Here is a 50,919-nt window from a genome sequence, read left to right as displayed (position 1 = left end):
GTTCCGTGTCGCGACCCGGTGCGAGCGGGATCCGTCCCGGTCGGGTCGGGTCGTGACACCTAGTGCCATCTAATTATGATATTGATGTTTAGTGATATTGCCATTGTATTTGTGATGGCTTCGATGATTGCTTTCTCTCTAATCTCTTATCTAAGAGCTTTGATTTTCTCTACTTTTTTTTTATTATGGAGATCACCTCTTCTCCATTTGTGGTTGTTAATGATTGGATAGACCAAGGACTTAAGAGAACACATTCCACCTACTTTGTAGGGAGCTTCAATGATATTTTGGATGGACTAAATTTTCATTTGGGCTCATTGATATAATATCTTCTAAGCAACCGATACTTGGGGACTACAACCTTCAACCATTCTCTTATGTAATCTTTATATTTTGGCATACCTTGTATAGCAGGCTTCTGCTTTCCTATTGCCATTTATGTTTTAAAAAAGGTTTTACATATAGCTTGTCTTCTTCTCTATAATGACTTCGAAAATTATTAAATAATCTTTTTTTTTTCATTTATACTGTCCACTTTTGGTCTTATATTTTGTCAAGGGGTCATATTTGATTCTTCTCTACCCCCTCAATCTACAAATCACTCCTTTCCTCTCTCTCCCCTCTTCATATAACCCCATTCCCCGCTCTCTCATTCTTTCCTCTTTGGTCTCTTCCTTAAAAATCTCATTACTTCTTTTATTAGGTTATCTATATATGCAACCTCTGCTCCTACTCAAGGGAACATTTGGAATTAAGGCCCAATATATTAAAAGAAAGAGGTTTTCTCATTTTTTTGTCAATATCGATGAATAGGAGTCTACTTATCGGATGAAGATTTATGTTTTGGTGCTCATTAATGACTGATGGTGTTTATTAGCTATGTGATGGATAAGCAACCCTTCTATGACTCTTTATAATCACCAAATTAGAGAAGCTTTGAGGTGATGTTGACTTTTTAAATTATCTAAAGATTTCTTCCTTTTTTAGGCTCTCATATTTGAATGCTTATTATTATAAGGTTTATAATAGTACTGGATCATGTTTCATTAATGTTAAGTTTTTAATAAGAAATTGATGGTCAAAAAATGGAATTGAATTTTCGTCTCAATTAAAAAAGATTTCAAGGAGATTCATATTTGAGTTAAATACTCTTTTTTTCTCTTTGATGATGAAATAAGGAGGCAATTTCCAAGTTCGCTACAACGCTTGTATTTTTCTTACCCCTGTGATATTTCCAATACTCTGTAGGAGAAGAAAAAAGTAGGCCCTTTCTTAAAATTACAAAACATGTTTTTTTTTTTTAAAAAATATCCATTGTGCACTATTATTTTTCATCAGCATAACACTCATTTTTTCTAATGCCATCATATGATCCAAACTCTGAAGTTAAATATCAACTCTCTTCCCCACTTAGTATGATAGCTCCATCACCTATGAACTCTCTTATATGCTACAAATGTCACTTTGCATGATGGGCTTATAAATGAATACCCACGAGTTTTCTAAGGAACCTTGAATTTTACACTTTTGGCTACTTTGCATTCCACTTTTTTCTCTTTCCATATTGCATGTTTTGTTGAGAATCCAGATGCTACCTCCTCTCTAGTTAGCTAAATGATGATAAAATATGAAAATATTTGAGCATGACCAATCATTAATACCCAAAATTTTAAATCCTAGATTAACAAAACTTTAATTCATCTCATCATCATGTCTATCCCTATCAGTACATCTTAAAATGTGGGGACTCTTGAAAGAGAAGCTTATTTTAAAATATAAAAATAAGATCAATAATAATTATATTGACTTGCCTCTTATAAATCTAGGCTTATTTTAATACTCATTTGGTCCTTAGATTAGATATGAAAATATTCTCAAATCTTAAAGGTGGGATTTGGATCTAATGGAATAATTTTAAAATTTCTCTTATACATATCAAGACCACCACATAGTTAATCTATGGTGAGATTACTTTCTCTAGATCCATTATTTTTTAATTACTATTATTTATGTTGGTAATGATGCTTCATATAGGATGGGCCTTTCTAGTTTATTGCTTGATTCATATAAATAATTGGAATATCACTCATTTCTTATTCTTTATTTTATGTTGTTAATATGTTCACAAGGACTTTGAAATTCATCTTTCTTCATTATTTCAAATTGCTTATAGATCATCTCTTAAACTTTTAGTCTAAGTAGAGTGAAATTTTGTAGATACATCTAGATTAGTGTCTTTAAATTTAATCAATAACTTTAGATCTATTTCTTAATTGAATCTATTATAAATATCTCAAATTAATCTTACCCTGATTTGATCTAGTTTAATTTTATTATAAATTTATATTGACATTAGCCATAATCTATTTGAAACTTTCTAAGCCCCATTGGTTTCTTATACATATTTAACTTTGATTATTTTTTTTTTTTAGGCCAATCTATAGATCATCCCATATAAGCCTAAATTCCATATAAATCATTGTATCCTTTCCAGCTATATCTTATGTTTGATTGATTCAATCAATGCCAACATGGGTTGTGTACTTATATAACTTCACCATGTAAATAGGGGTCAGTTTTTAACCTCATGTAAAAACGAGTTACACTTGGCTAAGTTCTTAATATACTAAGCTTGATTTACCCCCATGTCCTGTTGTCTTAATGGACTTAAGCAAATTTAGACACCACTAAGTGGACTTCCCCTAAGTTGACCCATACTAGCCCTATACGCAGTGGCGAAGCTAGAAATTTTATTCACCGGGGGCCTAAATTAAAAAGTTTTGTTTGTTGTCTCATTACCGAGCGATCTCCGTTTGGGGCAAAAGAGGAGCGAAAGATATTTAAATGAGTTTTACTCGAGGTTCTTTAAAATATTTTCATTTCAGCTAATATAAGTGAGTTACTTGAGATTCTTTAAAATAACGTTTCAAATAAAAGTCAAAGATTTTAACTAAAATTTTTATATTTTTTTAATGAGATTTTAATAAAATATAGAAAAAACAAAAATGCATTCATTGATTGCAGAGGACAACATACTTTAACAAGGATTAAATTCTTTTATCTTCAACTATTCTAGAGAAACCTGAATAAAAATATAGCTTAAGAAAATGAGTTAGATCAGATCTCATCAATGGATATTTCTACAAGTAAAGCTCCATTCAAATATAGTTGTCCAAGCAATAGGAGCCATTAAATAGCAGATACAAGTTACACAATCAAATCCCAAATTGAGATATATAATGTTCCTAAACACTACAGAACAAATAATGCTCAACACATGGGTAAAAATGATAGTTGTTGTCAGCCTAAATATTCATAGCGGTAGAGAAGTATAAAGTTTAATATCTCAGCGTTGTACGAAGATCCAGCACACAAACAAATCTTGAGTGGACGACCGATATTGATTCCCTTGATCATGGACCGTTTATCAAATATTTGAGTGACTTATTCATATCAGAAATCAACGATCTTGAGCTTGTTGGAGTTGTTTCGTCAAGCCGCTCGATTTGACTATGAGAATATCACTTTTGAAAACCGTTTGATAATCCAAATTATGATTTGAACCTTCAAAATGTGCTTCAGGTCCTTGATTTGAACTCATTGCATCTCGGATTGAGTCGAATTTGGTGTTTTTTGGTTCGTATTTTTGATACATTCAGTTCGACTATAAGTTTATTGAAACCAAAGTTTAGATGGTTTCCAATTTAATTTTTGAAGTTTCCAACTTGATTTTCCCTCGAGATTCGTGCCCGATCAAGATAATTTCCTAGCACAAAGTTGTTAGAAAAAGCAATTTCCTAGCACAAAGTTACTTTCCTCACAGATGGTTCACAATCATCTTTACAAACAGCTGAAGCTATCTCAAACAGACTCTTAATTAATGTAAAATTGCTCCAACCTGTTAAAGAAAAACAAGCCAAATTAATTGCAATATTGTATCTGTTTAATAAAAGATTAATTTACAATAAAAAAACAAGTGCCAACTACCCCAACAGAACTAACCAGTATTATCACCATTAGAAGAAACCAGAAGCAGATGAAGAAGGCAACACAGTTCACAGAGATTGAAGACCAACTAGGACACATTTTTCATGTGAGAGCCTTCTTCCAACTTTGTATTATTCCTGGCAGTGAATTAAGCATATGGGGTTGATTTAGCTCAGGGCTTGAAGCACTATCAACAGGAGCCCCACCACCTTACCAATGCATGCATGCAAAATGCAGCTCATCTCTTTGCCATTAAAAGTAAATTTTGGTGCCCCACTGACAGTGATGACAGCTTATTCTATGAAACTGTGGAATGATAATAATGAATGATTCTTTCCCTGTTACATAACAGCATAGTGAATAAGAGACATCAGAAGCATGATATTACATTATTCTGTTTCAGAAAATAACAAAAATCTTTTTCAAATATACAGAACACACTACAGGAAAGTCGTGTATTTCCGGCGGAAAATTATGAAGTTTCCGTCAGATTTCCAAAAAAAAACGTTTTGAACGGTAAATCGAGCGTCAGAAAATCTTTCCGTCGAAAAAAACCCGCCGGAAATGTTTTTCGGTGGAAAAAATCCACCAGTAATTTTTTCCGGCGGAAAAAGAAACGTCGGAATAAATAAAAAGGTTTTTCGTAGTGACAGCAGAAGGGGGAGTAGGGGAACTTTTAACTTTATTGGTAAACATTCTATTTAAGCCTAATCAAAATAAACAATATCCACACCACCTCTATGGAATGCTTACAACAAATGCAGCTAGACTATAGAAGCTTATAAAAAAGAGGGGTCATAGAGGCATAAAAAATAAGTAGTAGCTTTCAGTACAAGGCAAAACTCACAAAAAAATGATCAGTGAAGGGGAAGAACCTCACAAAAGAATGAAAGATGAACAGCAAAGGCTTGGGACCCAGAGAATATTTTGTTGTAATAAGTAGGGAGGAATAATCAGTTATGGCAAAACATAACAAAGGCATAAAGTGCTCCTTCCAGAAAAAAAGATAACCTCAGTTGAGCTCTATCATTATTGAGCACAATGTGATCTGCCATCTTATCTTACATAATGATCCTCCTATACATCCGATGCATCATATAAGACGTGTCAAAATTGTGTTCACGCATTATATATATATATTATATTCAATTCTATGCCTCATAGTGAAGTCGAAAAAGAGGAGATAAGCAAACGTAGCATGTCCAAAAGTGAACCAACCCCTTGAACTGCTACAAAAAACACCATTCGATTTCAAAGTAGCCCGGTCTAATTCAAAGATTTCACCTAATTGGGCATGTCTAGCATATTTTTTTCACAGTAGCAGGACCACTATAAATGACTCTAATGAGTTCGTCACCATATAATTCAACAGTTACCCCTACTTGTTCAACACTATACTGGGATTGTGCTCTTTTAAAAGGAACATCGGCCCTCACAATTTCGTCTCCATCTACCAAACTACCGGAAATATTTCAAAAAAGGTAGGCCTACAATGTACAAAGAGCTCGGGCCCTTTTTTATCTCTAAATATGGGGTGAAAACACATAAATTTTGACAGAAGCCTCTCCGAGTTTTAGTAGCTCTTGGATCAGCTTCATCAACATAATTTTTGGCAAATTAAAGGTTTTCCAAAACCCCATTTCATGGCTTGTAAACAGGAATGAGGAACAACATTAGATATAAATATAAATTTTGTAGAATAGATAGATGATTGACTGACTTTTGATTTTAAATGTAAGGTAGAGATTTCATTTTGATAGAATCACATAAAACTTTCTTTAATGGAAGTATATAGACATGAACCTAATAATATATTTATGCTATCCACGTCATTCGGTTGAAGATTCTACAGTATTTTCAGCAAATTTTGCTTTCTTTTCCAAAATAAATATTATATGCAATGGCAGCAAGACATGATACTGACTGGTTGTCAAGAGCATAAGAAGCAGATGTCATTTTACAAACTTTTTTTTTTTTTTTTTTTTTGGGGGGGTGGGTTTTAGGCGTTGTCCCCCCAACTGGGGGGGTCACCTCAACTTGTGGGGTGCTTGACAATGCAACTAATCCCTCGGCTAACCTAGAAGAGGAGCCCACTTCCAAATAACCTCCTGACCCGCACTTATTGGAGCCCCACTTAAGAGGTGCTGCCGCTCGAGGAGATTCGAATACGGAATGAGGGGTTCCCAACCGTACTTGCCCACCAACCAAACTAAACATCAGTGGGTATTTAACAAACTTATAGCAGTCTAAATCCCATGTCGTTGAACAATATGAAAGGCAGACAGCTCCAATCAAAATTTTCTTCATAAACGTGGCATAGAATCGTTAACTGAAGCATCAATGCAAAATGAAGAGGGCACGACTACATTACTTGCTCCACTATGAATAAAATAGTACTAGGAAGTCAGCAAAACAATAAATAATATAAGATTCCAACATGTGATGAATATAGCGCCACCAACCAGACTGATAGCTATTTTGAAGTAATCCTATCATGTTAAATTGAAATGAAGTCATTGTTTCTAAAAATTTTCTAAGATAGATAAATTTTATGTTTTGTTGGACAATTTCATTCATGAAAGAAGAAGGATTTCCACTCCCATGAAAGAAGGATTTTCACTCCCTTCATAGTAATTAAACACAATTCTAACGCTTCTTCAATGCAATTTACATATAAGAGATGTATGTTATGTAATTAGAAAATAGTGGCCCACCAGGCCACCATCAATTCTATTTGACAGAACATAGAAGAAGAGAGGTATTGACTTGAGGAGTTGTAAATATCATTTTCTTCATGACAAGGCTGCCCCACCCAAGACAAAGTGATGAAATGGGGCAAATTGTCCCTTGGAGAACAATCCCTATGTATATTCATAGATGACCATTTAATTCATGCATAAAAAAAGTAAACAACACAGTTGCGCTTTACTTGCTCACCTGTCAATTTTACAAATAGCGAAAAAACGAGGGCACTAAACATAACATTTCAATTTTGATCACGGATAATAGGAAAAAACTCTACTACCTATCTAATATTTTTGTTTAGGACTTAGCATCATTTTTTTTGGGGGGCTGAAAAGAGTATCCCCATAAAATACTTTGATCTATAGGCACCATTCGTCGGGCTCCTTTGGTTGATTGAAGTTAGAAACTATGTTTTGAGAAATGATTAAACTTGTTAAATTAATCATTTAAGTTTCATTTGAGACGATTTTCTTACTGTTTTTTAAAGTAACTTTTTAATAAAAATTAAAAAAATTTAACTAAAAAACTGGTTTGGGGAAGCAGTAAATAAGCCATCCCAAACAAAGCCTTAATTAGATGTAGTTAGACATCCATATCGATTTTGAATTTCCAAAATCTTTCTTAAAACTCCCACAAAAAGATGATTTACTTCATGCCCAAAATGAGTGAAAATAAAATCATCACTTTCTAAAATATGTTTTTTTTTTTTTTTAATTTACAAGCTATCAAATGAGACCTTGGATGAAATGTTATTCTGCCCGCTCTGATTACAAAATACAGTAGAGTATAACGAAGCTGCCCAACACTATGTGCCTTGGTAAGCCCAAAACAATGCTAGGACATTAATCTCAACTCTAAATATGACTGGTTTGCTTTTGCTTGAGCCATTTCATTGATCAGCCATTTAAAATAATCAAGCCTAAAGTAAAACTTTAATATATCAATGTTCGGCAATAATGTAATCCAACAGAGGACATAATAATGTTAAAAGCATAAATTTGCATGAAAAGATTTTTTAGACTTAACATATAATACTTGGGTCGATTGACGTAAGGGAAAAAAAAAAAATTACTAAACAGACTTGATTAAGATATGATTCTAGGTAGTTTCAGCTGAATTATCACTAAGTATTATTTTCTAGAGATTATGGCTACCTATTTAATTACAAATCTTAGGCAAAATGCATGAATTAAGCTACAATTCTCCAATAATATTGGATGAGGCTTATATATAGCTTTAAAAATTAAGAAATATTATAATTGTCCTTCTGTTAGAAGGATTGGACCTATAAATAACATTTCCAAAGAAAAATCATAATGAAAGAAATTAAAGAATTTAGGGTTTAGGGTCGAAATTGATCATATTTAAGAAACACTGGTTTATATTTTATATGGAAAATGACTTGCAGGTATAATATAATTCAAAATCAGATTTTGTTGAACCTGAAAATTCATCAGATTCTACAATAGAAAATATTTATTAACCTGAATCTAAAATTGAACAAGAGTCAAATCTAAATAAAAAATTAGACTTGAGGTCATTTCTATGCCAACCTCAACTATGAATCAATTCCTTAAGGAGAAACTAAACAAGCCATGCATGTTGTAGTTGCTAAATCAACCAAACAATCTGATGTTAAAACTTTTGATGATATTTTACTGTAATGATAAAATGAATTAAACATTTGAAATTTATATTTTATTCTTTCTAAAAATATGATTTCGATTAATTCCAATCCATGATAACAAGTAATCTTAATTATGCATCTCTTATTGTGCTTCTTCAAATTTGAATGTTTATTGTATTGATGAAAATAATTAATCTGAAATAGATATTTTATTATAACAACAACAACATTAAACTTTTGTCCCACTACGTGACTTCTCAAAGCCGAAATTCTCTCATGATTTTAACCTAGCAGCCGATCCTTACCTGTAGCCAGAGCCGACCGACACCTCTTGCCAAGCCAGCCACTGCCCTCTCTGACTCAACTCGACGACCCCGATCCAGCCTCTCTTAACCAGCCGAAACTCCCCCACCAAATCTATTTTATAGACAGCCCAACATCTTGTGTGTGGATGTGTGTGTGAGAGAGAGGAATGCAAAAAAAAAATCATTTCAATAAATCAATATATAAATTTAAAATTTTAATGTTCAGCAACAAAAAATATATACTCAATCTATTTCATTATAATGGAATCAAATTACTAGAAATGTTAAAGACAAATTATTGACTGCAAAAGATAAACTTGATCAAATGCATAATTTCAATCCGCTTCTATTGTTCAAGAAGTTAGCTACTCTAAATGAGGAAATAAGTAAAAAATTAGATTTACTAAAAAATTCAAGTAGAAAAATACATATTACAAAAACAACCCTATTTTTAAGTCCAATTTTTATTAGTTTGGAAGTCGAGACCATTTTGTTTCTTGTTTAAATAATTTGGGGAAGAAATTGAGACTTAAATATAAGCTACGACTATTTTGGTCCTTCACAAATATTTGAGGGAACCATTTTGGCTCATTTTTAATTAATTATAAGGACGGCTAGAGCATAAAAGTCATATAAAGTATTGGGAATGACGCATATAAAGTAGATATTTGAGAAAATTTTGATATACTCCAATTCTTAATGTATCAATTCAGAATTTATATTTTGAATGATCAACTAATGTATTGGTTCTACTCTTGTTTCATCTTCTCCTTCAAACTTAGCATGCACTACATCATATGTTACTTTTTCAACCACAAATCCAAATCTATTTCCTATGACCATGTTAGACCGGTCCAGCGGGTCCTATGAGACCAGCTCGTGTGAAACAGGAGGAACTTCTCTGCCTCCTGTATGCGCAAGTCGACCGCCTAGGCCAGACAGAGCTATTTATGAAGGATTTTGAAGGGAGTTAGGAGAGAAATTTGAATGTAAGGACTGTTTAGAAATTTCCTTTTAGATTACATGCATTAAAGAGTTTGTTTTCCTAGGGTTAGGAATCTTGAATTTGACAAAATTTGCGATCTCTTAGATTTTTGGGCTCTAGTGGCGTCTAGAGATTTGGGAGAGAGATCCTCCTCTCGAATACAGGATCAATTGTAAATTGGTATTTTCCGTTTCCATTTCATCAAATAATACAAATTATCTATTGTTTTCCTATTTTTGTGTGGATTTTTGTGAAGAATGCTCGTTGTTTTCCAAAGATTGCTAGGAAATTCTTGAGATCTACAATTTTTTCCTATTAAATTGGTATCAAAGCAATTTCCTGGGCTAAAATATAAGTTTTCCTTGCTGAATTTTGCAATGTTCCGTATATATAATCTTGTTGTTTTTGTTGATTGGAGGTCAGAATTCGCGTCAAAATTTTTGCTCTTTATTATTGGAGCCTAAATCCATGTTCTCATAGCATGAAGAAATGTAGAAGTGTTGGAAGGGAAGATTGGACAATTGAAAACTGAAATTTCGTATCTCCACACTCAACTTTCAAATGTCAAAAGTCTAATTTTGGCAAAATTCACGAGAAGATGGCTGAGAATTTTCCTAGTCAGGAGGAGATGTTGAAGAAGTTGCTCGAGGGCCAATCCAAAATGGCGTCATCAGAGGCAAGGGAAGCCTCCAGCAACCCAAGAAATAAGGAAAACTCTAATCCCATAAGGCAAAGGGAAGATCAAGAGGTGGAGACTCGAAGGAGAGAAAAGAGAATACCTCTTCTAGAGCCTATTCCTAGGGAGGAGCCGGGTAGAGGGTATGGGAAGAGGCGTGAGAAGGAAGGGCAAGAATGAAAATGTGATTATTTGGAGAGGAGAGGGGTGGGATTTGAAAGGGAAAGAGATAATTATGGCCAAAGGAGGCTGAATTTGAATTATGATTTAAGGGATGTTGAATTTAAAAGAAGAATGTGGGATTTGATGAAAGGCTTAGGTATGGACGTAGAAGGGATGATTTGGACACACTTGGGGGGAACCACCCACTTGGGAAAGGGGAAATTATGAAGGGAACAGAGGGAAAAGAGGCGATCTGAGGGTGATGAAGCTAAAGATGCCTATTTTTTGAGGGAGATGATGCCCATGGGTGGATCTACAAGATAGAAAGGTACTTTACTGTCAACAGATTGGCGGAGGGGGAGAGACTAATGGCAGTCGGGATGTGATTGAAAGGGAAAGCTTTTGCATGGTACCAATTGAGGGATACAAGGAAACCGATAAGGACCTAGAGGGAGTTTAACTCTATCGGAACATTTCCAAACCAACAGGGGAGGGGACTTGTATGAGCAGTTCTTTGCTTTGATACAGGAGGGGACAGTGGTGGAGTACCGTGAGCAATTTGAATACCTTGCCAGTCGATTGTATCGACTTCCAGAGACTGTACTCGAGGGGAACTTTATGAAGGGACATAAACCAAAGATCCGCGCATCAGTTAGAGTGATGAGGCCTCGTGATTTAGGAAAGGCTATGGAGCTAGCTCAGTTGGTCGAGGATCAGAGGCACATAGAGTTAAGAACAAGAGATAGCAACTCAGGAGGCTCGTAGGATAAGGAGAAAAGCGCACATGAAAATCCTTCCCCATCATGGAAATAAATCTCAAAACGAGGAATCAACGTCCCCATCAAAAGAAGAAAATCTAATTTCTAACACATTGGTCCCTCAAGGCCTATGAACCAAATAACTTAAAACTTCTCTTTAGTGGCATTTCATCGAATATTTAACATGCAACGCTTACAAAACTTCATGAAATAAACTACCATTTAACTAGTTACTTTACGATCACAAATAATCGCAAGATCTCCTTTGAGATTGCCATAAAAAAAAAATAATCTACGTAAAGTTCATCAAAGTTACTAAACATTAGAATAAAAGAGAGCAACCATTCTTCCTAATGTTGAAGAACTTATCCTTAAAAGAATTGTTGCTAAAGAAAAATAGACTTATGGCATGACAAAGAACATTGCACCCATTAGAACGTAAAAAAGCCATCATCTCACAAAATGACGGAAAAGACCAAATAGTGGTACTTCAAACTCTTAAACTCATCAACAAACTAATATTCCCACTAATGTTGCACCATTTAACTTATATATATTAGATAAGGCAAATAGCATGAATATAGTTTAACATCTTTCACATTAAATCACCTCAAATATGAATATCTTGATATCTTGCGAATAGCACAAATGAAGTAATGAACTAGGCAAGCCATAACATAAAGTTCCTTCGTAAAAGATAAGGTTTTTTTAACCTTTCAAAACATCAAATAACAAAAATAAAGTTACTGATTTTTGCTTTGTTAAAGAGCTTCTAAACGTTGTGATGAGAGAATTTCTATATGAAGAAGACTATCATATAAAACTTCAACACGAGCTAAAATGATTATGGCATCCTTTTAGTGACATTCTGTCAAACAATTAGTGTGCAGTGTTCACAAAGCTACACAAAACAATCCAACATTAAACCTCTTATTTTCACAATCACACATTTGCATTAAATCCTTAGACTAGAAACATTTTAAAATAATATGCTTGAGATTCATCAAGATGTATTGTAAACGGAATACTAACCATATGAGGGGAATGAAAGAAGAAGGTGAGAAGAAGGAAAAGAAGAAGAATGAGAAGAAAAAGAAGAAAGGAAGGAAGTAGAAGGAGAGGAAGAAAGACAGGAAGTTACCTGCGGCTAGGGAGGTCGAGCTCGGCAAGGCAGATACACAAACAAGTCGAAGTTCAGGCTCAGGGATGGCGTCAGCTTCACTGGTCGTGCAGGAGAGAGGAGGGGGACAGACCTCTTCCGCCTGGGACGTACAAACCAGGGAGAGGAAGGGGGCTCGAGGTGCTCCTAGTGTCCGCGGATAGGGAGAGATGGAGAGGGGAGAGAGGTCCGATAATCTGGAGAGAGGTGGAGAGTTGTGAATGCCTGGAGACCGACCCGCCTATCCGAACAAAAGACTTTCCATTCTCGCTTCGATCGCCTGCTGAACTGAACCTTTTCTCGCCTTTTACTTCTTCTATGCATGGAATCGGGGGCCTTGCCGCTTGATCCTTGCTGAAAGGAATCCCAAACTTATGCCAAAACAAGACGTCACGCAACTGAACCCTCTAAGCTATGGCAGATTTGGATTTTCGATTAAATTAGGACCATTAATGCAATTTCCAGATTTATGAATGTAATTTGAATTGCCAAAAAAGTCAAATAGGTTTAATTGGAATTGAATCAAGCAGATTTGGGCTAAATTCAAGTTCGAATCGAACTTCACTTGACTCGAATTGGGTCGATTTGGATTTGATATAGGCTAGTTGAGATTCGACTAAATCCGACTAAATCAAAAAAATCAAACCCAAATTAATGTCGACTCAAATCAAATCAAACCCGACGTGGCTGACGAGCACTGATCAAGGTTAATCAAACCTTGTCAAGTCTAACTCAACTTGATTCGAGTCGACTCGAGCTCCATTTTGGCTCAATGAGGTCCAATTAAGTCAATCAAAAATGTTGGGGGCAAATTAAAATAAAAAATGAGGCCAACAAGAACAGAAGAAAATAACACGATACAATTGATCCTCTATTCGAGAGAAGGATCTATCTCTCCCAAATCTCTAGAAGCTGCTAGAGCCCAGAGAAACTAGGTGATCTCAAGTTGCAGCCAAATTCAATATGCCCTAACCCTAGGAAAACAAACTATTTAATGCATACAAATCAAAAGGAAATCCCTAAACTGACCCTACAATCAAATTTCCCTCCTACTTCCCTCAAAAATCTTTCCTAATCTTCTCTAGGGAAGAAGGGAGTGCGTTCAGTGCATACATGAGAGGCGAAAGTTTCGCCTCTGTTCTGCTTGGGCCGGTCACCGGCTTGACCGGTTCAACGGACAGGTCTAACACACTGTTAAACATGCCAAAAAGTGCACCCTTGACTCCATAGCTTAAATTGCTAAAAAGTTAAAAGAATTCATGATGAAATAGCATGTATGGGAATGTCGGTGTGTCTACAACATTTCATAACACTGTCACCGACATTTTGTCCACATTTACACCATACCTACACATTTTGTCCACATCTACCCCCTACCTACAAAGCATTTTCTCTAAAGCGTAATGGTGATAATACATGCAGGCAAGCACCATTCTTCATTAACTATTGACATTTAGATTATGGATGAAAGTTCTAGCAAACTAGAGGACAACCTAAAAACTAAAGTAAAATTATCAAGCTCTTCTGCAAATTGTGGTGTGAGAATTAATACCTTGACTTGAGCAAAAAAAAGATTGACATCTTTTGCTTTCCCCTTTTCATTCCCAAAATTCCCCTTTCTGACTAGGTCTTCTTTAGTCTACCTCTATCTTTCATAACATAGGACGGATTTAATACATCTACTCTCTAACGGAGTCATTGGATGGCTTGAGGAGATTCTCTCTAATCTTATCTATCACCAAAGCTACTCTAACCTTTTCACGTATATGTTTGTTTCTCATTCTATCACTAAATTCAAAGTCACTCATCCACCTAAACATCTTCATCTCTGCAACTCAACTTAATTTTATGTTTCTCTTTTAATGGCCAACATTTTGTTCCATAAAACATTGCAGGTCTCACGATCATCTTTTTAAGTCTACCTCTACCTTTCTCTTTTAGTACTACTGCATAGTAATGGGATAAAAAATTTGGTTTGTTGGGTGGGAATTGAGTTTGATTTGGGTCTACATTAGATTAAACTGATCTAGTATGGTTTTTTTAGATTGGATAAGATTAGCGAGAATAAATTTATGGTATATTTAAATTTTGAAAGTTAGCTGCAAATTTGTTGGAGGAAACTAAAGAGGTTAAGGCATAAGTTGAAGTGAATTTTTATTCCAACTTATGTACAAATTTTATATGAATTCTGGAAGCTTTCAAATACAAAATACAAAAAATCAGTGATTAAAAAAATCTAGTATAGAAATATCTACAAAATATTTACAATAGGAAAGCCACAATGCTAAAATTACCCTAGGTATCCATATTCTCTATAAGGACAACTCATAAGTGTTTCCTTATGCGGTTGATGCTAGATGGTAAGTCCCTCAGATTGGTGAGCTAACAGAGAGTGTGTGATCCAAATCTATAATGTGATAGTTGTAGCAACGGAGTGAGGAGGGTGGCGTTCTTGAGCGGTCGGTCTTGTACCTCCACACTCCTTAAGCAAATAAATGGATGTCATCCATTTCAAGCTTCCCAACAATTTTTGGTATGCCAATAACTTCATCACTTGTGATCATAAATATGACATATTATATCATTTTCAAGCTTCTCCTTTATAAAAATGTCAATCAACTTCAATAAACTTTGCATGGTTATGTTACATGGGATTGTATACAATTTTGATGATTAACTTGTTATCCTATTAAAGCCTTCTAGGACCTTTACATTTCACCTTCAAATTTTCCAAGATAATTGTTAGCCATAGTAATTAATAAATTTCAATATCATAGATTTAAATTCAACTTCTGCTCTAGATCTTGCTATTACATTTTATTTTTTACTCCTCTAAGTCATGAGATTACCTTTTAAGAATGTATTATATCCTACGGCTGATCTACTATATAATATAGAACCCACATAATATACATCCCAAAGAGTATGCTATTCCCTTTTTTGAATAGAATTCCTTTGTATAGGGTTCCCTACAAATATTGTAGAATTTAGGCATGTCATAAGATGTGTTTATTATAGATGTGCAGGAATTGATTTAGAATACTAACAAAATAAGCAATATAAGGTTAAGTATCTAAGAAGTAGATAATTCTTCCACCAAATCCCTATGAGTTTTTTCTACTATTGTCTTGTGAAGTATCTCTGAATTTACCATTGAATTATATAGAGCTCTCGACAAGTATACATCTCAAGTTTACTTATATCTTTTAATAAGATTATTATATATTTTTGTTGTGATATAAATATTATATATCCAAAATGTGCACTACCTGTCATTACATATTGTCAATATAAATAAAAGTTCTGAAACTTCCCCATGAAGCAGCATGTTTTACAAATTCCATATGGCCCCTTAACTCTGTTTATATCCTATGTTAAGCATAACTTGGCAAACCTTCCAAACCAAGCTCATAGAGATTGTTTCAATCTATACATTGCCTTTTCAAGCTTACATACCATTTATTTTGTATTTGAGCCAAATCTTGGTGGGACCTCCACATATACTTCCTATTCTAGATCATCACATAATAAAGCATTTTTAATATCATTTTTTGGTATTTTCCGGTCTATACAAGCTGCTAATGATAAAAAACTCAAATAATATTTATTTTAGCTACCGAAGCAAAGGTCTCAGGTTAACCAATCTCATATATTTAAGTATAGCATTTGACCTTCAATATAGCTTTATGTTTCAGTAGTGAACCATTTCATTTGTATTGTACAGTAAAAACTTTGCTTTCTATTGGTTTTTTGTCCTTCGTGCAAGTTTACCAATTTTCATTCCAATAATGTTCATTCCAAGTTATTATACCTTATCAATGGGGATAGTAAGATAAGCATGCTCAGTGCAGGGATTACTTCAATTAAATGGACTTGCATAAAACAAGGAACTCATACCTTTCTTTATGTGTAAATCTATTGTGAATGAATAGAATGTGGATCCGGCTTGGCCTCAATTTGGATATGAACGGGATCTAGAAACTTGAGATTGGTTTGGCTGCATTAGTAGGCTAGTAACTAGTTCTAGAATAGAGTTGCTCATTGTTATTTAATGACAATGTGCGCTAAACAAGGGCAATCCAAAAGAAAAAAAATTGCCTTTATAATTTGTTATAGTTAGATCCGCATGGCCTTCATTTTGTTGCACTAATATAAAAAATGAATCACAATTTCTAGGCTTAAATTCTATTACTCTAACATGTCATGCAATCTATTACTAAAGGGTTTTTTTTTTGGGTGGGGGTGGGGGGCTGCCCAATTCTATAAAAACAAAGTTCAGATATATACACTTAAGAATGTAGCTAACAAATACAAGGCAAAAACTAGAATTCAAGACAAATGTCGGCTAAAAAATAAGTAAACAACAACAACAACATCAAGCCTTTATCCCATTGTGGGGTCGGCTATATGAATCATTGTGCCCTATTAAAAATTAAATTCTCATTTAAATATAATAAAGAAAGGTCATTTTTAATATTTTATAACCAAGTCTTTTTAGGTCCACTTCTACCTTTCTTAATATAAGTCAAATCTAATACATCTATTTCCTAACCGGGTCACCGGAAGGCCGCCGTTTTATGTGACCAAACCATCTAAGGCGACTTTCTCTAATCTTATCTTCCACTAGAGCTACTCCAACCTTTTCACCTAAACGAACTATAAAAATTATAGGATTATACTTAGAATCTAGAACAAAAGGTGCTAATGGCTCATCCACAACATGCAGATCAAGAGTAATATATGGAAAGCATAGCTAATATGCTGCTAGGTTGAGCAAACATCCTTATTGCCTGGAGACCGCATAACCAACAGTCATCATAAGGCAAAAACTAGAAAATAATAATATTTGTAGAACTCGTTACTAAAGGAATACAAATGAGGATGAGAACACAAAAAACTCAGGACAAGAAATCAGAGAACTTGGCATAAAGTAGGTGCCAAAAATTATCCCAAACGACTATTGTGCAGAAAAAATCAACCAATAGAAAACAAAATTGCATGACCCAACCAAAAACCAACTTGAAGCTTACCCTCCAGATGAATGCACCTATATTTCCATTGATTAAATAGATTCCTACCCACAATGGACCAAGAATCTTTAAATTTTCACCTCAACAATTTATAAGCAACAAGAAGCTTAACCTTCTCCATTTTATTGAATATTCTTTCATTCCTTTCATGCAATATAGTATAGACAAGAAACAGAGGTGATGAGAAAGTGTGATATTTTAGTCGTTTTGTGTCTTGAATAGGTTGTTGCTTAAAGGACTTAAGGTGGGTTTAAAGAAAAAAAAATTAACATAACGCAATAAATTCCTAAACAACAACAAGTAGAAAAAACAAGTTTAAAAAATGGTGTGAGCGGCTCTATAGGGAGTCATCATAAATTTTGCAGAAAGAGACAATTACCAACCCTTCAGCCACATGATTGTTTTCAATTTTAACCCCTCCATATAAGCCATCCAACAAATAGATAATGCATAATAAAACAACTCTTAAAATTAATATAATCGGACCATTTGACTTTAGGGTATTTTTCAAAAATTACATATCTAGCAAGAGAATTGCAAAAACAATCATCTAAATCCCAGAGAATAGTCATGACTGGCATTAATAGTCAACTTCATCATAGCATGATAATATTCAATGGTTAAAAGTTAAAACAACCAGAGAATCACAAATTCTCCAGCTATAATCATGAATAAAAGATTCCAACAAAAAAAAGGTGTAATTAAGTCCAATCTGGAACTGCAATTTGGTCTTAGAACCTCAAATAGTTAACTACCACCAGGCCATGGATCAAAGTATACCCAATATAAGAATTCTTGCTTTTCATTTTTAATGCCACATGCTTTAATTCTTCCAAGAAAGAGGAGAGTCCTCTTAAAGGCAAAACCCATTAGGAGCAACAGATAGGAACACCGCTCAAAAGGTTAGAAGAAATAAGAATTTTTCACACGCCTTCATTTCGCAAATTAGGTTGAGGGAGGACATAGAGGACAACCTTGAGCCAATTTTCTCCTTAGGAATCATAAAGTGAGCTATGTATTATTTTTGAGAACACGATTGATAATAGAAACAAACCTAAACCAATAAGATAAGTAGTTATAAATGGATGATCTAATCAATCGAAACCTTCCCTTTTTTTTGGGGAAATTTGAGGCAAATGCCCATATATTTCAATAAAAAAGAAACGTTACAGGAAAGTAAAAATTACAAGTAAAAACTTCCCAACATAAGCAAATAATAACAAAAACTTATGTGGAGAAAAAAGAAAAGAAACCCCAACTATACCACCCAAATACAATCAAATTTCAACATAAGCACCAAAACGTGGCAGTAAGCAAAAACCAAAAAGAACAATAGTTGAAGAAGCCGCACATCAACAGTAAAAGGAGAAGACCACGTCCCGAGACAGCATGAGCACTAGCCAAAAGAAAGTCCCCAGCAGCCAAAAACATATTGCATCTCCAGCGGGAGGGGGAACCTGCAGCAAACAGAAATAAAACAAGCTCCCAAGCCCAGCTGCCTGGACTCAGAAAATTGCGAAGAATCGAGGGACTTATCCCTGGTTTCCCGTAGACCATCCAAGGGAGGAACATTGGGATCTTCATCATCGTCCAGGCTTGGCCATACATCAAATACCCGAGGGACCAAGTGGCACAGGGACATAGAATAGATGACCAAAAAGTCCACCTTATAAAATTTCCAATAATTCCAACGAATTTTTCCATTTCAAAATCTTCTAAAAAATAACTCTTTTAATTCCAAACAGTAGAGAGGTGTAACATTGCGAATTGTTCCCATACCTCCTACTATTCCTCTCTTTCCACAGGTAATAAATCACAGTGCTAATATTCAGCATATAGAAGCTTTTGAGCTCATTATTACCATTGAAATTTCCTTTTAACCAATCAAATAGCTGCAGAATATTAGGCTTTAGAAGAAAGGTGTTCATACCCGGGAGCAAAGCATTTAGTATAGAGAAGGAATAAGAACATTCAAAAAACAAATGGGATACAGATTCATCATGTTGATTGCATAAGCTGCAAATAGTTGGAATATGAATTTTCCTAATGAATAGTGCATATGCCATTTTAAGAGCTCCCTTCAGAGCAAGCCAGACATAAACCGAGTGTTTAATAACATGTCTTTTGTGCCAAACCATAGAATACCAATTACAGGTCGGATAATCAGAATAATATGACACAATAAAGTTTTTAAAACAATAACTGGTTTGGTCTTTCCAAAGTAGACAGGGACCATCACACCCAATATCTCTAATGCCAGCAAACACAGCCCGAAGCTGTGAAGAGAAGTTTTCAGGAAGCACCCAGGAATTCTCCAACATGATATCTTTTATAGTCAATTCCGAAAGAGAGGCAAGATCCACATCTCCAAGGTGGTCAAGTAAGGTGCAGTTGTTATACCAGTGATCCCAGCGTAAGGAGATTGGGGCATTATGCACAATTTTGAATTTAAAACAAGATTTAGCCTGCAAAGCAGTATAACAAATGGACTTCCAGATTTTAGAAGCAGAGACATTGGGAGGCTTCCAAGGAGATGAGTATTTGCTTAACAGCCAAACAGCTAAAGGGGAGGAGAAGTTGTAAATCTGAATAATAACAGAGTAGTTGAAAGCAAATTGCATAGAAGATAAAGAAGGAATGCCCAAACTGCCATTAGCAATAGGCAATCAAACTTTGTCCCAAGCAATCATATGCAATTTCTTATTAGCTGAGATATCCCCGAAAAATAAAAACCTAGAGCTGGTTTTTTTAAAAAAATTTATGCATAGATTTCGGCAAAATGGCACCCCTAATCGAGTATGCAATTGTGTTTTGAATAGTAAATTTCAGATATTGTAACCTCCCGGCAAAAGACAACAAGTAATTGGCTTTCCATCCATTAAACTTCCTATTGAGGCTATCCAAAAGAGGCAAATAGTCTTCTAATTTGAGCTTGTAGAAAGAAAGGGGGATACCCAAATATGTAATTTTGCTTGCAATATTATAAATTGAAAGTGCTTGACAGATCTCAAGCTGATTGCTAAGGTGTCTAGGGAACATAATAGCACTTTTATCATAATTAACATGAAGGCCCGAGGCATTAGTAAATTCCCCAAAATGGACACCAACTTGTTGCAGTTATCAATGGTAGCCACCCCAAAGATTAGAACATCATCAGCATATAACAAATGAGTAAGGGAAAAATTTTTTATAGGAGATACCTTTGAAACCTTTTTCCTCAAGTAAATTAGAAAATGCATCCATAACCAGACAAAAGAGGTAAGGGCTTAATGGGCAACCCTGCCTAAGCCCAGCAGTAGAAGGAAAATAACCATCAAGCGCACCGTTAAGAACAATAGAGAAATTGACATCCGAAATACAAGCTTTGATCCATGAAATAAAAAGCCTAGGAAAACCTTTCTAAGAGATCCTAGCAAGAAAAAATTCCTGAGAAACAGAATCAAAAGCCTTTCTGATGTCAAATTTGGCACATAAAATGTTTGCCCCACCTCTTTTACCTGCACTAGAGAGGATATCACTTGCAAGCAAAATATTGTCAGTAGAGACCCTAGATTTAACAAAGCCAGCTTGATTGTCTTCAACAATAAAGCCCATGACTGGTTTTAATCTAGCAACAATAACATTAGCAACAATTTTATACAAAACATTACAAAGAGATATAGGTCTGTAATCCGATATACTTTCAGCATTTTTATGTTTTGGGATTAAAGCAAGAGTCGTTGCTTTAACACCAATCGACAAATAACCTTTCACGAAAAAAAGATCTGATAGCTCTGCAAACGATCGGCCCAAGGATATGCCAACCAGTTTTATAGAAATGAAAATTAAATCCGTCAGGCCCTGGAGTAGAAGTAGAAGACCCTTTAAGAACCGCCATTTTGATTTCATCATCCAGCACAAAATTGGCAATAGAGATGGCATAAGGTTCAGGAACAACATTCCCAATAGGAAAATGCTCCACATCAAGATTGGGGGAAGGAGGGTTATAAAGTTCTTGAAAATACTTCAAAATAGCAGAGATGACATCGGCACGGGAAGAAGAGGAGTTACAGGACAGCAAATTTCCCACCGATTTGTTGCTTCCCCTCCTACAATTAATTTTGGCATAAAGAAAATTGAGGTCATCTTCCCCAAATTTAAGTCAATTAACCTTGGCTCTTTGAATAATCCAAGAGGCTTGAATAGAAGTAAAGTTTTGCCAAATTCGCATTACGAAGCTTGTAAGATTGATTAAGATCAGAATTGGTAGGGTCTGCTTGCAATAACTCCAGCAAAGCACTTTGTTTGCTATGAAGTGAATCCAAGTGCCTAGCAATGCAATTAGAAGAAGACCAATATTCTTTTTTTATTTCTTTTTTGAAAAACCTCAGAGAATTACAAAAATGTGAAAGAGGATTCCCATGACAAGGCTTGGAGAAGACCTCTAAAAACAACGACTAGTAGCTGTCAAACTTAGTCCAAAATTTTTTGAAGAGGAATTTATGGTGAACTTGAAATGAAATCCCGGGATGAAGAATAATAGGGCTATGATCTGAGCATGAAGGACTTTGAAAGGAGCAAAAAGAATCCGGGAAGTTACTCAACCAACTCCCATTAACAAGAGCTCTATCCAATTTTATATGAATGGGAGAATCCAAGCGTTGGTTGAATCACGTAAATTTGCATCCAACATAATGTAAGTCCGCAAGACTATTATGGAAAATAAAATCATTAAAATCCTTGAGAGCAGATTGCGAAATTGGAGTACCTCCTAGCTTTTCAGATGCAAATCTACAATAGTTGAAATCCCCAAAAACAGCCCAAGGCAAATTGCCCACAGGGGCCACTTGTGCAATAGATTTCCACAAATCCTTACGTTCAGAGCTACAATTGGAAGCATAAACAATTGAAATTTGAAAAGCAGATTGATTGGCCACCGAAATCCTACCAGAGATCACCTGAGTAGTGATAAGAGTGGGGGTGAAGTTAATCTTAGAATCATTCCACTTCACCCAGATCCTCCCCGAATTGGAAAGGTCAAAATTGTGACAGCTAGCCTCATTGACAAAGAGAGAGTGCGAAGATTCAAAAAAAGGATCAAGAAACGACTGAGCATGGATCTTGTTCTCCAAAACACAGATTAAGTCAAGATTAAAAGACTGAATGAGACGCTTATAGCATAAGACTTTGTCAGGACGATTAAAACCCCGAATGTTCCAAGCCGCCATGGGAGGAAAAAAACATTGGGAAATCAGATTTAATTGAGTTTTTTGGCCTACTTCCCCCTTGCAGGTTTTTTGGACAAAGAGTTCGACACCTGATTCTTTTTAGGCAATTTTGATACCTTTTCCTTCCCGACAGCACCTAAAGCCGCCAAAGAGACAACTATAGAGTCATCAAACACAACATTGGGTTCACTAGCAGACCCTTCAGAAATAAGCACATCAAACTTATTGGGAGAGATGAAATTCTTGTCGGAGAGTGAGAGGTTAAGATATTTGAAGAAGAAGAGGCAACATCATTAGGGGAATTAAGATTCGGAATTTCTGGAATTCCTGAAATAATAGCATCACCTAACTTAGGAGGAGCATCCTGAATGGTGTTCACAGTAATTACCCGCGATTTATGAGGAGACGGAGAATGCGGCTGATAGAGAGGTCCAGAGGTATTAGGAATATCCTGCAAATATTCCGAGGATGGGACAGTAGTATTAGTAGTAGGATTCTGGAGGACGACATTAATAACTGGAGACATAGAAGTGTTCTGAGGCCTAGAATGAGGCCTGAAACACGGCTTTCTGCTTTGACTTCTACCCCGTTTAGAAGGCAACTCCTTATTTTGAGGATTAGAATCCAAATTTGGTTTGGACGGACAAGCAGAAGATAAATGCATTAACGACTTACAGTGTTCGCAAGGAAAAGGTCTCCATTCGTATTGAACTTTCAGTGTGACAACGTCACCATTCAGCGACACCTTGATCTCCTCAGGGTATAATGCATTGCAGTCAACAAGCACACAAACCCGAGCATAAGTAAGTCGCGTCTTCATCTCGGTCAGATTGTCGGCAACAACCGGAATTCCGATTTTACTGGCGATCCGGGAAATCCCCTCTGAGTTCCAACAGGCGAGGGGAAGATCGTGAATCTTCACCCAAATAGGGACTGTAGCAAAATCCTCCTTCTTAGGAACAAACTTTGGGTGCCATTTTTGAAGAACAAAGGGTTTCCCCAAAAGGAACCACACACCTCGCGACCAGACCATGTCAAAATCCTCCACGCAAGAGAAACGAAGGAGAAAAAATCCATCGTTAAGGGAGAGGAGCTGCACAGAGCCTTTTAAGCTCCACGTTCTTTTGATAGCGCCCATCAAAGCCTCGTAATAGGGACGTCTCCCTATAGAGTAACCAACAAGGTAGAGCTTCCAATCTTCGCCTCCGTTGGAAAGTTTCTCCCCAAAAAAGGGAATGATGTTTGGTTCCAAAGGGAAGTGGGAGAACTTTAGAGATTTTTGAGAAGAGTTATCCGACTCAAAAACTTTGTTCCAACTCTTGGTAGTCTGAAAAACCTGAACACCCGAAGACATACCAAGAGGAGGAAAATCAGATGACAATAAAGCAGCGTCCATGAGGAGGAGGAAGAAGATCCCTCCGGCAGCGCCAGAGGAATAAAAGGGGCGGAGAAAACACCAGAAGCAAGGAAGGAGGGAAAGAAGAACCCTAGCCGCCCAAAAAACCTTCCCTTAACAGAGAGGTTTTATTTCTCCATCCCACAAGCCAATCATTGAGCCTTTGACAGTCCGTCATTTGCATGCGACCTAGGAAAAGGGAAAGTTCACAAATTTGTTATAAGGATGTTAGAAAAAAAAACCTAATAAGAGTTAACAACAAGAGGAAAATAGACGTTGGATTTCAGGACATTACCTTTCATCCCAAAATATAAGGCTAACAAAGAATAGTTTGTATATCAGCCTTCCCCAACCCTAACGGGTCAACCACGAATAGAAGATAGGAGATGGAAATTTGGCCATCAATACCTCCCATTTTGAACCTTAAAATCTTGCGAAATAGAAACACATTCATAGCAATGGTATTTACAAACGGACATAGTGGGCAGATGATTTAATGAAATTGTTGATCATGCCATTTAAAAATGGAAAAAGGTATTTAGATATTCATGCTAAAATCCAGTAAACAAAAACTTGTGGAAAACCATTTTCATAATTTATTTTTAGAATGGATTGCCAATTGACATTGTCAAATACATTTTTATGGTTGAACTTTACCCAAAAAAAAAAATTTAATTGATTAAATAAAATAATAAAATTAAAAAAACTTTCATAATTTTAGGAGCTATAATTATAAGCTCGCTCATGGTTAGGTGCAATGATCTCTGCTGCCTCGGTTCCTAATATATGCTAATTGGGGTGAATAATCAGAGCTAGAGCTTCCTCGAATCATTCACTATAACTTGACATATATTTTATAAAACATATTGCACAAAGGAATTAGTCTACAGCCAGCAATTGAGTTGAAGTGGTTCTTTTTGAGAATTAAAGTAATGATGCTATTGTTGACCTTATTTTTGTATGAGGTCTATATTGGATCCTAAAATCAATCCAGATCTCTAATAAATCCAAATCATAAACCAATCTAAACTTCAAACCAATCCTAACCCCAAGCAAATCCAAATCAAATTCAATCAAACCCAGACTCAAATCCTAAGTCCAAAGGCCCTGTCCTAAAGGCCTTTTCTATTGAATTTTCAGATACTTCAAAACCCTGTCAAATAGTCTCTAATTCTGGGTCTGTCAGTTTCCTAATAATGGGACATGTCTCTAGAGGCAACCCTATAAATTTGAACCCATTATGAGGTGTCTAACCCCAGAAACTCATTTGAAATCCAAAGGCTGTAAAACCTTCAAATATTTATATCCTATGCCACTGGACCTGCCACCTAGTAGATTGTGACCTCGGAGCTTCCTTTAAAGCCTCCAATCACTTCCAGACCATCAATCCTGACATGTTGAACAATAAACTGCATTTTTCTGGACTCATTTCTGCCCCCAGTGGACTTGAGGTCAGAATAACCAAAATACCCCTTATGGGGCTCAAACAATGATTTCAAATCAAATGACCTCCAAATAAGATGCAACCACCTCCAGCAAATTTCAAATATCAAACCAAACCCGTTGGACCCATTTCCAGACTCTAGGTCAACCTGGTTGACCTAAGAGACCCTTTAAGGGTTCAAACAGGTGTCTTGACCCAAATGACCCATTTAAACCCTGGAATCACTCCTACTATACTCTAAATACCTAATCAAACTTGTCCAGCCCAGACCCACACCCTGGGTCAACCTAGTTGACCCAATTCTCCCTTAAGGCTTTGAATAGGTCATTTCAAACCATTCAACCTTCTAAACCCCTCATACTCTACCAAATCTACACCTAAACCTTGCTTACCCTCTATCCTATCAACTTTTCTTAAAGTTGACTTGTCAAACCGGTCAACTTAAGTTTTGGATCTGTTTCCATGACCAAACCTATGAACCTAACCTCCTTGCTTAGAGCTAGGCCTATGCTTCAATCCAAATGACTCTACACCATACCTAAATTCCACCTCATCAAATGTTGACTGGTCAAACCAGTCAACCTAAGGCTTAAAGACCCATTTTCATGGTCAAACTCTTCGACCCAATGAATCCAGCCCAAACCACATCCATCTAGCCATTGAAACATACTCTAAAATCCTCCATGATGCCAACTCAGCATCCTATGACCTGTTGACCAGTCATAATGGTCAGTGAAAGCTCAAATGAGCTCCCATGGTCAACCCCCTGTTCCACTCATACAAAGCATATAACCATTTGAACCTTCTGCAAATCACCCAACCAGCATGCCAGGGACTATTTAGGTATCACCTCACCAAACATTGACTGAGTTGATTGGTCAAACCAGTCAACTCAAGGTTTAAAGAACCCTTTGAATGGTCAAATTCCTTCATCTAACTTAATCTCTTAGGACCCAACCTATCTAATAGTCTAGATCTGCTCTAGGCATGGTTTAGACTCCAACTCAACAGCCTTGACCTCCCTTGACCAGTCAATTGGTCAACTAGAGCTCAAATGAGCTCTAGTAGTCAACCCGACCTATCAAGCCATACCCAGTCCAAACCAGACCCTTGCAACCCTCAGGATCCATTCTTGAAGGTTCTTTGGGCTCAACCAAACCCAACCCAGCAGCCAAATCAGCCCAGCCACCTTAGATGGTCTCCTCCCTTGTGAGGACAAGCCAAGAGAGTGGCCAGCTCATCTCAGCCAGTACAGTCCTTTCCCTCTGTCCCTAATGACCTGATCCAGGTGTCAATCATCCCAGCACTCCCTCTGATGCATCCCAACCGTTGCTTTCGGCTCTAAAGGCTGAATAGGGCAAGAGGCACGGTAGGGCTTCATTCCAAGCTATCTTGCATTCGAGTCACTCCCCAGAGCTCTTAGAGTTTCATTTCGATTCCTCTGAGCTCGACCTTCATTTCCTCATCGATTCTCGGTGTTTCGAAGCTACCAGCGGTGAGATCAGTGGTTGACAGAAAGCCATTTCCGTTCAAGCTTCTGAACTTCGTTTCCGACGATTCTCCAAGCTTGAGGTCTTTAAGGAAACAACACGTGGACAGTCAACAAATTCAACCATTTTTAAATCACCTCAATCCATCAATCCTAGCTCGGTAAATCCTAAACCCTAGGCATTTACATAGGTTTTTAAATAACTCACTAAAGATTGCATCAAATGCCTAGAAAACACTTCCCCATTCCTCCTTAGATCCGGTTATATCTCTGTCTAAATTCTTAAGTCATTTGGTTAGGTATTCCATGAAAACGAGATCAAAAAATATTCCTAGGGTTCTCAGTTCGGATGGAGGAGGAAGACAGGTCGCCAGCCATTGGATCTGTTCTATGTAGATCAACGGCTGTGATCAGGTCTGGATTGAACCCAGTGTCAATCATGTGGAACCGTGTTGGACCAATGCTCCGTCCGACCAGATCTGCACCATTGAATCCAGTGTCAATCCGGGGGCGGTTTGAGATCACCAACGTTTTGAAAATTGGACTGGAAGAAGGAGAGGTTCATGGTTTGACCAATTCGACCGGTCGAACCAGATGACGTAATAAATAATAATATTATTTAAAATTATAAAATAAATAAAAAAATTTTCTCTAATACATTCACTATGCATTTCACTTTCATATCAAACTAATCAAATAATATAAATATGGCATCAATGAAGTTTATAAAACATAAGCAAATAAGTAAATAACATACCTTTTGTTGAGCTCTATTGTGTGTTGGAAGTTGATGAATGCAACCATCTTCAATTCTCCTTCTCTATCATGTGAAATTGTTAAAAAATGAAATGAGCAAAAGAAAATGAAGTAAAGTATATAACAAAATAGACATTAAAAAATATTAAATTGGCAACATATAACATACCTCTTCATAACTTTTAGCAAAATTATAACACTTTATTGATAAGACAAACTCAAAATTCATAAATATAAAAAAGGTTTAACTTAATACCATAGAGACAAAAAAGTAACCAGTTTATATCAGTTTACATATAAAAAACTCAAAACACTCATAGTGAATTTAATAATCATCCACTAAATTTGTGTGATCGAATGATGGATTCTCAAACTCTTCTTCACCAAAATCTTGCATCCCAAATACTTCTGCATTCTCACAAGGTATGTCATCTTCATCACATATATTAGATAAGTTGTCTTCATCTGCAAATTATTAATATGAAATAATAAGTCTATATTTAATATTATACTCAAAAGATATAAGTTAATCAACAATCTTACTTGGGGTTGGTGTAGATGATGTTAAGTTTGGTTCTATATTTATAGGAATTGCATCATCTTTGTAAATTTCCAACTCAAGTCTTCTAAATGCAATTCTGGAGTTGGTTCATCATCAAGGATCCAGAAATCAACAAGTCCAATACTTGCATAATCCAAAGGATCATAACTTCTTTTTCTAAGCTGCAACCTACATAATTATTATAAAACATTAATAATAAAATGTGCATCATTATTTAAAAAAATATTTAAAGAAGTTTCAAATAATACCTATTTCTTAAATTGAGATTGTAACCAAAATAGACATATATACCTCGTGTACTTGAATCAATCATGGCTTTAGAAATTAATAAATCTAATGTAAATTCTTATGCTTAAACTCCTAATAAATTTCTAAAATATTCATCTCTATAAATTAAACTAAAATTGATATAAATCTGTATTATTAATTTCTCGACTCACAAATTCATAAGAATAACCTTATAGGAATAGTGAAATTGTGTCAACATTTCAAAAAAAATTTAAATGAAAATTGCATTAAAAGAAACATGACATTCAAAATTCCAACTATAAAGTCGAATCTAAAAGTATCTAAACCTCTTAAGATATCTGCATACTAATATGAGTGTTTTGTAAGATTTAGCTTTTCTTTATTATCTAACTCCATAACTGTAATAAGATAGCTTTCTTGAACGATTACTTCCAATAAGAACTTATATGTAACTAATGGTGCTCCTAGTATACCTAGGAAAAAAAAATGGTGTTCATATTACACTATAACGAACAATTAAGAATTTCTAACTAGTTGGTTATCAGAGTATTCACAATCCCATAAAATTCCATCTTATGAGTGAGTTTCATATGATCACAAAAAAGTGCTGGATACATATATAGAAAGAATAACTTGATGATGATATAAGAAATGCCATGGAAAAGTATGACTTTCCCTTCCTCTATCCTTCATATTTCTCAGTTTTTTTTTTGTCACATTCTCATTTTCTCTATGATTTTAAGTTTTATAAAGATTACATCACAGCCATTCTTTAAACATCACAGCGACGATTGATGTTTAGTTTGAAATAAAACTAAACCTAATCAACGATTGAAATCAACGCATAACAAATTTTAAAAGCTAGCGACGATTGAAATCAAACTAAACATCAAATTTTCGGTTTTCAGTTTGAATACAATCTCCTCACCTTACAATGATTCAAGCACCGACGAAGGAGGAGGTGCAACGACGAACGGCGAAGGAGGAGCTGCAGTGACCAGCGACGAACGGATGAAGGAGGAGCTACAGCGACAAACAACGAAGGAGGAGCTGCAGCGACCAGCGACGAACGAACGAAGGAGGAGCTGCAGTGAACAGCAACGAAGGAAGAAAATCAGAGACGGGAGACGGGCGGCTTCAGGAGTTACGGGAGGTAGAAAATGAAATTAGGTTTAGCTTTAAATGTTTTACTAATACTTAATTAAATTCTTAAAATACCGCATGATTAATATCAAACCGTGGAAATCGCATTAAGGCTTAAGTGGCCGGTTCTCTCCCGGTTTCCGGTTCGCTGGGTTCGCGGTCCGACCGCCGGTCGGACCGGTTCAATGCCAGTTCTTTGATTACCCGGTTTCATTACATAACCGAACCGGCCGGCCGGCCAGCCCGGTCCGATTTTCAAAACGTTGGAGATCACTTTAATTTTTACTTTTTATTTTGTTTTTTTTAGCAAGCTTGATTTGTGTTTTTAATCAACTTTTAGTTTCTATTTTTAAAATAAATCAATCTATTTTTCTTTATTTATGTAAATTTTATAAGGAAACACTTGATGGATACTCTGCTTTTTAATGAAGCTTGGTGGCTGATCCTCTAAAATTTTGATAATTATTTGGTTATCTTCCCCCCTACTCTTATCTCCCAACACAATTCACAACCTAAGTCATAGTATCCCTCAATCTCAAGAAACATTGAACCCCTATAAAACTCTCATCCACACTCCCTCACAACCCTGCAACTTCTCAGAACTAAAATCTCTATTAACCTGAAGTTATCCTAGCTAAAAGCACAATTCATATAGATAATTTCATGCTCTGAGCATTAAGATTAAAAAATTTAAAACTCCTTAACTACTAGTACAAAATCTATAAAAATACTCTAATTAGTTTCCTAATATCACAAACATTTGATCGAAAGTTCCTCAGCTTTTACTCAAAGAAAAACTTATCCTATTAAAGTCTAAAAGTTTTAGCTTTAAATTTACCCATATCACTCTTCAACCACTACCCCATGAGCTCACCAACTTAGTAATTGCATTTCCATCAAGATTTTATAGATTATATACATTAGTATTAGAGCTAAGGACACTAAGGATAATGAGCTTTAAGGTACACTTCATCTACATCATAAATTAGGTAATTTCTTTGCAAGATAAGACTTTTCAAGCTTAAAAGAAATTTAGATATCTTGCAACTAATTAATTATTTTTTTCCCTACTGAAATGTAAATATAACTATCTGAAAGCTTTTAATTGACAACTCAATTTTACCACCAATGAAAAGATCTAACATAAAATTTGTCTGAACCTACAAAAGAAAGCATTACCTTAAATTAGAACTAAAATAAGATAGCTAGAATTTATACTTATGTGATTATTATTTTAGCTTTAGAAGTGTTGTACATTGTTTATTATTTGAAAAGCTTGCATACTTTGAAAAATTCAATAAGAAAAAAAAATTATTTTTGCATGAATTAGAATATATTATAATAAACTTCATGTCCTTAAAGCAAAATAGGTTTTTTTTTTTTTTTAAATGAGCTAAATTGTATAAGGATAACTTGGGATGTTAGTAGTCTTGTAACCATTATAAAAGTTCTCTTATCCTCAATTTCACATTAATTACTATATATATATATTTCTTCTCCCTTTTTTATCTCATATATTGTTTTCCCCTCTCATCGATTTCCCATACATTTGTTAAAAAAAGCTATACTATGCATATTAGCATTCCTCCTAATTTTGTCACCCTAAATAAATTTTAAGGAATTTTATAATATTGTGATAGTTTTTATTAGACCACAAAAAAGAAAATTGTTCATTCAATAAATTTTAAATTATGTTTGATCAACCATAAAACTTGACTAGTAGACTTGAAACCCCACCTGAGTCTGAAACTAAGGAACAACCCATTTAGAAGAGTACTTATCCAATGGCATTAACATAGACAAGATTTTAGAGCTCAACGTGAATATGACACTAAAATAAAATTTAAAGCCCCGAATTGGGATAGAATTTATAATCATAACAAATTTCTAAAATGATTGACTCAAGTGAATAATTTCTTTTGATGGTATAACATAGTATTATCCACGTACAAATTTTATTATGATAAAAATTATTAGACATTAAAATCTAATGGACAAATATTTTAACCAAGCAACTTAGGAATGGAAGAACCCAGTAGACTTGGGTTGAGATGAAAGAAATTATCAAGGATAAATACTTTCTTAGATTCTATAACAATCATCAACGTGTCATTTGTTGACCTTCAACTAAAAACTATGCTTGTAGCTAACTAAATCATCACCTATCAGTCCCTCCTTGTAAAAATTAAACTACATTGATTCAGATTGGCAACTTTTCAATAGATTTTTATCAAACTACAACATGAAATTAAGAATAAAATTAAATCATAGGAGCATTTTCACTTTATTCAAATGATTGAGAAATTTAAAAGAAAAAAAAAAAGTAATATCCACCATCGCAAAGCCTAGGAACTCATCTTATTCAACTAGCACATATAGATGTACTACTAAACCATCTACCTCATCCTTATCTTCCATTGTTTCATCTCCCATTAGAGCTCACTAGCCTAAAACCTAAACCTTATTTTTAGACATTTCCTATCAGTTGAGTCAATCACATTTTTTTACCCATGACTTCTAGATATATGATTATAATTAAGATGATTAGTTATGAGGATCAAATCTTATGTGACATCCTACCCAAGGCATAGCACATATCCTATAGGGTAGACCATAGCACTATGATAGAAATATTATTCATGGATAAAAAATATTTATATAACATAGTACATTTTGTAATCACATTTTTTTTACCCATGACTTCTAGATATATGATTCTAATTAAAAAAAAAAAAGGGGAGCGCACAATTTTTCTTTTTAAGAAATTCATGATTGCATGAGAGACATGGACCTCTATGCAAGTACAACCTTCAAACTTGATATTTAATATTAGAAATATATTCATTAATAGGATTTCACAAACCGGGATCAGATGGATGATTTTTTAAATCTACTTCCAAATCTTTTGATAATTCTTTTACTACGCGACTTCTTTTCTAATTTTGCTCTTAGTCATTATTTTTGTCTCATCTAAAGTCATCAATAAGCTTGATTTTGAAAACTTCTTAAAATATATTTCTATAAAATTTAAGTCAATTTGGATTATCTAAACAAGAAAGTAATAATCTAGTTATTATTTTGAAAAAGAAACATTTTATCAAACACCACAAGTGCATATCAATTACAATTCAATTTCATAACAGGATAAACAAAACATGACTAAAAAACTAATATAAACTTTATTTTTCATCAGGAAGTCAATTTTTTTGTCTCCAATCACACATTAAAAGTCTTAAAAGGAAAGGTCAAGGGAACCAGCCTCACTAGTTTTAGGTAAATGAGCAAGAATTCAACGGTATATATAATTATATATATTGACATATTATGAGATTCAAGCACAAGAATTGGGAGGACTTTTTGGAGAAATTATTAGGTGCGGAGTGCGGACGGGAGAACCGTCTGCACACTAGTATAAAACCGCGCTCGGTACCATTCGGTACCACTCGGTACCACTGGGTACCGCTCGGTACCCCGTGTCTGTGCAGACGGTTCTCACCCCGTCTGCACTCCGCACCTAATAATTTTTCGGACTTTTTGTCCGTCAATCAATGCGCCACATCGATTGATCCCCTATATGATCACATTAAATTATGCAATCTATTGTCTATGATACAAATAAAGTAAATTTCCTCTGCAATGTCAGTCATTGAGTAATTATTTCTACCATATATGCACAATTAATAAGTAATTAAGATGGCCGTTAAATAACATCTAAAAAAGGAACGTAAAAACTGCCCTTGGGAAGATGAGGATTCTTGTGAACGCGTAACTATGCTTTATTTCCTGCTCCACCACCGACTATATTAAATGCGCGAAAAGTATTCCATATAAATAAGAAAAACTACAATAACTTTCCTTCCTAAAATGCCCCTAAGAACAGAAACGGCCGGTGGCCGGAACCGGAGAGATGGCGGAGTGCTCAGCGGCCTTGCAGCTCAGCGCGCGAAGAATTCTCCAGCGATTCTTCTGCCGGCCGTTCTCTGCTGAATCGTCCAATGTTGCCGGCGTGCCACGCCGCCTCTGCCGGTTACGTATGTCCTTCATCTCCATCTCCGCGGGGAATCTCACGGAGCCGAGAACAAAAAGGGGCCATTTTTGCCAAGTTCCCGTCCCCGGCGTCGGCCTCGGGTCGGAAGATGCCCTTCTCAGTCTCTGATAATCGGATTTCTGAGATTCGACTCGGGGCCGGAGAGTCCGGCTGTCGAGAGATCCGCCGCGGCGGTGGTTGAAATGTGGAGTGGTGGGCTGCTCTACTTCGAGTATGTTAGCTGCCAGAGGCAGCTGGGAAGCTTTGAAGGGGCGTAGACGGCCGTGGAGGAACAGTTCGTCGGCGGCGTAGGTGTCAGTGGAGGATGGGAGGATGGGGAAGGAGAAATCAATGAGGTCAGGAGGAGGAGAGAAAGGCCGGCAGGGTTTGATGGTTTCTCCCTGGCAGTTCAGCCAAAGGTTCGAAAGGGAGAGGTGGAAATTCTCCTCAACGTTGGATTCGTAGGGCTTACTGATGAGGAGCGTCATGGTTGAGGATAGTGGTGGAGAGGAATAAGGAAGGTGGAAGAAGAAAGCAGAAGAATTGGCTTTTGCCTCCGCTTTGAACCGCGCCAAGGTCGGCTTTAAAAGGAGTATGGAAGATTCTGTTGGTTGACGAAAAGGCCCTCCCTAATTTTGGGAAAGTGCAGTGGCCATATATTTGTTTTCCATAAAGGACGGAAAGTGGACATTACTGAGGAAACTTTTTCTGTTTTTAATGAAGGCTTTAATAGATATTTTTTTGTCGAGCTTTTCTTATGGACTAAAAAGTTTTGGATTCTTATTTTAGGCATGTATTTGTATTAATTGATCTAAATATTTTAAAAAAAATTTATGTTCTTTTGGAAGAACTTTGTTAATAAATTTTTAAATATTAATAAATTTTTAAATGTTTAAATTAATTGAAAAAATACTTCAAGGAACTATTTACAAACAAGCTAAAAAATCAAACGTGTAATTAGCTTCTCAAATTAAGTTATTAGCAAATAATGTTAGAAATCTAAGAAAATAATTTATTGAATAAATTTGGAATTAGTATACTACTAGTCTACTTGTTTTCACCAATTAAATAATAATACATTAGTTGCAAGCTACAAATACATTTCCTTTCATTATTTTTTAGCATCCAATGCTATAGGTTGTCTTAACCATTCTTAAAATAATCAATTAACTTAAGTTTCATTTGGGACAACTTTCTTATTGCTTTATAAATTAATTTTTTAGTATTCACTTTTTAGTTCAAATAATTTTGTACTAAAAAATTGCTTAAAAACAGTTAAAAAATATGTTTCAAATAAAGCCTCAATGAAGATCAAGTAAAAACTGTATCCATCCATAACACATAAATATAAGGGTGTCAATATTTGACACGACACGAAAATCTGATCCGAACCTGACCCAAAAAATTCCGGTTGGACCCGACCCGATTTCAAAACTAGTCGGGTTCGGGTTCCAGTATTCGACCCGTGTGAAAAACGGGTCGGGTTCGGGTGCCGGGTTGCCGGGTCAACTCGAAAACCCATTTAATTTAAAAAATTTGGATTCCCGCCCGCTGCCCCACGCGCCCGAGCCCACTGCCCCGCGCCTGCTGCCCGCGCCCTGCGCTATTGCCCCGCCATCGTGTGTCGCATCCACCCCCTCGCCCGCCGCTGTTCCGACGTTCCGGCGCCGGCAGAACCCAAAATCGGGTCGGGTCAACCCAGCAACCCGCCAGGTTAGGTCCTGGTTCGGATTTTCGACCCGTTTGAACCCGGGTTAGTTTCGGGTTCGATCCGAACCCGACCCGTGACCTGAAATTGACACCCCTACATAAATATAAAAAATATAATGATAAGAACTACCAGTTGTTTATAGGAAATAGAAAATATTAGTTTATTAATATTTAAATGATAAATATTTTAAAATATTAACATAAATAAAATATGATAAGTAAATAGTTATTAATAGAATGATGATATAATTAATAATTAATTTAAAATATTAATGATACTAAATTGTGATATATTACTCTAAATTATATAATGAAAAAAGTTTTATTTAATTTTATTTTATTTAAATAATATACAAACTATCATTGAGCTAACTATCAAGCATTTAGTTGGACAATAAATGTGTTTGCTCATGAACATAAATGAAAGAGTTGGATTGTGTTCATTTAACCTTCTAATTTTAAAGAAATATTTAGATTTATTTAATTACTAACTTGAATGAGGATTAATTGAGCCAAATCCGAGTTGTTCATGAGTACATTAGTTCACTTACAACCATATAAGTAGTGTTTAAGAGTTATAATCACAATTGTATAATATAATCGTAGCTAAGAAAATTAAATATAATAATGATAAAATAGGGTTACATTAAAAGTATATAATCACACTACGGGAAAACACGCGAATACCGTCGAATTTTCCGGCGGAAAATTTTGGACGGTAATAAACGGCGCAGTTACCGACGGATATGTTCGACGTAAGGTTTGCGTCACCTTTTCCGGCGCAACATACGTCGGAAATTCACCGACGCCGTTTTCGCCGGAAAAGCCGACGGTATAGGGATGCCTGAACCATTTCCGTCACACGTTACGGCGGAACTATTCCGGCGTACGTTACCGGCGGAGATTGCGCCGGCGTATTTAAACTCAACGAAATATATCCGACGGATTAGACGTCGGAAATTATACCGACGTAACTAGTGCCATTATACAAATAAATTATTGGGTAGCACAACATCATCAATAAAACATTAGAAGAAATCCACATGCATAATAAAAAGCACAACATGAATGCTAGAAAAAAGCTCAAAAAATACATCAAACAACAAGATGAAACAACAACATTCCAACCAACTAAGTCTTCATTTTGGATAGCTTTCTTAATATTTTGTAAAGCTGTTGAACAAAAAGTAACTTTTTAAAGCTATTGCAAAAAATAACTTTCAAGTACAAAAAATTTTTAAAAGGAGTGAAAAAATAGTGACCAAATAGAAATTATGATTACGAAATGAAAAGTAAAACAATAAGAAAGTTGTTTCAAACGAAGCCTAAGAAAGAGCATTTCTCCATTTAAGCTACAATATAATTAAGTCATTAGATAAATATAATTAAACTATATGATAACATAATAAAATTATTATATATCGATAAATAAAATCAAGATAGAAAAAAAATTATATATGGAAGTTTACTAATTTGATACGTGTTGCATCCTAGAAAATTCACGGTGATAGAGAAATATATAATGATAGAAAATTATATAGTTTAATGTCTTAGCTTTGTACACAGATCCATCACGCAATATGACAAAAGAGAGGGTGTATCATTCATAAGAGATACCAAAATTTTTACTTGGAAATCCCTAAAAAGCGGAAAAAACCAAGGGGTCTGGCCCAATTTGAATGAATCCACTAGTGTTTGCAGTCGATTACAAATGAGGATCTTCCTTGAAGAAAGACATTGGCTTGATGTAGAAAATATTGACATGTTTGTTTGGTTGATAGGACCATGGTCGACGGACAACATAGGTTGAAAAGACTGTAGTTGTGTGACAATAGTTAGAAGGACCATAGTTGACATGCCAGAGGTCAAAAAGATAGTAGTCTGATGACGAAAGTTTGAAGGACTATAGTCAGCGGGTGATGGAAATAGGAAAGACTATAGTATGACGACAAAGATTAAAAAAACTATAATCTGGTGGCTGAGATCGGAAGAACCATAGTCGATGGACGACAAAGGTCAGAAAGATCATAGTCGGTGGGCGACAAAGGTCAGAAAGATCATAATCAGTAGGTGATAGTGATTAGAAAGACCATTGTCTGACGACGAAGGTCGGAAAGAGCGTAGTTTGACGGTTGAGGCCAGAAGGAACGTAGTTGGTGGAAGAAAGTGGTAAAAAAGATAATTGTCTGACGATGGAGGTTGAAAAGACCATAGTCGATATGAGATAGAGGTCGGGAAGGATTGTTGTCTGGCTATTGAGGTCGGAAGGACCATAGTCGGCGGGCGACAGTGATAAGAAAAAACATTATCTAGCGGTGGAGGTTGGATGGATCGTAGTCGGCACACGACAGAGGTTAGAAAGATTGTTGTTTGGTGACGGAGGTCAGAAATTAATACTATAGCTGGCGGATGGGTGGAAGTTCGACATTAGTCGATGGCCAGGCATAAGTCCGGCATTAGTCGATGGCTAGGCAGAAGCTCGACGATAGTAAGCCCAATGATAGTCCGACGACCATCGATGGTCGATGAGTCTGGTGGCAAGAAAACTTTTGTTTCTCTCTCTTCCTTTTCTTCCTTACTAGGGCCCCCCCTTTTCAATAAAGATTGAAGGTCTATTTATAATTTTATGAAAGTGGCATGACCAATAAATAAGGAGGAGATCAAGGGCAAGTTGGGAGGGATTTGAATGGATTACCGATGTTGACCCCTTTGATCATGGACCGTTTATTGGGCATTTAAATGTCTTAGTGATATTAGAATTCAACGATATGAGGCTCATTGGATTTTTCTTATCGAGCCGCTCGATTCGACTGTAAGCATGTCATGTTTGGAAATCATTTGGTCATTCAAATTATAGTTTGAATTTTCTAAATGCACTTCGGGTCTTCGATTTGAGCACATTTGGGCTAAGATTGAGTCAAACTTGGTGTTGTTCGGTTCGTCTTTATGAGACGTTCAATTCGACTATAAGTTTGATGAAATCAACGTTCATATGGTCATAGATTTAATTTCGAATGTTTTCAACTTTATTTTGCCACGAGATTCCTTCTTAAACAAGATAAATTTTTGATGATATATGCATGACACATAAAATTAAGGACAAATATAATACAATATGAATCAACATAAACATCCTAACATAGTTATTTTCTTATTCTATTCAGCATCATATTTTCTTTCCTATTTTATTATCATTTATATAATCTTGAAGAAGTTTTTTTTTTCCTCAAAAAATGGAAATTGTTTTCTTTGTATTTTTTAAAGCTTTTGTGCTACACTAACAAAGTATGATGTTTTGTTAAAAAAATAGTAGTATTCATTGATACTGGATTAAACATAAATGTTATATATGCAATTTTTATACCTATACAAGCTTTAATTTTTAATGAATTGAAATCTATCTGATTTCAATGTAAATATTGATAGTTTAAGAATTTTAAATATATTTATTTAGGAAAAAATTAGAAATATATTTATTGAGGAAAAAATTAGAAAAGAATATCATGTCCTAAATTTATCAAAGTTTTATATTCATTAGATTTGCTTTAAAATCGGTGTAATACAAATATAATTATAAGTTGGTGTATTACATTCATATTAAAATAAATTCAATAGCTATACAAATTATATAAATTAAATTAGTTGAACATTTTTGCTCAAATTTTCTTCTTTTTTGTGAAAATTTTGTATCCATTGATTTATTTAGGCTTAGATTATAAACAATTTTTACTATTTCAATTGCTAAAAATAATATATTATACTTAATTTTTTTTCATAATTTTCATTCATATTTTATCAAATCCACCCCTCTTAATTTTTTATTCTTTAATTGAAATTTTATCTATGGTGCATTTAATAGAAGTAATCATGTAGATTATTAGAATCACTTTTAATTACTTTTGGGGTAATGATACATATAGAACACTTAAAATCTTTCTATTTACATAATTAACACTAATTCATATTTTTAATCTATTTAATTTACATATTTACTGCAATCAAATAATTAGAAATTTGAAAAATTAAAAAAAAAATAGTTAAAATTTTCTTGTGAATTCGAATAGTTGGTTTATAATAAAAAAATAAATATAAGAGAAAGCTAATTTTGTAAATAATCCAATTTCAAGTATTAGTGTATACGTGTTTATCCCTTTTTCACAAGAAATATGCTAAAACCTTCACTAATTAATTTCAGAACGAATTTCATTAAAAATTTTCTATTTCATTTGGTAATTGATATGTCATCAAACAATAATCTTGATCAGGCACGAATCTTAAGGCAAATTTAAATTGGAAACTTTAAAAGTAATTTTGGGAACATCCAAACTCTGATTTCAACAAACTTATAGTTGAACTGAACATCTTGAATATAAGGACCTAATGACACCAAATTTAATCCAATTTGAGCCTAAATGAGTCCAAATCTCAAGGGTCTAAAGAACATTTAAAAGTTTCAAAGGAAAAGTTGGATGACCAAATGATTTCCAAATGTTACATGCTTATAGTTGAATCGAGCGTCTCGATGAGACAAATCCAACGAGCCCAAGATCATGAATTCTGACATTATTAAGATACTCAAATTAATGCTCGATTAATGATTCATGATTAAGGGAATCAATACCAGCCATCCATCCGAAACACTCCCAACCTACTCTTGACTTTCTCACTATTTACTAGTCATGTCATTTTCAAAAAACTATAAATAGGCACTATAATCATCACAAAAGAAAAAAAGAGGGAGAAAAGAGGAAGATGAAGAATGAAGAGACATTTCTTGCCACCAAGCTTCTCCTCGATCACCGCCCAGCCACCAGCAGACCACCAGCAGTCGTTTGAACACCACCGTCCACCGATTGATGCAAGACTTTTGCCGACCATTTACCGTCGCTAGACTTTCGCCCGTCCACCAACCAATGCTGGACTTCCTCCAAGCCATTAATTGATGTTGGACTACTGCCCAACCACCAATCGATGACGGACTTCAGCCCGGCCATCGAACGTCGTCGGACTTCTATTAGACCACCAACTGATCGATGCCGGAATTCCGCTCAGCCATCAACAAACACTAGACTTCCACCCAGTCACCGATCGACGCTGAACTTCCGCATGACCACCAACCAACGTCGGACTTCCGTCTAACCACCGACTGACGCTGGACTTTCACATAACTCTCTCTTATATTGTAATTTCACAGTCTTTGAATTACATAATAGATCAAGCTTTGTAATTTATTCAAACACTAGTGCTATCATTTGAACTGGGCTAATTAGTGTCGTGGTTTTTTCCACTTTCTAGGGTTTCCACGCTAAATACCCTGGTGTTTTTTTTTTATGTTTGTGTTATGGATATTCGTGTAACACTAAGATGAAAAACACCCTCATTCTATTGCCACATATTTTAGCCCACAACAGTAAAAATATATTTCTTCTAAGACTTCATTTAAGACAACCTACTAATTGCTTTGTAAAACTACCATAGAGAGGTTTTTTTTTAAATTGTTGTAGAAATTTACTTCTCAATATAAAAATTGTTTGAAAGTGGTTAAAAGGGGTGATCAAACAAATATTATGATTGGAATATAGCCTAATTTTTTTATTGATTTAATATTCTATTTAACGTAGTCTTATATCAGAATTAATATGACAATTCAGATCTCACAAGCACAGTAACGAAGAAAAGAAATAATTCACCCAAATCTTTGGAGGCAATGAAATTCTAACTTCTTACGGTCGAATAAAATAATAATAATAATAATCTAACTTCTCTCAGTTGGCCGACACCGAAATGTCGCCTGTGAGTTCTCGTAAAGCGCGTTGTATTCATGCGGTGGTGCGGAGTTCAGTAGTTCTAGAAGTTAAGCCCAGAATTGGCATGGAGTACAAAAGAGTAAATTGCTTCTAGAAAAGTTGAATAGCTGATGCTATTTTATTTCTTGGAGAAGACGGCAATAGCCAATATAGATGCACCTGTGGACTTTCTAAGTCGGATATCTTTGTGATATGTTTCTAGATTTTTTTTTTTTTTTTTTTTTTTTTTGTATATTTCGCTAAAATTTATTTAACTTTTTTTTTTTTAAAAAAAACTAATAGATGAAGTTATTCATTCACTAAATGTGTTGGTTGCTTAGAACCTAATTTAATTGGAAGTTTTTTTGGGAAAACCCGGGGCCTAAGCCCATATATTAAGTCAAAAAATAGTAACAATTACAAAACCTGTAAGGAAGAATAAAAACAGGAAAAAGAAGATTACAAGAACAGTAGGCAAACTATCCTAGGCTATAACAGGCAGGAATTACAATCAAAACGGACTCATAATTGAATAGACCAGACGCAATCCACATGAAATTCAGATAATAGTCTCGAGAAGCCAGGCAGGGCTCCGGTTGCCAGAGGAAGCAGAAGAAGGCACAGCATACAGAACTTGAGAAGGGCCATCACAGAGCCAACAGCCGCCAAAATGGAAATGCCTGGTTGCCAAAACAGGCCCTCCAAGGCACCCATTAATGCACTGGTCTTGCTCATCATCGTCCAATTGCAATATCAACCGCTGCTGAAACAGCCCAGAATACATAGTTTGCCAGTGAAGTAAACCCAAGAAATGAGCCCAATGTTCTTCAAAAAACGAACCGAACTGGGCAAGGAAGCAAAAACCACAGTCCCAAAAAAGTTCTTCCCAGGTCTGAAATAAAAGAGCCACCAAAAAAGGAGCATCCAGAGCTCTCAGAACAAGAAAAAACCACTCCCAACAGTAAGAAGCAGTAACCAAACCCCCAGAAATGGTCCGAATAAGATCAGGAACATGAAACAATAAATCACCAAAAACACCAGTATTTAGATTCCAGTGAACCTTTGTAAAATCTTGTCTTTTCTCTTCCATGTAGAAATTTTTAATCGAATGGCAGCAGAGATCTTGCAAATGAGACTAACCGAATTGGTGCTCAAAGAGGAAAAACGACGGTTATTTCTTTCTCGCCAAACATGATATAAAATGAAGCTAATAGTTAGGCGATGAAAATCCTTCTCCACACTATTAAAATTATCAGCTTGACTAATAAACTCAAAAACCTGAGCTAAGTTAGGCCTCAACAAAAAGCTAGAGAAATCAGGTAATATATACTTGAGGATATTAAAAGAAAAATCACAACTGAAAAACAAGTGATTGTGATTCTCATTCATGCCCAGGCAGAGGGAGCACATAGGGTCAACCGGAATTCCCCTAAAAATTAAATTATCAGCCGTTTTAAGCTTTCCTAACAGAGCCATCCAAGAGAAGCACGCATACTTGAGAGAGTGATTTTTAAACCAAATCGAACTGCACCACTCAACCTTAGGAGACATCAGATAAAATTGCTCAGTAAAGGATTTAAACAACCAGTTGGGAGACCCGTTCCACAAAATCCCAGAATTCTCCCCAATAGCAGCAGCAGCAATAGAAATAGCAATAGAATTAGGGGTATTACAAGGCAAAACCGAGGAACCAGAAAATAATAAATCTTTAAGCATCAAGCCATTAGCACCAGCAACACAGAAGTGTTCATCCAAAATCATACCATCAAGCCACGGGTCCCAAAAGAATGAAATTTTGCTTGAATGAGAAATAGAGAAAGAAACCACACCAGTGATAAGTGACGCAGTGCTGCAAATTTTTTTCCAGAATTTAGAAGCAACAGGCAAAGGTGGCTTCCAGGGAGATATGAACCTTTCTTTATACCAGTTACTCAAATGATTTGGAGAATTATAAAATCTCCCAATGATAGAACAGCAAACCCCATAATATAAACTCTCAATGGAAGGAATACCAAGCCCACCATTGGGCTTAGGTAAGGTAACTTTAGACCAGGCAATGAGGTGTAATTTTTGATCTTGAATGTTACTATGAAATAAAAATCTTGAGCAAAGCTTATTAATAGTGGCACAACAAGACTTTGGTATGATCGATCCTCTAATCCAATAAGCAATAGTACTGGAAATGGTGAATTTGAGAAATTGAACACGTCCTGCAAAAGAAAGACATTTGTTTTTCCAACCATCAAGTAGAGCAAAAAGCTTGCTCAGAAGTGGTTGAAAGTGAGAAATTTTAAGCCTTCTGTGGGATATGGGGAGACCCAAATAAGTGAAGAAATTGTTGATTTTGTCAATACCCAGAACCTCACAAATTTGATCCCTCTCAGCAACATTTCTAGAGAACAAAATTGAGCTTTTGCCAACATTCACATGAAGACCCGTGAGTGACCCAAAAGAATTAAGTCAATTCTTAAGAGTCATAGCATTATGTCTAGTAGCTCTACCAAATACAAGAAGATCATCAGCATACATGAGGTGATTGATGGAGGTGTCAGCACAAGTAATCCCCACAAGATCATGATGTAAAATATTAGATAAGCCGTCCATCACCACACAAAATAATAAAGGGGAAAGTGGGCAACCTTGACGTAGGCTAGAAGAAGATTTAAAATACCCCTCAAGAGAACCATTGAGGCAAACGAAGAAATATACATCATAAATGCATCCTTTGATCCAAGATACAAAAGTATCCGGAAAGCCTTTCTGAAGTAACCTAGCAATCAAAAAATCTCTTGGGACAGTGTCAAAAGCTTTCCTAATATCCAACTTAGCACAGAAATAATTGCACGAACTTTTGAAATCCCTCAGGATTTCAGCAGCAAGAATAATGTTATCCGTGGAACATCTTTGAGCTATAAAACCAGATTGACTATCATGAATGACAAAGGGAAGCACCTTCTTAAGTCTTTCAGCAATAATTTTAGCCACAATCTTATAAAGCACATTACAAAGAGAGATAGGCCAGTAGTCTTGAATATTAGATGCATGGGAGCACTTGGGGATGAGAGTAATAGCAGAGGCCTTGACACCGATAGGAAGAGATCCCGAGATGAAAAAATGGTTTACAGCATTGAAAATTTGAGGTCCAATGAGGTGCCAAGATCTCCTATAGAAGGCATAGGAGAACCCATCGGGACCAGGAGTGGAAGACACATTACCATCAAAAACAGCCATATGAACCTCCTCAAAAGTGATGGGGGCAACCAACATGTCATGAAAACGTGTGGGCACAACCTTACTAGCAGGAATATCCAATGGAAAAATAAGGGGAGATGTAGGAGGATTGTATAATTTTTGGAAATGATTGACAATGGCCTTCGAAATGTCTTTAAAAAGAGTAAAGTGCCCTTCCTCCGTATGAATTTCTTTAATACAATTTCTGTTGTGTCTGCTTCTAATTTTTGCATAAAGAAACCCAATATCATCTTCACTTTTAGTGAGCCAAAGAGCCTTAGCTCTTTGAGTAATCCAAGAAGTCCATTGCTTTTGCAAGGAAGCTAATTCCTCATTAATCTCCTTCAAATTAGAGTTAAGAACCAAGTCCAGGGGGAGGGCTTGGATCTGTAAAAGACATAAGTGCTGTTTATACTTAAGCTCTTGGATGGCATTAGAGAGGAACGTAGAAGAAGACCAATTACGGTTCTTTAATGCCCCTTTAAGAACATGAAGACTGTGGACAAAAGATGCCAAAGGACTTCTGTGAGATCTAGCAGAGAAAGCAGAGAAAACCTCATCCCAGAATCCATCCATGTTAATCCAAAAATTTTTGAACATAAACCTAGCAGCAATAGGTTTAGAAGTAGAAGATTTGAAAATCAATGGGGAATGATCAGAGCCCAAAGGAGATTCAACTTTATAATAAGCCGTTGGAAGAAAATCCAGAAGAGCAGAGTTAACCAACATCATGTCAAGTTTAATATGAATTGGGCAGTCAATCCTCTGATTGTACCAAGTGTAAAACAATCCAGTAGAAGAGAGATCTTGCACACCACAGTTGAGCACAATATTGTTTAGTTCCCCCAAACGACTCGAGGAAGAAGAAGTCCCCCCAGCCTTTTCAGAATCAAATCTATAATAGTTAAAGTCCCCAAGTATGACCCACGGCTGATCCGAAGGAGGCATACAAGAGATTAAATGATCCCATAAGCATTTACGTTCAACAATGCTGTTAGAGGCATAAATAACATAAACATAAATTGGAGGGAAGGAGCCCATGGAGAGAAGACCATGGATTAATTGAGACGAAGTCAAAATTGGGTTAAAGGAAACAACCAAGGAATCCCATTTAATCCAGATACGTCCAGGGCTTGAATCATTAAAGTTGTTGCAACTTCCTTCATTCTGAAAGAGGAGATGAGAATAGAGAAACCACGAGTCTTGCATAGAGTTGGCAGAAATTTTTGCTTCCAATATGCAAAATAATTTAATATCATGCGAAGAAATCAAAGATTTACAAAGACGAACCTTGTCAGGGTTATTAAACCCACGGACATTCCAGCTAGCAAAGGAAGGCAAGGACATTAGGAAGATGACCCCTTGGCCTTCCTGGCCGATTTCCCTTTCGGTGGCTTTGCTTTAGAAGGAGGTTTTTCATTGATGACTATTGATCTCGTTTTTGGCGGCAAGTTGCTTTGAAATCTCAGAATCGGTGGGTCATCCAGAGGCTTAGCATTGGATAACTCAGTCTCCGAGGAAGAGTCTAAGGAATTACTAGTATTCCCCTCATCCGATTGCAAAGAAGCAAATTTGTTTACTAAAGGAATATCCGGACCGGGAAGGGATCTGGTGATGATCAAGTGCTCTGAAGAAGAAGTTTTTTCAGTGGGGTTGTTGAGATTTGGGATAGGGGGTGCAGGGGTCTTGGCTTTAGTAGGCATCTGAGGAGAGGAATGCCCATCTAAAACTTGAGGTGGGATCAAAGTAAGAGCTTTTTGAGTGTTGGATTCGGGAGTTATAATAGGGGGTGTCGGAGCCTTCGATTTGGAACGATGAGGTCTAGAGGTCCTAGCTCTAGAAGTGCTCCGACCTCTGAATTTGGGAGGCTGTAGGGGAAGGACGGGTCGGGGATTTGGGTTATTAGGGCAAAGCGAGAAGGGGTGGATAAGAGATCCACAACCTTCACACCTATCAGGTTTCCAGTCATACAAAACATTTAAAACCATGTCTTCTCCATCGATTTCTAAAGGGATTTCATCATGCAAAACAGAGTCTTTAGAAATCAAAACACATACCCTTGCAAATGTTAAACGAGAACGGTTCGCGGTGAGGGAATCAACAGAAATAGGAATACCGATGTAGCTGGCAATCCTAGAAATCCCGGTAGGAGTCCACAGAGCTAGCGGAAAATCCACTATTTTGATCCATATCGGAATCGGAGAAGCTTCGTCCCGCTTTGGTTTGAACTTCGGAGACCATCGCTGAAGGATAAAGGGCTTCCCTAAAAGAAACCATGGACCGCCAGATAAGACCGATTCCAGGTCTTCAGAAGAAGTGAACTTCAGCAGAAAGAAGCCATCCGCAAGAGATAGAAGAGACATCGATCCCTTTAGAGGCCACAATTTCTGCATGGCTTTGAGAAGACGTTCATAATATGGGCGGGGTCCAAGTGAATAGCCGATAAGGGCCGAATTCCAGATATCTTTCCCTTCCGAGAGATCACTGGCTTTGAAGGAAAGTTTCTGTCCCGGAGAGAAGAAAGAAACTGGGAACGAAGGTGTCTTCGTGGCGGGAGCTGCGACATTCGCAGCGTAAGAAAGGTTAGCCGGAGAACCTAGCACAGAAGTGCTAGATAGGGGAGGAAAGTCTTTAGAAGAAGAAGCCATGAGAGGAGGGGAGGGGAGCCCTCCCAGGCGGGAGGAGGTGGGGAGCTGACGACGCAAAACAGCGGCGGAGGAAAAAAATCCTAGCAGAGCCTATCACACCAAAATCATAAGGACAATCTAGTTAAACTCACATGCAGCACATAAGCAAGTATTAAATTTATGATCTCTTAACTGATACTAAAGCTCCTAACTAACAGAACAAGATGAATTATTTAGATAAATAAATATAATAATAGTTGATAATTAATATGGTTAAAAGAATATTTAAATTTAGAGATTTTTTTTAATGATGAGGGCAAAGCCGCGCCCAATTATATTATTTAAATAGATGATTATGACGGTGGGGTATGAGTTAGTGCTATGATAACGAAAATATAATGAAAATATATATAGTGCAGAAGAATAATAGAAAACATGTGAAAGATTAGATATTTGGGATAATCGGAAAAAAAAAACAACATACAAGTAAAAATCAGAAAGATGTCGAATTCGTATAAAAAATATCTTCTAAAATGTGTTGGATTAGGCTTTAGATGGTCAGTGATATGAAATAGATGAGGGTTAGAATGTTATTGGGTTGAGCATGAAGTTTCATCTTTATGATCGATATGAAGATCAACAACATAGTCAATGCCCGTTAAAACTGCAAAGATGAAAATAGTCACAAAAGAATGATGTTCCAAAATCCAACATTTCTTTATTTTGTATACACTACAAAAAAATGGGGCTTATCAACAGCACAGGATTTAGAAAAAGCTACAGCTACTTCTTCCCCAGCTCCGGCGAAGCATGCAGCGGACACGACTGCCGAAACGGTCTCTGACAACACTCATGTGCCTTCGCATGAGTGGAGAAATCAAATAATAAAGTAACCTATAAGAGAAAGCCACGTGGCCACTACTTACTTACAAAGTCACGAATAGCATAATGACATCTGTCATCACATTTACTTATAAATACATCCTGTATTCATTTACAAAAAGTAATGAAGAATACTGTAGCACATCGTCTTCTTCATCTCCGATACCTTTGAGCTTCATCATCAACTCACTGAGTTGTTGATTTCTTCAGGGCTAGCTATCACAACATAAAATTAGTCATTTCCCGACGGTTTTACCCGCCACAAATTTTCTTGCAGCAGTTTTAAAACCATTGCATGCCCGCTGTGATTGCAATGACATTTCGCGGTAGTTTTATGAATGCTGGGAAAGACATACAAAGTGCTAGTTATAGAAGGGGTTTTAACCGCCACAATATTACATAATTATAGCGTTTTAAACCGTCACTGTTAGCTAAAAAAAATTGATTCACATAATTGTGGTAGTCATAACATATAACGCATTAATTAGGATGAATTTCATATTTGATTGATTTAATCACTTTGAGATAAATATAATTATAAAGATAATTATTTGGTCAAATATTCATTTTAATTAAACAAAAATTTATGATCAAATACAAGCATAGATAATCAAATTCTCTTCACACACTCTTAGTAATGATGCTAAGGATCTACTTATTGAAGATGTGACAATATTCAAGTTGAATTGCTAAAATAATCTAAGAATGTTTGGTAAATATTCCATATCTAGTGTGCTCTTGCTGTTGTCGAATTAATACATCTCCATCCATGAATTGCTAAAGTAAAATTAATTTTTCCTGCTTCAATCTGACAAGTTTTCTTCACTTCAAAAATAAATTGAAGTTTAGAATATTGCCATATTGCTATTGCCAGTAAGAGTTTGGAAATTTTAAGATTAATTTTTATAGGTAAATTACAGTTACTCGTTGTGCATACACATAGGGGTGTCAATTTCGGGTCACGGGTCAGTTTGGATCGAACACAGAAATGACCCGGGTTCAAACAGGTCGACCCTAACCCGACCCGGGTAGGTAAACGTGTCGGATATCCGAACCCAGACCCGACCTGGCGGGTTGCCAGGTTGACCCGACCCGACATGGGTTAACCCGAAATGGGTGCGTGGTCGCGCTGGCGAGCACGAGGGGGCACGCAGGTTAGCGCAAGCTGGCGCGAGAGGGGAGCACGAGAGGGTACGTAGGTGAGCACCAGCAGGCGCGCGGGCGAGCGCAAGCGGGCAAGTGCGGGTGACGCAGACCATAGCGATGCGCGCGAAATTTGTTTTCATATTTATGGTTGTTTTCTTGTTTCCTGTCATGGAAACATATTGTTATCAACTAAGATGCAAAACCTTTGGTTGATATTGATATCTCTCATTGATATTACAAATTTCCTTTCAATTTGGCAGCATATTGGCAGATATCCTATTTTTACTACATTTCTATTTAGACATGAGAAAGTTTCTTACTCGGAAAGTAATTGTTTCTTAATCATGCTACAAGCCATGTGACTGCTGACCAAAGTTGAAAGAAGTTGATGTGCTCAAAATGGAATTGAAAATTAAACTTATATAAATATAATAAAATCAAATTATTTATTTGAAGGGATGCCATAAAACCTACAAATATTCCAAATGACAATAGATGAAGAGAGATTAAGAGCTGGCAGAATTTTGTAAAAGCAAAAATCACTAGATGTAACCCAAAAAAGTAATATAGAGCCGCTGCCATCTCCAAACAAATACATATTCCAAAGAGAGAAGAGTTAAACACACAAACAAAGCCAGAAGGCAAACTCCACACCACCACATGAATACAATGTCCACCAATATATATAAGAGATGTGAAAAATGCATGCCTAAATCAACCAAGTAATTGCCACAAAAAATATAAATAAAACTAGATAATCTCAAAAAAAAAAATGTTTAAGTAATTGATATGTCAAAAAGAGAAGAGCATTCATCATTCATATTTGATAATCTACGCTATCAAAACTTTGAGAAAACATTCCAAAAAAATAGACTTTCATACATGTTGCATCCTGGAATATTTGCGGTGGTAGAGAAATATAGTTTAACGTCTTAGCATTGTACGAAGATCCAGCACACAATCAGATAAGTGAGAGGGTGTAGCGTTCATAAGAGACACCTGAGTTTTTACGTGAAAAACCCCTAAAAAGAGGGAAAAACCACGGGGCATGGCCCAGTTTGAATGAATCCACTAGTATTTGTAGTTGATTACAAATGAGGCCTTCTTAGGGAGAAGGCCTTGGCTTGAAGTCACAAATGTACATCATATAGAGTGTATTACATGGTAGGAGTTACATATACATGTTTGTTTGGTCGGAAGGATCGTAGTCGGCAGGAGACTAGGGTCAGAAAGACCATTGTCTGTTGATGGAGATCGGAAGGACCATAGTAGGCGACGGAGGTCGAAAGGACCGTAGTCGGCAGGAGACCGAGGTCAGAAAGACCGTTGTCTATTGATGGAGGTCGAAAGGATCATAGTAGGCAACAGAGGTTAGAAGAATCGCAGTCAGCAAGAGACCAGTGTCAGAAAGACCGTTGTAGTAAGGTGATACTCTGGTAGAACTCTAGGCATCAGGTAGTGGCCCAGCAGAAGTTCGGGCCTCAGGTGGTGTCCTGGTTGAGCACAGGGTCTCAAGTGGCTGTTCGGCGGAGCAACGACGTCAGGCGGTGGTCCGACGATGGTGAGGGCCTCTGGCAAAGGGCCTTTGACAAAGATGAGGGTCTTTGGCGAAGGTGAGGGCCTCTAGCAAAGGTGAGGGTCTCAGGTGTTGGTGAGGTCCTCTGGCAAAGGTGAGGGCCTTTGGTGAAGGTGAGGGCCTTTGGCGAAGGTGAGGGCCTCAGGTGGTGGTCCGAAGAGGCTCCGGCGATGTTCCGACGAGGCTCCGTCAGTGTTCCGGCGAGGCTCCGGCGGTGGTCCGGCGAGGCTCCTGCAATGGTCCGACGGTGGTCG

General features: G+C 36.2%; 1 protein-coding gene and 1 long non-coding RNA gene across 2 annotated transcripts; both read right to left on the bottom strand.

Moving 5' to 3' along the window:
- Positions 1 to 16,964: 16,964 nt before the first annotated feature.
- On the bottom strand, positions 16,965 to 24,510 carry LOC114579706. Its single transcript, XR_003700834.1, has 3 exons — positions 24,333 to 24,510; positions 24,146 to 24,226; positions 16,965 to 18,539 (listed from the first exon to the last, which is right to left on the bottom strand). It is a non-coding gene; the product is annotated as an uncharacterized LOC114579706 (long non-coding RNA).
- Positions 24,511 to 33,550: 9,040 nt separating this feature from the next.
- LOC114579656 lies at positions 33,551 to 34,195 on the bottom strand. Its single transcript, XM_028694986.1, has one exon. It carries the CDS (start codon positions 34,193 to 34,195, stop codon positions 33,551 to 33,553), a length of 645 nt encoding a protein of 214 aa, XP_028550819.1.
- Positions 34,196 to 50,919: the final 16,724 nt, after the last annotated feature.

The sequence above is a fragment of the Dendrobium catenatum genome, unplaced genomic scaffold, assembly GCF_001605985.2.
Source record: "Dendrobium catenatum unplaced genomic scaffold, ASM160598v2 fragScaff_scaffold_621, whole genome shotgun sequence".
NCBI lineage: Eukaryota > Viridiplantae > Streptophyta > Magnoliopsida > Asparagales > Orchidaceae > Dendrobium > Dendrobium catenatum.
This window is presented reverse-complemented; position numbering and strand designations above follow the sequence as displayed.

Coding starts and splice junctions, on each gene's coding strand:
- LOC114579656 (XM_028694986.1), bottom strand. CDS start 34,195: ATGACGCTCCTCATCAGTAAGCCCTACGAATCCAACGTTGAGGAGAAT.